At 46.5% G+C, this 60948-nt stretch overlaps 3 protein-coding genes across 3 annotated transcripts; all 3 read right to left on the bottom strand.

Annotated features, from left to right (window-relative positions):
* Positions 1–1983: 1983 nt before the first annotated feature.
* Positions 1984–4013, bottom strand: LOC117693240 (serine protease 43-like). Its single transcript, XM_034483718.2, has 5 exons — positions 3932–4013; positions 3459–3722; positions 3127–3286; positions 2491–2746; positions 1984–2357 (listed from the first exon to the last, which is right to left on the bottom strand). The coding sequence occupies exons 1-5, from the start codon at positions 4011–4013 to the stop codon at positions 2121–2123; spliced, it is 999 nt and encodes a 332-aa protein (XP_034339609.1). The 3' UTR covers positions 1984–2120.
* An 11272-nt stretch (positions 4014–15285) lies between these two features.
* Positions 15286–19883, bottom strand: LOC117693769 (serine protease 44). Its single transcript, XM_034484515.1, has 5 exons — positions 19433–19883; positions 18984–19140; positions 18174–18433; positions 16753–16907; positions 15286–16226 (listed from the first exon to the last, which is right to left on the bottom strand). Exons 1-5 carry the CDS (start codon positions 19740–19742, stop codon positions 15990–15992), a joined length of 1119 nt encoding a protein of 372 aa, XP_034340406.1. The 5' UTR covers positions 19743–19883; the 3' UTR covers positions 15286–15989.
* An 8266-nt stretch (positions 19884–28149) lies between these two features.
* Positions 28150–34789, bottom strand: LOC117693713 (serine protease 42-like). Its single transcript, XM_034484437.2, has 5 exons — positions 34515–34789; positions 34028–34184; positions 33465–33727; positions 31848–32008; positions 28150–29741 (listed from the first exon to the last, which is right to left on the bottom strand). Exons 1-5 carry the CDS (start codon positions 34738–34740, stop codon positions 29517–29519), a joined length of 1032 nt encoding a protein of 343 aa, XP_034340328.1. The 5' UTR covers positions 34741–34789; the 3' UTR covers positions 28150–29516.
* Positions 34790–60948: the final 26159 nt, after the last annotated feature.

Raw genomic sequence — 60948 nt, 5'->3', positions numbered from 1 at the left:
ATGTGCATGAGTATTTTGTCTGTCTGTCTGTCTATGTACCGCAGTATGCGCCTGTCGCCCACAGAAGCCAGAAGGCAGCATCTATACAATGCGGGGAAGCTACCTATTGACATAGAATGACTCGTAGTGAGCAAAGTTAAATGTGTATTGTTAGTCTATGAAGATTTAGCTGGTGGTTTCTGGAGGGTGGAGGTGGTTTGGGTTTTTGTTGTTTCAACACAGTACTTCATGTATCCCAGGTTAGCCTCAAACTTGATCTGTAGCAAAGGAATAACTGATTGTCCTCGGCTCCACCTTTCAAATGATGGAGAGACAGGCAAACACTACCTCACTAAGTCAATGTCCAGTGATATTTTAAAAAAAAAAAAATATCTTTGGTGATGTATGTATTCATGACAGAGATATGTCTGACAGCAGGGTGTGGTGGTGCACACCTTTTATCCCAGCACTTGGAAGGCAGAGGCAGGCAGATCTCTCTGTGAGTTCCAGGACAGTCAGGGCTACATAGTGATATCCTGTCTCAAAAACAAACAAACAAAACGACAGAGAGAGAGAGAGAGAGAGAGAGAGAGAGAGAGAGAGAGAGAGAGAGAGTTGATGTAAATTTCGTCAGATTCAATGGTTGGAATTGAATGTCCACGAAAGCCATAGAGAACAGGGGGTGAAAACACAGATCCCCAGAAAGGCGAAGGTGGGAGAGGGAGATAGGGAGGACACCCATTATCAAATCAGCAGTCGGTTAGAGATGCAAACCCAGCGTGAGACGGAAGAGCTATATACAGCATAGTGAATCCTTCTTAAAATCCTCCTGACTTTGGGAACACAGCCTTTGGACATAAAGCCACGTGACTAGCAAGAAGAGAGAAGACTGTTTCTCGAGTACCATCTTTGTTCTCCCCCCCATCCCCCCTCCTGTCCCTAGTTCCTGCCTCCCCCGAGCTGCTCCTGGCTGTAAAAGTGCTAAAGGCTCACAGGGAGCTTGACTGCTTGCCAAAGCTGCCTATAGGATTCAGCTCTTCTGTGCTCTAAAAGGAACTGCAAATAACTTCCCTAGGTAAATGGAGGGTCCAGTTTCCTAAGCCAAATATCCCAGGTGAGCAAAGCTTCAGAACACACAGGACGTTCTCCAAATATTTATTCTGTTTACATTTGAAATCTCCCCTCTCCAGTACCTCGATACAACTTGGGGTGACCCTGGATGTGACCACTAAGGTACAGAGGAAGGGTGCCAGGCAGGATTGCCTTCTGTTAGGAGCTGTGGTTAGCGGTAACAACATTCACCATTACAAGATGGTGTGGGCATCCTGTGCTCCCACAAGTAAACAACTAACTGCGCAGTGCAAAAGGCAAAAGCGCACCAAAGCCACTGCCCATCCCGGGGCATAATAAGGGGTAATGAGTGAACAGCCAATCAGAAGTGAACACACCACTCTAGGGTACATATAGCAGTGCCTTTCCCGGGCTTGGGGTCTTCCGCTTCTGCTGATACGAGAATAAAGCCTCGCTGTGGTAACTACCTGAACACTGCCTCACGTGTCTCTTTCGTGGGCGAAGGGGACTCGGAAGGGGCCTGGAATAGCCTTCTCGTGAAGTCTATGAAGCAGAGGCTGTGCACTCCCTGGCAGATCCCCAAGTGGGTACAAGGGAATTGCTGCCAGCCCCAGATACATAAGTCCCAGCCTCATATCTCTGCAGGGAATCGCCAATGTTCCCTTTTTTCACCCTTCTCGTTCTCCCTCTCTTCCAGTAGTCACTAAGCTGTGTGATGTAAACAGAGCCAGTCTAGTGCCTGTCCCACTGAAGATGTTATCTCTTCTTGGTGGATGTCCCCTAAGATGTTATCAGTCATTGCTCTTCACCTGGCAGGCAAGCTGGTCCTCTAGTCCAGGTCACCCTCCAGCTCACCCTCCTTCCTTCCACCAGGCGTGGGTGTGTCTGAGACAAGTAATGAGAACACCAGTCAAGGCACTTTTCGGTCCCCAGTCTCGATGCCACAGTCTACTATGGCAATGGATGCTGACTGGAATTTGAAGAAAGGGCAGAGAGAGAGAGAAAGGGAGATTGAAGAAGAGACCCAGTGGGAGACGTAAAACCTTCAGGAAGACAGCGGGCCAAGGAGGTCACAGAGCTACCAGGAGGGCCAGGTGTAGCATCAGAGACAGGTATAGGACCAAGACTCCCATGGAATCCATATGGGAAGCCTGACTTAAAACATATCTGACCCATTGATTGTACTCAGTGATGTCAGTGTAAATTGAGGGCACAGGGACTTGACCGCAGCTGCTGCCCCAGCTCATGATCCCCACCTGGGTCCATGTGTTGTCAGATTCACACACAAGGGGGTTCCCAGAATCTCCCTGGAAAAGAAGAGAAAGAAACCAACTGTTGGGACAGAAGAGAGAGCAGACTGCATTGCAAGGTGCTGGAAGACTTTCTCAGGCACCCAGAGACTCTCCCAGGCCTAGCTTCTTTTAATGACTGAGATTTAACCTGTGAAAAGCTCCTATGAAAACTTGGACACTCTCTGAGCAATGGCTCTTGGAAGGGCTTTCCGGGAAGACACATGGGCTGGATGAGCGAGGAGTAATTCACGGGGAAGTAGAGCAGAGCAAGGGCGATGTCACTCCTCATGGTCTGAATGTCAAAGTCAGAAGGGTAAATGACGTCTCGGACTGGGACCAGGGTCACATTTTCAGATTCAGAATGCAACGCGTTGTCACTCAGCATGGCCATATACTTCTCCCGCCTGCAAGGAAGGCTCCCGACTGTTACAGAGATTGTGAAGGATTCACACACTCGCTCTACACGTGCCACATTCTTCTAAGCCTAGCTTCATATCCCATGCAAGGCATTAGCCCACTCCCTCCCTCCAAGCCACACCCCTTTCTCCAGGGCCCCTGACCACACCTAGTGTGGTTTCTAGACCAGTGGAACCTGGAAACCTGATAAACAGATGATACTCAGGTGTTACATGAGACTAGATAGAAATCCTCGGATCGTCACTCCTTTTACAGATAAGGAGAAAAAATTCTTTTCTTTCTTTCTTTCTTTCTTTCTTTTTTTTTGGATGAAAAATATTAAGAAATGGGGGACAGCACACCCCAAACCAGGTCCCTAAATACTCACTCATATATGCAGTGGGCTGCAGTCAACACCCGTTGATGGCTGATGAGGGAGCCTCCACATACATGTTCATCTTTACTCTGCAGGCTCCCCTGCCAAGGCCACTTCCTCCCTGCAGATAAACTTCCATGATTTATCTCCATAGTTCTATGGCCGCAAGTGTCTAAAGAGAAATTAAAAGTGAAGCCACTACTCCACACCTCATCCCATTTCACACACAGTCAAGGCCATTTTCAGAAAGGGACTGTCTCTCCAGGCCTCCAAGGGCAGGAGCTGACCTCCCGACTGGGTTGCCCTTTGACCTCCCAGACAGGCCTGGCATCAGTAAGTAGTACCTGGAGAAAACGGTCCTCCTGGAGAGCTCCTCCTGGATTCCAAGATTATTTTGGTTGTGGTGGTTGAAGGAGGCCCTGATTCTGGAGTCTCAGTCTGGTCTAGAGACACCGGAACGACCGAAGGATGCGAAATAGAAATACTCGGGGGTTTCAATAGGCTCTGCTGTGCTGGGGCCTCTGGATTACTCCGGGGCCTCCGGGGCCTCGGGGGCCTCGGGGGCCTGTGTATCCCTCCGGAATCCTCCCTGGGTTTGTAAGTGCCACCTGAGGAAGGGACCAACAGGAAAAGCTCAGCGTGAGCCACACCTGTGCGGGTCCAGCTGCTGGCTTCTGCGCTGACTGCCCCTACAGCACCAGCGCTGTCACCAACGGCCAGCACCATCACCATGACCACTCCCGCCCAAGCCAAGCTGCATGAAGCCACACCTCTCCACGGCTCCCACCAGGACCCCTGTCCCCAACTAAGGCCTCACTGAACAGAGGTTGAAGAAGCTGAAGCCAGACCAGGAGGGCTAGGAAGCCGCCCCTGTTCCCCCCCCCCCCCAGGCCACCCATCCAAGCCTTGGATTCAGGCAATCCCTCTCCTGGTACTGTCCCTCCCCCATCCCCCAGTAGTATCTCGCGCCGGTGCCTTTGTGTGGGCAGGACGGCTGTGTGCGTGTAGGTCCAGAATTACGCCTGCCCTAAGATGTCGGCTGCCTCAGTCATCCACTCAAAAGCTAGCTGAGTAGCACTGTCTTAAGAGACTTTGAAGGCATACTAGATCATATCAATATTAAATTAAAAAGGGGCTGGAGCACTTGTTGCTCTTGCAGTAGACCCGGATTCAGTTCCCAGCACCCACATGGTGGCTCACAACCACTCATAACTCCAGTTCCAGGGGATTCCGTCTCTCTTCTGACCTCGTGCGCGCACGCACACACACACACACACACACACACACACACACACACACACAAAGAGAGATCTCACACACATGAATTTAAAAAATAATATTTAAAAATTTTAATAAAAAGCCTACCCCAGTCCCAGACAACATAATGTCATACATAATAGTCTGTCAATTCCCCCTTTAATTTCTGGTGGTAAAATAAAGCCCATACAAACGTCGGAAACACACAGCTTTGGTAATCAGTGTAAAGCAGCAACGTGTGTAGCTACAATCCAGGTGAAGACACAGGATTGTGCCAGTGGTTCAGAAGCCCCTCCATGTACCTTCCAAGACACAAGAGGCCATTCTCCAGTATTCATTCATCTTACTTTCATGTAATCAGCCACTCCCGTGTTCTGTAGTACCCAGCCCCAGACATGCTTCCCCACATGCTGTGCTTGAGTCTGGAAAGGCTTTTTTTTTGGGGGGGGGGGTTGGGTTTTTCAAGACAGGGTTTCTCTGTATAGCCTTGGCTGTCCTGGAACTCACTCTGTAGACCAGGCTGGCCTCAAACTCAGAAATCCACCTGCCTCTGCCTCCCAAGTGCTGGGATTAAAGGCGTGTGCCACCACTGCCCGGCTTTTTCTTATCTTTTCTTTTTTTTTCTTACTATATCCTTAAGAGATGCTCAAGACTGTGCCTCCTCCTTCTGTCCCTCAGACTTCATGTGCAGAAATCTCCTGTAGTCTAGTCTCTTTGACTCTTAGTCTTAGTCCTCCTTCTTCTCTATTTCCTGCAAGTTCACAGTGAGACCCGGGTCCTGGCCCTTTGTTAACTAGCCAGGTGTTATATTCTCTTTGGAGACACACAATGTCTACGTGCATTCCTTTTTAATATTTATTTTTTATTTTATGTGTATGAATGTGTTGCTTGCATGTATGTAAGTGCATAGCATGTGTCCTTGGTGCCCACAGAGGCCAGAGGAGAGCACTGGATTCCCTGGAAGTGGAGCTAAGGATGCCATATGAGTCCTGGGACCTGAACCAGGATCCTCTGCAGGAGCAGCCAGCTCTTAACGGCTGAGCCTTTTTTCCAGCCCCGCCACATGTTTTTGTGACTGTAGTCATGGTTTGATGATTTTGCCTAGAAACACTAATCTCTGGGGGGGGGGGAGGTTGAAAATAGTGATATCATAATTATGCCATTTTTCCTTCATTTGACGGTTGGGAATGTTTTATCAAGAGTTTGGATATTAACACACTTTACAGGTTTTAAAGAATTGCATCTATCATCCCTGCTGTGGTAGGTTAGAAAACTTGGCCACAATGTTTTGGACCTTTACCCACCAAGAGATGAAATTCATTCATCCAGGAGTGGTAGCGCACACTGTAATGCCAACCAACAGTCAGAAATGAGAGGCAGTAAAACAGCCTGCTTAAGGTCTGCCTGGACTATGTAGTGAGTTCAAGGCTTCCCAGTGCTAAAAAGTAAGACCTCGCCTCAAATAATAAATAGAGTGGAATTCATTCCGCCATCCTTATTGGCCTTGTGACCTGCTTCTAACTTCAGTCATGTAGACTGTCCTGAGAGCTTGGTCCTCTTGGCGGATGAGTGTCTCCAACAAAACAAAACAAAACAAAAAACAAAAACAAACCAAAAACCAAAAACAAACAAAAAACTCCTCAACAACATCCAGTACATGGTGTTATGCTTTATAAAGACATCATAAGTGTTAAGTTAGTAAATACTGAACCATTGCTCCTGTTGGAAATCCAGGCTTACACTCCGAGAGTATGCTTACAGTATTCTCGGCCATCTGATCTCCATTTCTAAGTGTGTTGCTCTGTAAACACAGCTCCTCACATCCACTCTGCTAGTTGACCACACTCCAGCCCGTGGCACTTCTAACCTGTGCTTAAGGAAACCTGCTCCAAGAAAAATCTTCTTCACGATGTACATCATGGCTTTCCTCACTTAAGATTGCTAAGCAGCGGTTCGGATTATTGTTGCGGTTCTTTGAAATTGGTGGAAAAAATTCCAACAAAACCCACAAATATGTAAAAAAAAAAAATGTGGTGGTAAACACTTGTTTAAATGAGAGCTGAAGGAAGCTGAGAGAGAAATCATCATGCTAGTCAGCTTTTTCGAGGCGCATGCGTACCAGATGCTGTGTGGAGGCGCATGCGTAGCAGATGCTTCATTGCTCTGAGTATCTAGGATGAAATGTTGACCAGGGAAGAACTCTGCACTGAGTGAGGCCGTAAAATTTGGGGTGCTATGTTACCAGCAATGGACCCCTCAAACTCTTCCCGACACTCGTATTATTCCATTTTGCCAAGCATGGTTCCTGGAAGCAGTCTTGAGGGTAATGAACACAGTGGGTTGGGGAGAAGTGCGGTATCACTGGGAGACTCTGCAAAAGAGCCAACGAGGCAGGATTGGAAGATCAGAGGAGCTGAGCTACAAGTAGCTGAGGGTGTCTCTGCTGGTTTCACCAGAAGCCCTTCCAAGCCTGACTAGAAGTAAAGGGCTGGGTCTGGGTCTCTCTCTCTCTCTTTCTCGTTATTTTAGAAGGTTGGTATGATTTCTCTGCCAGTTGCATCTAACAGGTATACTACTGCTTGCTATAAAGTGCCAATTCCTATCAGTACACAGCTCCTTTGGGTTTGAACCCAGCAGTTCTCCCCCTTCTCTAAATATGAGTATTTTGGCTGCATGGACCCATAGTGGTAGCTGGGTCTCCTGGCCTTTATAACCAGAAACTGTAAGCACCACGTGTAGGTTTTGTTTCACTTTTTGTAAAAGTCTAGTGTGTTCGGTACAACTCACTGTCTGATCCCCACCTCCTTCTCTCCCTCCTCCTCTCTCTGCATCATCCCTTTTAGAGACAGATTCCACCCAACCACCATGCCCCTTAACTAGAGTCTTTCTAATAACTTCTGTCTTGGATTGGTTCATGTTCCTCTCTTTATTCCAGGTGGAACAGAGGTTCTAGTACTCCAGGGAGCTGAAGTACCACAGCTCCAGGCCAGGACATTTTACAAGCCAAAACAGCCCTGCCATGATCCTCTGAGGTGCCCCCCCCCCCAATAGATCCCTACTGGAGTTTGAAGAGGGCGTGGCCACACAGTGCTTGGCTAGGATTGGGGTGGCCATGGTGATGATGGTGGTAGTGCTGTTGCTGTTGGGGCAGTCAGGTCAGGAGCAGGAAGCTGCAAGGAATACTGTTCTGACTGGTCTCTGCTCTTCCTCACATAGGACTTACAGGCCCAAGAAGGATTTTGGAGAGATGCTGAAAGCCCAGGGGCCCTGGCATTGAGGAATAACCTGGGACTCACAGAGATTCCAGATCCCTTCCATAACCCCTGTGTTTCCAGCCCCCACAGGACCTCCAGAACAAGGGCTTCCTGACATGGTGGCCACAGCGAGAAAAGAAGAATCTTAGAATCCAATTGCAGCTCCCACATACTGCTTCTGGTATCAGAACTCTCCAGACATGCCTGTGAGATCAAAGCACAGCCCAGTCAGACTGGGAAGGTGGAATCAGCTCCTATCCTAGAGGGTTAAAGAGACACCCCTTCTTGAGGATGACGTTGACTATACAGGCAGCCCATGTGTGAACATGGGTTAGGAATATGGTCTAGAAGTCATTAACCAATCAGTAGCAACAAAAGGGGTACACCCTGATAAAGGAGAAACTAAGGTTTGTTTTTGTTTGTTTGTTTGTTCAATTAAGACAGGGTTTCTCTGTAGCCCTGGCTGTCCTGGGAACTTGCTCTGTAGACCAGGCTGGCCTCGAACTCATGATATCCGCCCCTGCCTCCTAGGCGCTGGGATTAAAGGCATGTACCATGATAGGCAGCTTCACAAAGAGTCTCAAGCTGTGGCTGCAGCATCTACAAGCCGCCGAGATACTGAAGAGGATGGTCAGCCTCATGGACAGGTCAGTGAGGGCAGAGCCCACAGGGAGTTTGCTGTCTGCTAAACTTGTACTACAAACATGAAGAAGCCAAAAAAAAAAAAAAAGGAACAGGAGAGGACACATCTTGTCTTCACACACTCCAAAAATAAATGCAAGCAAAAGGGACTTGACACCCCAAAAGGCCATCACACTCATGAATTCACTGCGGATGTGGCTGCACTCACTGAACCCAGTGGGTGACTAGTAAAAAGGAAGAAAGCGAGGGAGGGAGTGAGGGAGAAAGAGAAGGAGGGAGGGAGGGAGAACATGGCACAAAAGTGGTTAGGGATCTTTCCTGGGAAGGAGGAATTGGTGAATAGGATCAAGATACACAGAATGTGTGTGTGAAGTTTTCAAAGAATAAAAGATTTTTTTTTCAAAAGAATTGCAGCTAAGTATTACTTGCAGAGATGGCTCAGTGGGTAGAGCACTTGCTGTCCTTCCAAAGACCCTCATTTGGCTCCCAGTACCCCTGTCAAACAGCTCACACCTGCCTTTAACTCTGGTTCCGGAAGATCTGACATCCTCTTCTGGCTTCTGCAGATACTCACACATAAATAAAAACAAACCTTTAAAAAATATTATGTTAATGCATTTATACAACCTTAAAAAGAAGAAAAACAGGTAACATGGAACACACACACACACACACACACACCCTTGCCACCTAGAACGGACTGCATTGGTTAATTCTAGCAAACATTTAAGGGAAAAAAAATTCTATACAAACTTTCTCACAATAATTAAAGAACAAAGAATATTTTCTAAAACAATTCTCTAAAACCAGCATTCCCCTGATTTTTTAAAAAGTATCTTAAGAAAAACAAAACTTTGAGCTATCGAGATGGCTCAGTGGATATACATACATATAGACACATACATGCATACACACACACACACACACACACACACACACACATATATATATGGAGAGAGAAAGAGAGAGAGAGAGACCCTAGTCTTCAAGAACTGAAGCATCTGTGTATTAGTGAAAGAGGAAAGGAGGAAACAAAGGGCACCCATACTGGGGGAAGAAGATTACAACCACATATGCAGGGACTGGAGGGATGGCTCAGTGGTTAGGAGCAATTGTAACTCTTGCAGACGACTCAGCTCAGCACTTCTGTGGTGGCTCACAACTATCTTAAACTCCAGTCCCAGGGGATCTGATGTTTCTTCTGGCCTTTGTGAGCACTTTTGGACACATGGGGCACTTGCATGCAAACAAATTACACATATTAAAAAACGTTCTAAAATCTTAAATTAAAAAAAAAATATATATCTGTAGATGATATCATGGTGTGCACAGGAAATCAGAGGTTCGGGGCTGGAGAGATGGTTTAGCAGTTGTGAGCACTCTTTGCTCTTCCAGAAGACCTGAGTTTGATTTGCAGCACCGTGGTGACTCACAACCACCTGCAATTCCAGTTCCAGGGATCTGATACCTCCTTCCTGCCTCTTCAGGGCACTGCATGCAAGCGGTACACAGACATACATGCACTCAGACCGCCCAAAACACCTACAATCCCAGAGCTCAGAGAGCTGAGGGAGGAAAGTTGGCACAAGTCTGAGGTCAGTCTTGGGCTATTCAGGCGGTACCAGGCCCCTCCCCTGAGGACCTCCAACCAGCAGGCTCTGCCCACAGAACACTCTTAACGACAGTAATTGCGGGACCCAATCCCTCTAGATGCAAGCAGCCAAAGTTCTGCCCTGTAGAGTAAAAAGCCCAAGATTAGGCCACAAAAATCCCACCAATCCCAGGACACCCTGGAAAGCTCCACCCCTCAAGAAACCCTGTAAACGCCTTTCCTCCTGTTCAATTTTTTGCTGCTTCTCTGCCAAGCAGAGGCAGCCACCCTCCTATGGTCCTAATAATCTTTCCTGTGAAGTTTTTGTTGTGTAGTGTGACTTTATGGTATTCCTTGGCTCCAGACTGCCAGGATATCTTTCCCCTCAGAGCTGAACTACCTAGCAAAAATTTGCATTAGAGTACCAATACAGAGCTGGAAAGATGGGCTCAGTGATTAAAAGTACTTGCTGTTCTGGCTGTTCTTAGTAAAGAAAAAAGAATTTATTGGCACACTGTATTTAGAGTGCTGTTGGCTGTGAATCCAGCCACTTAACAGAGTGTACACAACCACATAGTACATGCAGAAAGGCACAAACACAGACTGTTGACTATGACAGTTGGTTGATGAAGCCTGTCTTTCTCCTAGGAGCCGTGAACTGGTCAGTGTTCACAGTGAGGGTATGAAGAATGGTTCACATGGATGACAACGTTCAACTGTGTATCTCAGTAACTGTACGGGTGACTTGGGCAATTCTTGCTGCTCCAGTGGGAGTACAGGTCTGGAGCACTTCGGTGTGACAGCCCTACCACTATTGTGATACCCTCAATGGTCTTTTCTGTGGTGAATAGTTACCTGGGGGCATAGAGAAGAAGGTCTCTGTTTCCCCGTAAAGGGCTCTCCTCTTGCAGCAACTGGCCTTAGGACAGTGTTCTGAGCAGATGGAAGCAGAGAAGGAACCTGCTTTCAGAGGTTGATCAGCCTAGCCTAGCTTCTGCGGCATTCTGTTGATCCAGTCCACCATAGCGGGTCAGGGGTGGACCTCCTTGGTAGTTTGCCTAGCAGGCATTAAGCTCTTAGTCTGATCCTTGAAAACACCTACAACTGGGTGCAGTGGTGCACAGTGGGAATGTCAGCACTTGGATAGTGGAGGTGGGAGAATCAGAAATAAGCTTAGCTTATCCTTGGCAAACCGGAGGCCAACTAGAGACCTACCTCAAAAAAAAGGCAACAAGTCTTAATGTCAAATCAAACTTTGATGACAGCGCTGAAAGGAATTTGATCTCTTTCTCTGTTTGACCTCTTTCCTTCCTTCTCTCTCTCTCTCTCTCTCTCTCTCTCTCTCTCTATCTCTATCTCTATCTCTATCTCTATCTCTATCTCTATCTCTATCTCTCTCTGAGACAGGACCTCACTATGTATAACTTTGGCTGGCCTGAAGCTCACTATGAAGATCAGACACATTGGTATTCACAGAGATCTGCCTGTCTCTGCTTCCTGAGTGGTTCCATTAAAGGCCCATGCCTGGCTAATTTAATTTCTTGATGGGTGGAGATATTAACATGTTATTTCCAGGTTTTCTAATCTACCACAGCAAAGATAATAAAAAAAATTCTTTAACACCTCTAAAATGAACTAACTTCTAATATTCTTCCTATTTATCTGTCTGTCTATCTATCTATCTATCTATCTATCTATCTATCTGCCACCTTCCCTCTTGCTTTCTCTTTGCCCTCTCTGAAGTAGAGGAGATCAAACCCAGAGTTTTGCACTAAGCAATGACTCTCCATTAAGATTCATCCTTAGTCCCCTTCTCCAAAATCTTGATCAGACTTTCCAAGCTGGTGACTGAAAGTGAACAGATTGCAATTATGAGACAGCTTTGCCCATCCGAATGAACTAGTGTGTCTAGGTGAACTGCCCATGTTCTCACAAAAGGAGGCCATCCGACATTATATCTCTCAAGTATAGAACACAGCACTAATTCTCTTGTTGACAGAAGAACTGAACCTAAGTCCAACTGGAGATAAGTAAGAAAGCAAACAAGCAACCTGGAGCAAAACTCACAAAATCCAGACTGTAAGAGGCTACAGGTCAATGTCCCGAGTCTCTCACGTGTGGCACCCAAGGGACTGGGTACAGTGCAGCCATGGTTCTAAAGATATATCAAATCCAAAGCAATCCTACTAGACTAGAGGGTAGCACACGGGGAGCTGTGTTTGAGAGCCAGAACCATGAAGAAGGGCACAGGAGCAATGACACCATTATAATTAACATTTCATTGGAAGCAGTAGAGAACTGTGGGATACAGGAGGCACATGGAGGGCTTCCTGACTGGATGGCAGGCCCCAACTGCATCACAAGCACATCTGTCATGTGCATCCGTTACCATTGGTATGTTTGCTGTATTTGAGTTTGCATGTCAACTTTCTTTATCACATGGACAGTAAAAAGGTAAAGCTAGAGTTCTTTTTATTTTTTTTTTTGGTTTTTCGAGACAGGGTTTCTCTGTGTAGCCCTGGCTGTCCTGGAACTCACTCTGTAGACCAGGCTGGCCTCAAACTCAGAAATCCGCCTGCCTCTGCCTCCCAAGTGCTGGGATTAAAGGCATGCACAGCCACCGCCCAGCTAAGCTAGAGTTCATTAGACTATCGTTGTGTAAGGGTTTATGGGATGGGGGCAAGGAGAAGATGTTACTATCATTCATTTAGTGCTTTTGGGTCTGCAGACTGGTAATTTCTTTCTTTGGTACTATTAATATTCTAATGTCTTTATATAGAGTAGTTAAGTGCATTTCAGAAGCTTTGTTATTTTATATGTGATGAACAGATAATAAACTGGGCTTATTTAATATGTTCAGTAAGTTGCGATATAGGTGTACACATGTGCAACCATTACTGCGTTTATTTTACGAGGATGAATATTTTGTCTGCACTGCATGTCTGTCAGGACCCTGTATGTGCTTATTGCCTGTAGAGGTCAGAAGAGGGCATTCGATCCCCTGGAATGATGTGAGCTACCATCACATCATTTCTCGCAATTAAGAACCATGGTAGTCAGAGTCGTCGCTGCTGTGAACAAATACCTGGGAGAGATAATTCAAGGTGAGGGATTATTTAATGTTGGTTTACAGTTTGGGGCGGGGGGGAGGTTGACCTTAGATGGTGGGAAAGGTGTGGCGTAGCAGCTCACATCGGGACAATGTGCAGCAAACACTGGGAACATAAGACGGTAGTAAGAAAAGATATGATTCTCATGGACATATTGTAACGCCCGAGCTGCCCCACGTTGGGCGGCCAAACTGTAACGGCCCGCTCTGTTCTGCAGGTCTGGGTCTAGCGAGAGAGAGTGTGGGGCAGGTGACGAAAAGAATGGAGAAAAGACAGAGGGTCTGATCAAGTCTCAAGTCTCTTTTATTGTGTCTCTCTCTCCTTTATTGTCTCTCTCATTGTCTCCCGTATTCTCTCTATTGAAGAGAAATCTGGGGTATTTATAGGCTTTTCCCAAGCACCTTGTAGGTGCGTGGATACCATGTGCCTTGCAGGCTTGGATACCACGTGCACCTTACAGGCATGTATGGCATGGATAGCACGTGGACAGCACGTGAACCGCATGCCTTGTAGGCATGGATACCACATGCGCCTTGCAGCTGGGGGCAGTAAACAGCAAAACAAAATATGTGGGATATCAGAGTGTGCTTCAGCTGTTGTAGGCTGTTGAAAAACAAGTCTCACGTCAGGGTATATGGCTTGAGATGGCTGCAAAGTTGATCTAGCTGCTTTCTGCTAAAGTCGGCTCCCAACACTCCATGACATATCTCTTTCAGCTAGGCCCTACCTTTCTCCACCTCCCAACAACACCATCATATTAACATAAATTCCTGGCCCTCATAATCTATTATTTTCAGGATTTTTTCCCTCAGAGACATGCTTAAGATTTGCTTCACCAGTCTCCTAGGGATGTATTAATTCAAGTCATTGGTAAAAAGTAGTCTCTCCGTGCTAAGCAACATTTCAAAAAATGTGGTTGGGGCCCTTTACAACCATAAAATCATCAGCAAAATCTACAAAAATAGATAGGAGAAAAAAATGTGGCTGAATAAAAGAATCAGAAAGAGCATCGTGATATTCCATCTCTGCTAGGAGCATGGGCACCACATGACCCAAATGTCTCCACTCTTCTGTACGCACCTATGGAGACACAATGAAGACAGAGGAACATTGGTCTACGGAGCCACTGAGTTCAAAGTGTTGAATCACAAACAAATTAGATCCCTCCACTCTGGTGAAACTCCACTGGCCCCATCTTTTGCTGGACATAGTACACCCTCTAATCAGTACCTTGTAATCCCAGGAGTCCTTGGGAGGATGAAAAATATTATGCTCTCATTAGGCATTTCTTATTCCACACATGTACATTTCAAGTCATTTCTCCAGACAACCTGGTTTCATTTTGATGGGGCATGAAATCTGGCGACAGGAAATCACTGCGTTCGTTGCCCCTCTTAACCCAAAACTGCATCTCTGAAGTGTAGTAAGTTCAGGAGAGTCATCTACCATTCACCTTCTCTTCTTTCTGTATCATCTCTTTTAGACACAGAGGTTGTTTCCAGCTACCATGTTCTGTGACCCAGGTCTTCCCAAAAAACCCTTCCTACATATATGACCCACTTCTTATGTGTAGCCCCAGTGTCTGACTTATTAAAGCAATCCACAGATGTTTGCCAGAAAGAGTAAAAATGTCAGCATTAGTGTTTGGTATTCTATCTCCTCAGGGTGGGTTCTATCTTTTCCTCAAAAATGCTTGAGCTGTATTCTTAATCCCTATACCTAGAAGCCCCTCCCATATCACAGACCAAAGAACACACCCTGTTTGGAATCATAAAAGTCTTAGAGCCAGAGGTGTGTTCTTCAGCACATATATATCCTAGTCTACACTATCACAGGCTGTTTCCCATCAGGGCAACCTGGCGAAGAAAATAGAGACAGAGCAATGGTCTGAGAGAAAGGAGTAGGGCAACATGGTTCTATGAGCATTCATTCACTCACCCACCTATCCCCTCATTCACCCACCCGCTCATTCACCAGATGATTCCTGAACTCAGGAAGTAAAGAAGAGAAGACATATTACAATGGCCAGACAGGTATCCCTGGCCCAGAGCAACAGACTGTCAACCCGTGGAGACAGAAAGAAACAGGCACGGGACCTCCAAAGTCAGGAGAACCCAGAACAGAGCACATTACCTACTGATGGGTTCTGGAATATGTGCAGTGGACTCAAGGGCTCAGACAACCCACCCAACTTAAACGGGGCAGATGGCTTCCTCTGGGATTTAACAAAAATTGAATACCTTCCCTAGATACATGGGGGCCCATTTCTTCTTAGAGCATGCTATAAGCAGCCAAATATTCCAGACAAACAAAACTTCAGAACACATGAGACACATTTATTTAGTTTACATCTAACATCTGTTCTCTCCAAAGTTGCACCACCACAATTTGGGGTGGCCCTGGAAGTAACCGTGAGGGAACTGTTGAAGGTGGCACCAGACAGGGTTGTTCCCAGAAGGAGGCTTGTGTAGCAAAGTTTTGTACTCACAGATGGATTCCCACCATGGAACTTGGAAAAATCCTGCAAACTGCAACTGAGCCAGATGTAGAAGTCCCAGCCTCACACCTCTGCAGGAAACACCTCCTCTGTCTGTGACTGATCACAGATCTCACTGGTGTGTCAGAGTCTCTGGTAAGAGCTACTAATAGCCAGTTAGGTCTAGTGCCCACTCAATCCTGATGAAGTCTCTCCTCTACAGCTCTACAGATGTTCTTTCTCTAAGATAACTCATAAAGATGAGTTATCTTCCTTCACCTGGCAGGCCAGATAGTCGTCTATCTGGAAGTGGTTCATACTCCTTCGCTCCAGGTAGAGCACAGCCTTAGTACAGTGGTAGCCAAGGCAGATGACAAAGAGCACCAGGGCAGGACATTTTTCAAGTCCTAAACTCCGTGCCCTGCTCCACTAAGGCAACTGATCCCAAGTAGAAAAAATGAAGAAAGAGCATTGGCCAGGGAGATCAGGTCGGAGGGGAAGCCTAGTGGGAGGATCAGAAACAAGAGGACCATGGGCTGTGGGGATCACAGGGTCACCAGGATGCCCAAGTGAAGCACCAGACACATACTTAAGATGAGGAAGCCTGAGGAGTTCCAACACAAAGCCCGACTCAGTTCTTTAACGATCCAGTCTCTGTAGTAACTCACTTCCGTATAAATTCCAGGGTATCCAATCCGACCACAGCCAAGGCCCCAGCTCACGATCCCTACCTGCACCCATGTTTTATTAAATTCGCAGACCATGGGCCCCCCAGAATCTCCCTGGAGAGAGAGAGAGAAACAAATGATAGGAACAAAATTGATTCATAATACAATAGATTCCACCCTAAGGCTCTGGAGAAGTTGGTATAGACCAGACTCCTCAGGCATCTCCTAGTCCTGTATCCCTATTAGTTTTGGGAATTGATTTTTTTTTTTAACAAATGAAAAATTCTACCTAATCAAAGAGGTTATAAATGTCTGAATATAAACCAATATAAAGTTCCTTTTCTGAAGTAATGACTAGGTCAGTTACCCAAGCACACAGAGGGGGTTGAAAACATGGGATTTGCATTATTGCCTCCCTGATTGACTCTATCCCCAGCCACTGTAGATGTCATCAGCTGTCTCCTCCTGGAGGATCCTGTCAGGCTAGCCCAGGAGCTGTGGTGGCTTGACCTGACATTCCATTTGCTTGAATAACAGTAAATGGAGGGTCTGGGACACAATCCAGGCCCCAGTGTCTGGGACTTAAGAACATCTGAAGAAAGGATAGCGGGGTAGAGTGGTAAGGAACCCAAGAACTGACCTGGCAGGCATCTCCTCCTTTCTCGTTATAGCCACAGACTCCCCCTTCCTGGACTAGGGTAAATATGTGTCCTGTGATGCCCTTGAGAATCTGATTACATTTCTCATGACGAATAATATTCAGCTCAACCTCCCGAAGCACTTTTGACGCACCACCTATGCAGAGATAATTTTGGAGAGAGGAGATCTACATTAAGTAGGCTGGCATGAGTCAGTTGTACCTCCTGTGCGTCTCAATACAGTGCTCACACACAGGTATCCTCAACGGCGGCAGCTATTATTCACAACTGACACCGAGGGAAACAGAGACCCAACCCTGCCAAGAGGATAAGACAATGTAAAGCCCAAACCAAAGAAGCAATAGAAAGAACAGCCTAAGAGAGGGAGGGTGAAATCTTGTCAGCCTTCGAGGTGACAGGTATGTGATATGCTCTCACTGTGCTACTGATAATCAGTAAGGCATTCTTACTTGCACCTCTTGGACAGGTGGCACCCCAATGTACCAATCTAAACTCTTCCCAGCAACAGACGACCCCAGAGCAGCTGTACTCAGCTCTTCTAATGCCATGACCTTTAATACAGCTCCTCATGCTGTGGTGACCCCCAACCAAAAAGCTATTTTCATTGCTACTTCATAATTTAGCTATAATTTAGCTGTGATAAGTCTATGTTTTCCAATAATCTTTTTTAAAATTTATTTATATGTATACAGTATTCTGCCTGCATGTATTCCTGTGGGCCAGGGCATTGGATCCCATTACAGAAGGTTGTGAGCCACCATGTGGTTGCTGGAAATTGAACTCAGGACCTCTGGAAGAGCAGTCAGTGCTCTTAACCTCTGAGCCATCACTCTAGCCCAAACTTCCCCCCCACCCCATGAGACTCGGTGAGAGAGTCACACGGGAAGAGGGAGAGACAGCAGGATTCGAACTCGGAAAGAAGGGCACGGCAGCCCTCTGGCAGCGGCCACCCAAGCCATGCGCCACCGCTGGCTTTCCAATAATCTTAAGTGACATCTATGAAAAGGTCATCTGATCCCCAGAGGGGTCAAGACCCACAGGCTGAGAACCTCTGCCTTATAGACTCAGTGACTTTCCTGGCCTTTGCTTTTCTACAAGCAAGTCCCTCCCTACCAAGGTAGGTACGGTACTTCTAGCTTCCAGACAGGTCATTACACCCTGAGCTAAAATCCACCCTGGTGAGTATCCACCCTGTTTGGTACTTAAGTCCTCAAGCCCAGACAAACCAATAAAATAAAAATTCACCAAGAGTTGCTCTCTCTTACCACCTTTCCTCTCCCCTCCCTCATCTACCTGTTAGAAACACTGACTCCCGCCCCTCGCTTTAGCCTGGGACCAGTCCCAGGTTACTAAGTAGTCTGATCCCTGGACTGTACTTGCTGGAGTCTCACTTTAGGCTCACCTAGTTCAAGTGTTTTGCCCCATCCGGTCACCCAGCATAGGGCCCCAGGTTGTACCAAGAAAGACTTTTCAGGGATGCACACAGGCTGGATGTTGACGCTGTAATTCACGGGGAAGGCCAGCAGAACGAGGGCAATGTCGTGTACAATCGTTCTCATCATGGAGTAATCTTGGTGAACGATGATGTCTTGGACTGGAATCCTGACAGACATTCTGGACCTCAGGTCAGCCTCTCCCATTGACACCATGTAATCCAGATGGCTGCAAAGAGATCCTGAAGGGTCTATACATTTCCCCTGCACACAGTCAAAGCACTTTCCAGCCCGATCTCATTTTGCTAAGGTGGCTGTCAGCAACCTCCCTCTGTTGAAAGCCTATTCTCTCCAGGACCCCTAACCACCCTAGCCAGCCACCAGATGGTTCTCCAAGTGTGGTCTCTAGTCAGTATCACTTGGGAATGTATTAGAAATGCAAATGTTCAGGTGTTAACTCAATTAAAAACAAAACACACAAACCCCCCCCCCCCCCAAACCTGGTAGTGTCATCTCTCACCCACCCCCATTGATTTTAAGACAGGTTGTCTTTCTCTGTGGCCCAGGGTGGCCTGGAAACTCACTATTCAGACCAACCTGACCCCTAACTCCCAGCAATCCTTCCAAGCACTGGGCTTACAGTCATGAGCCATCTCTCCTCTCTCTCTCTCTCTCTCTCTCTCTCTCTCTCTCTCTCTCTCTCTCTCTCTCTCTCATAGCAAGAGGGGCAGGCCATAATGCCTGGTTAGGGGCCCAATCCCAGATCCCCAAGCACTCACCCATATACACAGTGGGCTGCAGTCATCACCCACCATTTGCTGATGAGGGAGCCACCACAGATGTGCTGCCTGTCGACCTGCAGGCTCACCTGCCAGGGCCACTTCCTCACTGGTGCAGGCTCTCCACCAACTATCCTTGCAGTTCTGTGGCCACAAGCTGGAGCAGGTTAGTGAGGGGAGGGGCTGAAGGTAATCTGCTGCTTCACCACCACCTGCTCCTCAGAACCTGTAGAACAAGGCTCCGACCCCACAAATCCCAGGGCAGGTATGGGTCTGTCTCAAAGACTCATCAGGGAATAGTGGTGTCCTCTCAGATCTCAAACATTGGTTGGGTCCACTCAGAACCCACATTCCACACCCAAGGACCTAAGATCTTCCTCTACATCAGGGCCCCAACCCCCTGGGTCCAAGCCAGTTCTCTGCGGCAGGCCATGGCCCAGAAACTTCACCTGAAGTGGGTGGAATCCATGTTGGAAACGGTTGCCTTGAGAGACTCACGGTTGAAAAAGAGCGACCTGGAGTAAATGCCATCGAATCAAGGGGCATCGTGCTGCCCCCTGGCTTGACGGGGAGCGAAGTCTCAGGCATCCCTCTGAGTGGCCTCTCTTGTGGGTTTACACCCGGGTCATCTAGGCCATCCTCTGAGGGGAGAGGAGAAAGAGACGGCGTCCCTGGAACCACACGGGCCTTGCCCAATCGCGTCTGAAGAAGCAAGAGCCAGACCAAGAGACCGAGAGAGTCACAAGCCTGGAAGGCCATGTCACCGCCAAAGCCTCAACCTGTCGCAGCGCGCCTCCTCCTCGCAGCGGTTGCCTAGGCTGCGCACAATTCCAGGAGAAACGGGCGCTTTGATTTAGCGCATCACCCCAGTTCTCCACTCCCTCCACCTGATCCACGACTGACTCCCAGACAGCGGGATCTGTCAAAAGTAAAGCTCCTTAGCAGAAACGTTGTGCCTGGGGTGCCTAATCACTGTGACAGGGTGCATGAAGTCTTTTTTAAAAAGTTGACACCCACAAGGTCTTCAAGATCGATTAGCCATGTCAGTACTATGCAAACTAAAACCACGATGAGACATTGGTATCGGGCTTTCAAAAACAAACCTGTAACACCCTCAGATGCTGGCAGTGGTGCCGAGATAAAGGACTGACCACCTTCTGTGGTGGGAATGTAAACACAGCCACTCCAGAAAGCACACTGGCAGTTTATTATTCAATTACCATACACCCCAGTAATTATATTCCTGGATGTTTAGTCCAAAGAAATAAAGATTTATATTCTATTAACCTGTATAAATGCTTATAGTATTAACATCTTTATTCACCAGCAGCTAAAAATAACGCAGTAGTAAAACTCTTTGCCTCCCTAAAACATACATGTTCTAATCTCTGGAACCTGTAAGTGTGTTACTGTACTTGGCCAATGGAAGCACAAGAGCACAAGACATTAAGTTAAGGCTTTTGATACAAGCTTACCTGGACTGTCCAGGCAAGCCTACTGTAATCACAAGCTTTTTTTTTTCTTTTTTTTCCAACAAGATGATTGAAATCAAGGAAGGAAAGGTATGTCAGAAAGGAGTGGAAGGGGGAAAGGGAAGAGGAGTTGTTACTCTTGTGGTTAGCTGGGGAGGGATGGAGAAGCCTCTAGAAACTGGAATCCAAATGGTCTGGTGCCCACCTTTAATCCCAGCACTGGGGAGGCAGAAACAGACAGATCTCTGCAAGTTGGAGGCCAGCCTGATCTATAGATTAAGTTCCAGGACAGCCAAGGCTACCCAAAGAAACCTGGTTTGGAAAACAAAACAAACAAACAAAACCAACCAACCAAACAAAAAAAATTTCTCCCCCTCAGTCTCCAGAAAAAAATAAGTCCGCTAACTTTGGTTTTAGGACTTCAGGGCTCAGAATTTCAAAATACTGGTGGGTTGTTTCAAGCCACTAAATTGGTGGTAAATTTTTACAGCTGCAAAAAGAAATCAATACAAATCCAGATATCCTCTAGTGGGTGAATGGTTAAAAAGCCTTACACTCATACTGTTAAACTTGAGAGTTTTGAGGAGAAAAGACCAAATCCCCAATTGTTCAATTAAAGCAAGCTGTATCTGGGGGTGTGCCTGGGACTGGCCAGCCAGCTGTCTCATGCTCAGCTGAGATCTGAGGAAGCAGCCCCTACAGGTCTCTTGAGGTTCTTCTTATAGGCAGAAAAGGTGTTCACAGACGCCAGGTACACATGGTTAGATAGATACAATGGGAGAGAGGGAACAGGGTAAGGATGTTCATCATGTGTATGGGGTCCCATATTTAGTGTAGGTTGAAAAATGTGTTTTGCAGTTTACATCAGGTCTAAGAAAGGGGTGTGTGTGTGTGTGTGTGTGTGTGTGTGTGTGTGTGTGTGTGTAGAGCCCTGGCTGTCTTAGAACTTGATCTGTAGACCAGGCTGCCCTCAGATTCAGAGATCTGCCTGCCTCTGCCTCCTGAGTGCTGGGATTGAAGGTGTGCCACCAATGCTGCCCAGCACAAGAATTTATTCTTAACTACAAATAGAAATTGACAAGTATTTTTTTTAACTACAAACAGAAAACTTCACCTGAAGAAGATATTGTTCCTGTTTTGGTCTCCTGATACACAGAGTATTACTAACCAATTGGAATAAACTAGTATGGAGGAGAAGGAGGCGGAGGAGGAGGAGGAGGAGGAGGAGGAAGAAGAAGAAGAAGAAGAAGAAGAGAGAGAGAGAGAGAGAGAGAGAGAGAGAGAGAGAGAATAGGGTAATGGGGTTTAATATAATCACAAAACACTGTATCAGTGCATGGAATTATCTAAAAAAATTTAAATATGCATTTTAAAGTTTTTCTTCTATTTTAATATTGCTGTTATTTCTTAATGTTTTACTGACTAGTCTCTCAGTTGTCTAAAGTTTGCTGCTTTTCCGTATTTCCAAAAATATCGAATAACTGTTGACCGCTGTGGACATCACATTGCTGAGCATCTGAGTTGTGCTGTCTGTCCTTTAGGAATGTTGAAGTCTAGAAGACGCCTAAGCTCTTCCATATACTGGAGGTTACTTTGCATTTGAGCTGCCTCTGCTGGACACTAGCGATTCAGTTTTGTAGAGTCTCTGCCCACTGCTGGGTTACTAAGCAATGTTTCCTCTCTAGTTGGATGTCTCCCAACACTGTGTGACCTCTGAGAATTGTTCACCTTTTAATAGTCTGGCATCCATCATTCATCTAACCTAGCATCTTAGAAATGCCTGTGAAGATGAGCTATTCCCCCTTCTGCTTTTGAAACAAGTTCTCAAACTTACTCCTGACTCCACCTCCCCAGTGCCAGGATTACAGGCATTTACCACCAGGCCCAGCTAATAGGCTAGTTTAAAAGAAAGAAAACAAAGAAACAAAAACAAAAAAAGCCCACTTATTTACTTAGTCTCTCTCTGTCTCTCTCTCTGTCTGTGTGTGTGTGTGTGTGTGGAGAGAGAGAGAGAGAGAGAGAGAGAGAGAGAGAGAGAGAGAGAGAGAATAGAGGATAATGGAATACATGTAACATGGAAACAGAAGGGGACATTTCGGGGAGGAGGAAAAGGATCAACAAGAGGGGACACTGGGGCAGGCAGCAGAGCAGGAGGATGAAGAAAAGCAAAATATGACTGACATACATGTATGAAAATATCATGCTAAAATTTAATATTTTGTTCACTAACTGACAATTAATTCTGAAAAACAGACAGCCACCAGAGATGATGTTACGCACCTGCAATTGCAGCACACATGAAACTGGGGCAGGAGCATCGCAACTTCAAGGTAAGCCTGGGCTATGTGAGAGTCTGACGACAACGACGACGACAATGATGATGGCGATGATGGTGACATAGGATAACACTAACATCTCAGTTTCCTGAAGTTCCCACGTTACCGCCTTTCTTGTTTAAGAAAATGCACAACTCAAAGACTGAGATGAGTCCTGGCTTTGACAAATTTCTAACATAATCTAGCTCAAATCTGTATCTCCTTGGCAACTTCTTTCTGTCCCGTCTTCCACGCAGTGAAATACAGGATTTTGAGGGCTACTGTGAACCATAAATATGATAAAGAATAAATTTGTGTAGATGGACTCCAAACAACACGAAGAACATAAATTGCGAGTTTGAGGACAGGAAAGAAAACTGTCTACAATCTAAAATCAAGGGTCTTGGCTCCTTCTGCTCAACAGTTTTGTTTGCTGGGTTGGTTTTTATTTCTTCATCCATTTGATACAAATTTCAGCGGTTCCTTGCCATCTCCTCCTCTTTATTCTATTGTTATTTTATATGTACAGGTATTTTTTTCTACATGTGTTTTTGTATACTTACATGCATCCCCAGTGCTCACAGAAGCCAGAGAGGGTGTAGAATCCCCTGGAACTGGAGTTACAGGCAGTTGTGAGTACTAAGTTGCTGGGAATTGAACCCAGGTTCTCTGGAAGAGCAGTCAGTACTCTTAATGGCTAAGTCATCTCTCCAGGCCATTCTTCCTTTCTTTGTTGTGGTGTATGGGTATGTGTGTGTGTGTGTGGGGGTGTGTGTGTGTGTGAGACAAGGCCTCTTTACATAGCCCTGGCTGTTCTGGAACTTGCTATGTAGACCAGGCTGGCTTTGAACTCACAAAGACTCACTTCCCTCTACCTTCCAAGTGCTGAGATTAAAGGTGTGCCACCATTCCAGGCTTCTTTTTTTAAAGACAGCATCTCATTAAAAAGTTCAGGCTGACCTTAAACTCTCACAGCCTGAAGTCTCAATCCTCCTGCCTCCACCTTCTGGTGGTAAAGAGGGCTGGAATTAGAAGCATGAACTGTCACATACATGTCTTTACTTATTGTTTGCTTATATTAACTCACTACACCTGGCTTCTTAGGATTTGAACAAATGAATTTATTATTTCTCAGTGGTAAGTAGAATTGCCTTGCTTGTCATTAAACTTTACAGACATTTGGATTTTTCCAGATTCTGGGTAATATAAATACGTAAATATTATACACATAAATATATCAAAGGAATTGAATGCTGCAGTTGTGACTATGCCTGCACATGCCATATGGAAAACTACCAATGGGATAAATGCCGGGGACCAGCCATGGCAGTTCTTTCTGCTTCTCTCTTGAAGGTAGCCAAGGGGAAAGAGCATCAGTGGGGGTGAGACTTGGTCTTGAGAGATATTTAGGGTTGCTGCTTAATAATAAAACGTGTTTACCTGTCTTAGTCATTTTGCTGAGGTAACTGATCTGCCTGTCTGAGTTCCTCTGAGACCAGAAAACTGCAGTTTCTGGCATTTAGCACAATGAGGAATTAAGTAAAGGATTACTTGCTAGGGCCTTTTCTCTCTTGTCTTTGCTGTTTCTCTCTTGTCCTTGCCTTGCTTGTTAGGCTTGGGGGGAGTGTTTTTGTTTGTTTGTTTTTGTTTTTTCAAGACAGTGTTTCTCTGTGTAGCTCTGGGTGTCCTGGAACTCACTCTGTAGACCAGGCTGGCCTGGAACTCAGAAATCCGCCTGCCTCTGCCTCCCAAGTGCTGGGATTAAAGGCGTGCGCCACCACTGCCCGGTTGCGCCTGTGACTTAGGAAGACACACACCTTTAATCCCAGTGCTCTCAATTGTAGATACCTGCTTGTTATCTCAGAAGCAATTAACACTTGACACTTGAAGACTGACAGAGTTCTCCTTGCAATTTTGACATAAGAAAAGACTTAATGACAGTCCCATTATAAAAGATCTTAATAATTACTAATATAATTTTAGGAATTCTTATAGAATCATCATTAAGAGTTAAGAAATCATCTATTTGTCTATACAGTATCACTACAAGATAGTACATCTTAGATGTTCTGCAGAAATCTGCTCAAAAAGGTGGGCTAATACCTAGTGGTTGTTATATACATTTAATAATAACAGGAAAAGCATATTAATAGCAGGAATCTTTACTAAAATGTAATCTTCTCAGCTTTGCCTAAAGAAGCAAAATCATTATAGATTTATAGTCCATAGCAGAACCATCTCAGGAAGATCACCTGATAGTTTTTAGCTTCTCCCAGATGGCTCCTGGCAGATAAGAGCTTGGCCTCTCTGCCTTCATCTTTGTGCTTCCTCTGTTACCTTAAACTTTGGGTCAGATTTCTTCTCAGGTCTGTATGTTGTTGCAGATATTTGATTACTGTGAACCCCAAGATTATGTTATTTACTGGGGGGAAACCCCTGTTTTGAGTTCTGGTGTGGCTCAGCCTTAGCACACATCTTTAATCCAAAACTTTCTGCTTGAATATTGTAAACCGGATTAAATAAAATCAATCATAGGTCAAGAGACAGGGCAAGCAACCAGTTGACAGGAGGTGAAGGAAAGGCTCCCAAGTCTTTATTGGTAAAATTGGATGATTGAAATTTTGTGCCGGGCGGTGGTGGCCCACGCCTTTAATCCCAGCACTTGGGAGGCAGTGGCAGGCGGATTTCTGAGTTTGAGGCCAGCCTGGTCTACAGAGTGAGTTCCAGGACAGCCAGGGCTACACAGAGAAACCCTGTCTCAAAAAACAAAAACAAGAAAAACAAAAACAAAAAAAAAGGAAAAGAAACTTTGTTACAAACAACAATAGTAGACTTGTTGACCACTTAAAATAGCTTATCTAGAAAACTTGTAATCCAAGTCTGACTAGTCCTAAATTCACCTGCATTCTCATCCCTCTTCAAGACTGAAGACAGCTAGATTAGAGCAATTAAGATCTCAATTAAGATCTATTTTTTCTTGTATTATGTATAGCTTAAATTTGTGTGTGTGAATTTGTGTGTGTGTGTGTGTGTGTGAGAGAGAGAGAGAGAGAGAGAGAGAGAGAGAGAGAGAGAGAAAGAGAGAGAGATCACTCATGTCAAAGGTATAGATGTCAAGGGTCAACTTGCAGGACGCACTTCTCTCCTTCTACAGTATGGGTCCCAGATAAAACTCACGTCATCAGCTTTGGTAACGGGCACCTTTACCCACAGAGCCATCTTACCAGCTAATGCTCATACTTTCTATGCCTTATGTAAAAAAAAAAAATCTTTGCATGCCCAAGATACAATAGATTTTCCTCTGGCTTTCTCCTAGAAGTTTTATAGATTTGTAGTTTATATTGAGTTCTATAAATTGTCTGAATTGATAAAATGAAATAGCTATATATTGCAAGGTGAGGACCAAAGGTCATTTTTCTTCCTTTCCTTTCTTTTCTTTTCTTTTCTTTTCTTTTCTTTTCTTTTCTTTTCAAGACAGGGTTTCTCTGTGTAGCCCTGGCTGTTCTGGAACTCACTGTATAGACCAGGCTGGCCTCAAACTCACATAGATCCACCTGCTTCTGCTTCTCAAGTGCTGGGATTAAAGGTGTGTGGCACCACTACCAGGCACAAAAAACATTTTTCTAACACCTTTTATTTTTTTGTGGTACTGGGTATTAAACCAAGGCCCTCATGCCCACTAAATAAGAGTTCCACTATACTGAAGTACATTCCTAAACCCTCAGCACTAAACAAAGACTGTTTTCCCCCATTGGGTTACATTAGTGCTTTCATTAAGATCATCTGGCTGAATAGGTGTGGATCTGTTTCTAGATGCCTTGTTCTGTTCCACTGACCTATATTTCTGCTCCAATGACAATACATCCCTGTATTGATTAATGTATCATTTTAAAGCCTTGAAACCCGTATTGTTGGAATTATTCATTCTGAGTCTTTTGATCTTTCTATATACATTTTAAAAGATTTATTTTATTTTTACTTCTGAGTGTATATGCAAACACGTGTGCAGGTGCCACACTAGAGGCCAGATACTCTGGGACTAGAGTTACAGATAGTTCTGAGCAGCTTGGACATGGGTTTTGGAAACAAAACTCAGGCCCTCTAGTAGAACAAGCAGCAAGTACTCTTAATCACTAAGCCATCACTCCAGCCATTTTATCTGTGTGTTTACATACAAGTGTGTATTCAGGGTATGTGCAAATACATGTGCTCAAGTGTTGAACATGGAGACCAGATGTCACCCTTAGGTATTGCACCTCAGAAGCTGTCCTCTTTGTATTTTTGAGACAGAGCCTCTCACTGGGTCTGGAGTTTGCCTGTTAGGCTGAGCTGGCTGCCTAAGCAGTCCCAGAGGTCTACTGGCTTCTGCCTCTCTAGCCCTGGGATCATAGATGCATAACACCGTGCCTGGCTTTTTATATAGGGCTGGGGAACTCAAGTCATCATGGTTGTACACGCAGCAAAATTTTACAAACTGAGCTATCACCAAAGCCCTCAAAAATCTAAGTTCCAAGAAGACTGCAGCTTGAAAAATGTGAATAAATTTGTAAGTACAACACTACTGGATCGTAAGATTAGAAATCACAGTAATTGGGACAGAGTGGCATTGTATGTACTTAAGAATATGTAGATAGATATGTGAAGTGGAAACTTCAAGTTTCTTTGGAAAGTTAGTTACATCAAACAATGTTTTTGCTGGGGCACACAGGTGAAGGGGTGTCTTGCTAAAGCAGACACATGAAAGAATGTTTTCCTGAAGCAGACACAGATGAAAGGATGTTTTGATGTAGCAAACACATGAAAGGACCTGCCATGAAGGAGTTTAAATGTGACTCCACAGACAGTGAGCACTGAGCAGTCAAAGGTGGCATGGATGTATTGGTTGGCCTTACATAGCACTGTTGATCTCAACTAGTGATGCCACTGAGAGAGACTCACCAAAGAATTGCTCATGAGGTTCCTTTGGCAGCTCGCTGCTTCTGCGACCTCTCCTCAGGCTGGTTGGCAAGCCTTTCAGTTTCTTCAGGATTGAATTATAGCTGCTGGTTCGAGTCTGGTGTCTGTCTGCTTAGAGGACTGGTCTGCAGCTTCTGAGTCGTATTTGGTATTTGCTACCAGGACTGAACTACTGCCAAAGAAGATTAAGCTCACCCGCCCCCAAAGAACTATTGCAGAACAGATCCACTTCCTCCACATACTAATAACTTTTCTCTTCCACTATCTCTGCTGGGCGGTGGGCTAAGAGGAGAGGTTGAACCCTTATTAAAAGTTGGCTGAAAAAAAGTTATGCCTATAGATACAGAGTCAAGGAATAGGTACAGAAATATACTGTCAATTAGTGGTTCAAACTGATGTTGAAACAAAAGCATGTCAGCAAATCAGATTGTAACAATTTAATGAACATTAAAGGCATTGAAATACAAATTCTGATATCTACCATATGCCATGAACAAAAATGAACTTGTTGATCACAGACTTAAGTGTCAATGCTAAAACTAGAAACACCTTTTCTAGGGGAAAAATTACAGAAAATTCTTCACAACCTCCAGTTAAAAGCAAACCAAGTCTTAGATTTAACACTCTTAGAAGAATATATGAGGGATAGTTTTAAAAAAAAATCAGCAATAAAAATTATCTGGATTATAAATAACAGAAAACTTTAAAACAAGAATATACAATTGATCATTAGTAAAAGAGGATAAAATATTTACATATTTACAGTGACATGAGAAGAAGGAGAAATAATGATAATAATCCTCTGAGACCCAGTTTGTGTTTCCTGCTGGCTGAGAGAAAAATGTCCTCAACACAGCTGAAATCAAGAGTGCAGAGACATTTGTTTTTCTTAGAGATGCCACAAATGAGAGTGTTAAAAACCCCAAGTGCAGCCAGGTGATGATGGTGCGCTCCTTTGATCCCAGCACTCAGAGGTAGATCTCTGTGAGTCCGAGGCCAGCCTGGTCTACAGAGTGAGTTCCAGGACATCTAGGGCTACACAGAGAAACCCTGTCTGGGAAAAGAAAAAAAAGTTACAAGCATACCATGATGTTCAGGGCCAGAGCATGGGACCTTTGAGTTCAGTATTCCCACCTGTCCTTTTGCCATTAGGCCTGAACAGGGTAGGGCACTTCATAGACCCTTTTAGTTTTATTTATAAAAGAAAATTCTTTAAGAGAAATAAGGAAATCTGCCCGTATAATTTCTTAATTATTTTTCAATGTTCACTTTATCTTTGAACATAGCTGCAAAGTACATTCTATAAGAAATGTAACCTCACAAAGTCATAGGTATAAATGTATAGAGAAAACAATTACAGTTAGGACACTTAAGCTCTCTCTCTCTCTCTCTCTCTCTCTCTCTCTCTCTGTGTGTGTGTGTGTGTGATCACAGAGCTAGCTCTAATATGACAGAGTCTGAGGTAAGAACCCTGAAACCACAGCCCCTCCCCAGATGCCATTCTTGCCAAGGTCACTGTCCTTTACCTGGCAGGCCAGTTTGCCCTCTAACTGAAACCGACTGACCCTTGTCACTGCCAGGCAGAGCACAACTCGGGAGTAGTGTGGCCAAGGGCGGTGACCCGGCAGAACACTTTGAAGTCTCTCAGATCCCCCACATATTTCACTGTGGCTCTCTCTGGGGCAAGGGATCCCAAATGAGATTTGAAGAAAGGGCATTGGGAAGGTCAAACGAGAGGGGCTCCAAAACCAGATGGGAATGAGACGAGCCATCACCATGTCCACAGGATGTCACAAGGTTAGCAAACACAGCAGTAAGACAGGGACGATGGGGAGGACCACCAGATGCAAACAAGCAGCCTGGTTCACCACAGCAATTAGCCACTTGCTGTAGAAGGCAACGTCTGTATAAACTCCGGGATATCCTTGGCGACCACAGCTGAGGCCCCAGCTCACAACTCCTACCTGCACCCATTTGTTGTTCAATTCACAGGACAACGGGCCTCCAGAATCTCCCTGGAGAAAGAGAAAGAAACACATGGTGAGAATGGAATTGATCCCTGCTGGGTTTGGCTAATTACACTGGAAGACACCTAGGAGACAGGATCACACATGGTTTCTTTGGGCACCCCAAAGGTCCAGGCACCCCAAAGGTCCAGCCAGAGCCAAGTGCAGTGGCATATGCTTATAGTAAGTATCAGCCCCAGTGAGGGTGAGGAAGAAGGATTTCAGGGAGTTGAAGCCTACTGGGCTGCATACTAAGACACTATCTCGAAAAGAGAGAGGGTCGGGAGAAGCGTCCTTGCCATGCCCAAGTTTCTATTAAAACACAAATGCCGGAACTGGGTGTATACCTATGGCCACTGAAGAGTTAATGGGGAAGCATTAATGTGCTCTGAGGTTATCTTCCTCATTTCTCGAGTCACAGTGGTGTTAAATTCTGAATTCCACTTCTGAGGGGCTGGAGACGTGACTCAGTGGTTAAAAGCACTTGCTCCGTTTGTAGAGGACGCTGGATTAGTTGAGAACAGCCACATTGTGACCCACCCTCCCCTGCCACTGCAGTTCTAGGGGACCCTACACCTTCTTCTGGCTTCTGTAGGCACTGCACACACACGGTGCACATAACGAACTGTAGAAATGATCCCTGAAAGTAGAGTCTTCACGGTGCACATAAATACATGAAAGCAAACCACTCACATAAAATGAAAGCAAATCTTGTTTTTAATCCTGTTAAACATCATTGCTATGTGGCAGCTCCCTACATGTATTGCGATTTCTCCCCTGACCTATATGGCAGGATCCTTGTGAATTATAGAGTCCATTTATGCAATCCTTCTCCCAGATCCGATTCAGAGACCCTAACAATCACTTCAGTGAAAAAGACGTAGGCTTCCTGGGACTGGAAAGATGGCTTAGCAGTTAAGAGCACTGACTGTTCTTCCAGAGGTTTTGAGTTCCATTCCCCGCAACCACACGGTGGCTCACAACTATCTATAATAGGATCTGATGCCCTCTTCTGGTGTGTCTGAAGACAGCGACAGTGTACTTATACTCATCAAACAAACAAACAAACCAACAAACAAACCATAGGCTTCCTTACTATTTCTTACTGCCCTTAACCTCACATGAACTGATAATTTTACCTCAGACACGCTTTCCTCACTGCTTGGTCACTAGACCCTGGTCAGAACTTAATGACATCTTCTACACGCTCTGAAGATATTAGTTCTGGAATTACATATCCAAAGGAGTCATTGATCTAAAAGGAATATCTGACCATGTTCACCCAGCCGCACTTCCCTGTCTGCCTGGGCCACTCTAGAAACGTGGCCACCTTCATCCCTACTCTATTGCTCCAAGTATTTAAAACATCAGTATCCTCTACCCCAGTGCAGGGGTACAAACCCAGGGTTTCTTGTCTACTGCTCATCACCTCCCATTCCTGAAATGGGGACAAGGTCTCACTACATAACCAAGACTCACCTCAAATTCACTATGTAGGCTAATCTGGCCTTGAACTTTTGATATTCCTACCTCAAACTCTTGAGTGCTGGGATTATATATGTATGTACCACACATTGGACAACATAAGAAGTGCACTCAGACCTCTGATCCCCTAAGCACATTGACCCCCCCATCTCTAAAGATAATATCACAAGAGGACCTTCAGTTCATGTCTTCCACAGCAGTCTGACAGCTGTGATGTTATGTTGTCAGGTTGTGATATAGGTTAACCAAGTCAATACGGGCTCATGTTCCCTTTGTCGTGAGAACTGCCACATAGGGGAACTCGATGCAAAACATTATTTTATTACCCACCCCCAACTTCAACACATAAATACATAAACAGGAACCCCACACATCCACCTACATAGGTCCTTTGGAGAGAACCAAACCAGCTGACACAGTGGTGTCTCCCTGTAATCTCAGTGTTTGGGAGGTTGATGCAGGGAGATCTTAAGTTCAAGGCTACCCTGTGCTACACAGAAAGATCGGGTGAGGCCAGCTCCCAGAGCCATGGGGTGTCAGGGCTCTCCCAATGAATCTCCTTGAGTAAAAGAGTTAGCAAATAACTCAGGCCTTAACATCTGAGGCTAAGGAAGGAGCCCATGAACTTACCTGGCAAGCATCCTTTCCTTTTCCTTTATAAGCACAGACCATGCCTCTCCTGATTAGATCAACAGAACTTGATGTAGCTTTCTTCAGCATCTCATTACATTCCTCATGAAGGATGACATTTTGTTCCACCTCCTGGAGAATTTCTGTTGGAATGTTGGGTGCTAATGAAAAAGAGCAAGCGGTGTATAATCTGCTCGGTGGATAGCAAGCACTCAGACACCCAAGAATTCCTCAGCACAAAGGCAGGGAAATCAATACTGTCCCCAACTGACACAGATGAAACTGAGACTGAAAACTGTGATAGGGAAAAAATTGAGTAACAGGTAGAATTGAGCCGGGCCTAATGGCCTCAGTCTGTAAGTCCATGGAAGGCTAAGGCAGGAGAATCTCAAGTGCAAGGTTTGCCTGAGCTACAGTGTGAGTCCAAGGCTGTCTTGGGCAACTTAGCAAGACTCTGTCTCAAAACGAAAAGTAGAAAGGGCTGTGAATATAGCTTCATGCTAGGGCCCTTCACTAGCATGCTTAAGGCCCTGGGTCCAATTCTCATACTTAAAAGGGGGGGTAAACTAGGACGAAAGAAGGGGAAGCAAGGCTTAGAGCATCAAGAAATGACAACCCATCAAACTCATTACTGATGTCACTGTGATAGAGAGGAGACAGCCTGTGCAAATAATAGAGAGGAGACATCCTGTGCATCTTTTATGTTTTGTTTGCCAGTGAGATTGGGGTCTTTACATAACCATGACGAGTCTCAAACTGTCTATACTTCTGCACGTAACACCACACCCAGCCAATTTTCTTCACTTTCTAGAACATGATCACAGGCTCTCAAGAGAGAGAACTCTAAAAGCTATCACACGTGACTTCTTCTCACGGGTAAGAAGCGTACCAAGAGAGAGACCTGTGGCTCATCCAATTCCTCTAGGCACAAGGGAGCCCATAAATACCAAGACAGGCACTTCCATTGCTGGTCAGCAGCTCATCGTGCAGTGAGAAAAAAGCCACTCAAAGTGCTGGGCAGATGGCTCAGCAGTTAAGAGGACCCAGGTTCCTCCTTCAGCATGTGGAGACTCACAACTCATAACTCCAGTCCCAGGGGCTCTGACACCCTCTTCTCCGCAGCTATCAGCCAGGCATTTGGTACACAGACGTACGTGAAGGCAAAACACTCATAACACAGAAAGCAAAATAAATCAAATCTGAATATCCACCCAGGAGAATTCCATCGCATCTGGCCTTTGTCCACAGGGAATGTAGCAATTCCTATAACCACTCAGCTCATTGCTCCACAAATCTGCAAAAGGAGATTGGACATAATTCCAGCTCCCAGGAGAGAGAGAGAGAGAGAGAGAGAGAGAGAGAGAGAGAGAGAGAGAGAGAGAGAGAGAGAGAGAGAGAGAGATGCCTTTCGTAGGCTGTCATCAAATGTTTGTGTTGGGACAAAAGACTTCAACACAAGATCAGGGGTCAACTATACTGACCATCATCTTGACTCCTACAAACTGCCTGCCCCCCACCCCCCCTGCCAAGGAGTCTGCTTTCCTTTTTGTGCCTCTCGAATCTTTTGTCTCTACCCTAGAAATAAGGCAGAACTTCCTTCTGAGCGCCAAGTCTTACCACCTGGATCTGGTTTGCCCCATCCTGTGACCCAGCATTTGGTTCCAGCTTTCACATTAAAAGTCTCTGAAGGGATGCAGACAGGATGGATGTTAGAGGTAAAATTCACGGGGTGTCGGAGCTTGAGAAGGGCAATGTCGTTTTTAACAACGATGGTTGTTGAGAACTTAGGGTGGACAAAGATGTTCCGGATGGGAATCACCAGACTTGTGTTTTGTCGGTAGACACTCCGATCGCCCATCTTGACGTTGTACTCGACTCGGCTGTGGAAAAGATGTGTTGCCTCGTTAGCCATGATCCTACCAAGTTCTCTTAGACTCTTTCCGCTCTGTCCTGACTTCTCAGCATGGCCCCAATCTCTTCTGCTACTCTCTACCATCCTGTCTCTGTCACTGAAACTCTATTAATCTCTCAATTATTTTGCCTGTGCCACACCCTAAGTATTTCTAGTAACAAGATGCTCATAGCATGATCACCCCCTTCTTTTGTTTTGGAATGTTTTTGTCAGGCAGGTAGATTAGACAGCGCGGTTTCCCTCCAGAACCCTCCACATCACTCCTCACCTGTAAATACAGTGGGCTGCAGTAAGCACCCATTGGGGACTGATGAGGGAACCTCCGCAGACGTGCATGTGTCTGATCCGGACGCTCACCTGCCAGGGCCACTTTCCCTCTTCAGCGTCCACCCCTCCCATGATCTTCATAAAGGGTTGGCCACACACTGAGTGAGGACGAAAAGAACTCATAAGAATGAAGCCCTCTCTACATGCTAGCGTTTCCGCAGAACGCACCACATGCCCCCAACGATAGCCAAGAAGGAAGCTATGTCCTGTTGAACACCACACCACGGGCACTTCATACCCTCAAGGCTACCTTGTCATACACATCCCATGGCAGTCATATCCCCGAGAAGCCACAGGCAAGGCAACCAGACTCTATGCAACTGCGGCCTGAGCTACACCCAGGTCTCTCAGATTCAGGGTCTCATTAGCTCCAACTCTGGGCCTTGACACAGTCGTCCCCTTGCCGCAGACAACCTTTACCAAATTACCTAAGGATAAGTTCGAGAAAGGAGAGCGGGTGGTAGGCATCTTGTAGGCCACCTTGGTCGTGAGCACCCGGGTGAGTGGCGGAGGGTTTTCCCTCGGGGCTACACCGAGCCCGGAGGGGAAATCGGAAGTAGAGCTTACAGAGGCAGCTGCCCTGGCCTCGCAGAGCTTTGGCTGAAGCAGCAAGAAGCAGGCTATGAGGCCCAGGGAGCCGCCTCCGGACGCCATGCCACCACGTAGGCCACGCCCCTCCTCCCAGTACGGTGGCACCCGCTCGCTCCCCAGGCTCACGTGGCCACCCTAGGTTCTGTCAGGAGAAACGGGCTCCCCGAAGGACTGCAGGAGGCGCCAGTGAGTCAGAGGCATCAGTGGAGGATCTTGGCTTCTTGCTTTCATTCAGTTCATGACAGACAGCACAACCCGGCCTGGGACAGAGGAGACAGCCATCGTTGATGGAGACCTCCCAATTCAGGACCCTTACTTCCTGTGGAGCCTGGCATAAAACTGGTAATGACAGAACTCTGGGAATGAGAGGGAAAGCCCCAGGTCTCTAAAAAGGCACCTCAAACCGAGATTTATTCACCAGATTTCTACTTGTAGGCTATACTTCTATCTCAGCTATGGGACAAATCAAAAGAAAATTAGCGATGCCCAGGCCTAGAGAGATGGTTCACTGTTTAAGAGCACTCAGTGCTCTTGCAAAGGACTGCTATTCAATTCCCAGCATCCACACAGAGACTTAAACCATTCTTAACTCCAGTTCCAGGGGATCCAGTGCCCTCCTCCAGCCTCTGTGGGCACCAGGCATGCACATACATACAAGAAAAATAGACACAGGAAATAAAAACAAACCTATGTTCTTACATTAACCACCAACAAAGATACCCCTAAGTCAATCCATTCCTACTTCTCTATGTCCCTGATGTCTTCTGTGGTAACTCATGGTTTTCTCTTCATTACCCAGAAGCTCAGGGCCTCTGATCCTGGGCATCATCATCCCTGTTGAAGTGAGAGGATGGAGAGACAATAACAGCAACCTGTGACTTTCCTTGCTTCTCTAGTGTCCCTAGCTGAAGGAGGAGAGCCGTTGCATTTTTCAAGGTTGATGCTACTCCACTCTCTTCATCAGTTTATGCTTCAGTGTCTTGGTGTGATGGTTTGAGTAAGAATAGACTCATGTGTTTGAAAGCTTGTCCCTTAGGGAGTGGTACTATTAGGAGGTGTGGCCTTGTTTGGAGGAAGTGTGTCATTGTAGGGGCGGGCTCTGAGATCTCATAGGCTCAAGCTATGCCCAGTGTGGCTTGCAGTCACTTCTGCTGCCTGCAGATCAAGATGGAGAACTCCCAGCCCCTCCTCCAGCACCTTGTCTGCCTGCACGCTGCCACGTTTCCCACCATGATGATAATGGACTAAACCTCTGAAACCGTAAGCCAGCCCCAGTTAAATGTTTGCCTTTATAGGAGCTGCTGTGGTCATGGTGTCTCCTCACAACAATAGAAACCCTAACTAAGGCACTTGGAAAAGGGGCACATTCTTTAGGGTGCTCTTTCAGTCCCAAGAGGAGTGAGAAAGCAGATTATCCATTCCAATAGTTGCACATCTACCCACCAGAAACCCTCTGCTTTCTAATCGTTTCTTTTTGAGACAGGATATCTTATGTATGCAGAGAAACCTCTCGACTCTCTGTGTAGCCAAAAGTGACCTAGAACCTCAGATCCTCCTGCCTGCACCTCCCAAGTACTGGAAGTATAGGCAGATGCCACCACACCAAGCTTATGCAGGGAGATTTTTAAAAATTAGAAAACAAACAAAAAAACACTGGGTGGGTGGCACATCCCTTTAATCCCAGCACTTAGAAGGCAGAGGCAAGATGATCTTTGTGAGTTCAAGGCCAACCTGGTCTACGGAGAGAGCTCTAGGACATCCAGGGCTACAGAGAGAAACAAAACAAAACCATCCAGGGTTCTGTGCATGCTAGGCAAGCCCTATTACCAACTAAGCTACAAGCCCAGCACAATGAGGTACTTCTAACATTTCGTGGAAAGCTCCAAGAGTTACCCCCACCTGTTGGAACCAACAAACTGAGCTTCTGGTAAGCACACTCCCAATCTAGGCTTAAGTCATAGCTACCAATAGTACTCAAACCCCTGTGAATTCTCTTTGTAAGGAAGCTTTTTTTTTTTTTTTTCTTCCTCCTGCCTCATACTTTGAACCCGTCCTAGAACATGCTGGGATGTGATTCTGGCTATTAGATCCAGAGACTGATCCAGGGGCTGATTCAAGTGGGACAGAACCCAAATTGTCAATTCTTTATAATGCAACTTCTTCAAGTCAAGCTCTGACATCTCCAGGCTAAACAAGGCAAAACCTGTCAAATGAACCAGTGAGGCTGGCTGCTTCTATTATCAAGAGAGGTTCAATGCAGCTAAGAGGTCAGGAGATCACAAATTTGCCGAAATGTGACCCCATTTAAACTGTCCTCCCTTTCTCCAAATCAGTGCCTGACCTCTCGTGTAAGAAACTCGTGAAGCTGTTCATTTGCGTTGAAACTGAAGCAGCCTCAAAGATCAAAGGCTGCATTTGTTGCAACTACATCGATGGTGCGATTACACAAAACAAGAAAATACTTCAGAACCTTTTAATCATAAGGTTAGAAATCATAGAACCTTTTAATCCAAGAGGGTAAGCCAGAGATTGCCAGTCAGTCAAATCCCTCAGAGGGTGGAAGCACTTGCCATGTAAGCCTGACCACCTGAATTGAACCACCAGAACCCATGCTAGAAAGAGACACACAATTCAAAGAGTTTTTCTGGGTTCCACACATACATACTTCCGTACATGTACACACACACACACACACACACACACACACACACACACACACGCTTGGGTTTGAACCTAGTGCCTCATGTGTGCTAGGTAAGTGCTCTCTACCACTGAGCTATATACCCTCTGTCTCAGGCCCAATAAATTGTCTTTAATATGTAAAAGACAGGGCATGGCTACTGTAAGACTTTAGAACTTCTAGGAGCTGCAGATCCAAAGTAAATTTGCACCTTTTCATAGGCCTTTCTTCATAAATTTCCATCAAGTGTTTATGAGAAAGATTAGAGGCAGGGCAAAGGACCAAAGAAAGCCTTGCTTAGGATGTGGTTAAAGAGGGCGAGCGAGAGTGAAACACTGTACAAGAGGAATGGAGCCAGGCTCAGAGCCTGCAACTCTTTTCCCACCCCGGCCCCACCCTCCACAGAAAGCCTCACACTAAGAGGAAGGCAGATAAGAAAACCTAACTGGGGGCCACGTGGTAGTAGGGTGAAGACAACATGAGATAACCTATGTTAGGAGACCCCATCATTATCTGCTCCAAACATGCACCTGCCTAAGTAGGTAGATCTTAGAAGTAAAGCGTGTGCGCGCGCACACACACACACAGGCACGCATGCTCATACATACACATGCACGCAGCATGCACGGCCTGCCGAGTGTCCAAGAACAAGTAATAGCAATCTGCTGCTGTCAGAGTGGTTTACTGAAACGTGGAAAAGTCACCTCTCTGAGGCAAGGAGAGAATGCCAGTAACTTAAAGGGGAACAGACACCAAGAAAAACTCAACAGCTCTCCACCCACTGGTATAAGATAATAATAATAATAATAATAATAATAATAATAATAATAATAATAATAATAATAGAATTTGAAATCTGTACTTATGAGAGTATCCATGGCAACACAAAGTCTCATTTGATTATATCAATGCTTCTCACTACAGAGAAGACATAATCAAAGCTGGGAGTGCAGCTCAGAGGTGAAGCGCTTGCCTACCATGTGTAAGACCCTGGCACCACAGGAAAGGGAGGGAGGGGAGGAGGAAGGGAGGGAGAAAGAGAGAAAGAGAGGAAGGGAAGGAGGGACAGAGCAAAAAGCTAACTGACTGGAAGTGCCTAGGGTTCATCTCATACATATGTTTTTTAAAAAAAGAACAATGAATTAAAAACTGTATCTCAAGCATAGTGGTGTACACCTTTAATCCCAGCACTTGAGAGGCAGAGGCTGACAGGTCTCTGTGAGTTCAAGGCCACAGAAACCAAGGAACAACAAAAACCAAAAAACAAAGACAAAACAAACACCAAAAAGGTAATGCAGGGCGGGGGGGGGGGGGGGGGACGGGACGGACCAAAAAGACAAACTACAATGTTTTCTGTCTTAGGCTGAATCTTGATTTAAACAGATACACGAAGGACATGAAAACCAAAGACTGACTGTCGGAGGAGAGGAGGGGAGTGGTAGGAGATCATCGGTGTCTGGAAGAAGGGATGGCAGAAAGCTGCGTGCTGATAAGAGCGAAGCCCAGAGAGACATATGCATGAAAATATCATAAATGAGATCTTTATTGCCTAAGACTATTTCTTAAGGAAACACAATCCTTTTCTTTTTAATTTTGTTTGGGAGACAGGATCTCACTATGGAGTTCTGGCTATCCTAGAACTCTCTATATTGACAAGGCTGGCCTCAAACTCACAAAGATTTGCCTGCATCTGTCTCCGGGGGGCTGGGGTAAGATCACCATGGCTACCACAAGGTCATCTTGAAATCAGAGCCTCTGGTAGAGTGTATTCTACTCCAGATCCACTAGCATGTTTGTGTGAGATGCTACCATCATTGCATAATGCTCACGTACGTGGTGGCAGCGTCCTAACCCTGGACACTCAGAGCCTAGACCCAGAGGATCATCCTAGCATGCAGTGCATGGACATCCTATTCCCAAGGACACAGCACTACAGGGACACTGTGTACTCCCTTGGTGCACAGGCTAGCCTAGTACCTTGCCTCCCGGTGAGTCTGTGCTCCGAGACAGTGGACCCACCACACACCCACTGAACATGTAAAGAAGCCAAAGCACATCTTTGCTCCTCTGAAGGCTGTACTGCACCAACACAAACTCCTATAATCTAAATTCTGGTACCTGCAAGCATTACTGAAGTGGATTACAGCCGAAGGAAGCAGGGACAACACCTCCACACCTGTCCAGGCTCAAGGCAGAGGCATGCTGCCCAGAGGATTGCTATCCAGGACCCAGCAGCAGGTGGAAGGGTTTTTCCTACAAAAAGTTGGTACAGAAACCAAAAGATCCAGCTGTCCCACCAGATAGATGCACAATATCAGTGTAGGGACACAGAATGAGACATCAGGTTAGCATGTCACCAGTGGAACACCAATGTCCCCAATAACTAACCCCAGCAAAAAGGAAATTTATGAATCACCTTAGATTCAAAAATTCACCTTAGATTCAAAATAATTATCTTCAAAAAATTCAGCAGACTGTAGAAAATGCAAACAGATAACTCAGTAGAAATATTGAAAGTGAAGAATTCAGCAAATCAAATAACCACAAACATGCAGACCAAAGAATTTCAGCCATAGATGGGGTCAAGTAGAAGAAAGAATTCCTGAACATGAAGAAAGGCCCTTTGACATATCCCAGAGGGAATGGGCATGGTGGCACATGCCTGAAATCCCAGCACTTAGGAGGAAGGACTATAATTCTGGGCCTACAGTAATGAATAGCGGGCCAGGATGGGTTAGACCTTAGCACTGGGAAGGCAGAGACAAACAGATCCCAGGGATTCACCATCCTGTGGCTCTAGTTTAATCGGTGAGCTCCTGGCCGGTAAGAGCCTATCTCAAGAAATCCAGGTGGATGGCCCATAATGAATGACAACAAGGTCAACCTGCAGTTTCTGCATGCACTTGTGCATGAACACGCACACAAATTTGTTAAAATAAAACAACTGAGCGAAGTATGAACATTATGGGAGTTGAGTGGGTGAGAAGGGAAACAGACACTTACTTAATAAAATAATAGCTGGAAACTCCCCAGATCTTGACAGGGATCCAGACAACCCCCAGATCCAAGATGTTTACAGGTCCCCAATGTACTCAATCCAGAAAAAAAAAAATGTCCTCTACAGGACAGCTTATAATCAAACCACAAAGTTGCAGGCAAAGAGGCAGTTCTGAAAGCAGACAAGGCAGGTACCAGAACTCAGGCATGAAGGGAGGAGCATCAGGACTTCAAGGCCACTTTGCGCTACATGAGACCCTGTCTCAAAACTCCTTAATAAACATATAAATACTGTAGAAAAACAAGCCAGGCGAGGTGCCTCACGGCTGTAATCCAGCATTTGGGAAACTAGGATGGAAGGTTCCCATGGGTTGGAGGCCAGTTTGGGGTAGAGTAAGATCCAAAGTAGCTTCAGCTACAGGATCAGACTCTTTGTTTAAAACAAGGAATGGATGTCTGGAGATGCAGCTCAGTTGGTACAGTACTTGCCTAGCATTCAGGAAGTCCTAGGTTTGGTCCCTAGCATGTCATAGAACCAGAAATAGTGGGACATGCTTGTAATCCCAACACTCAGGAGGTAGAAGTTTAAAATCATTCTTGCTACCCATTGAGGTCAAGGCCAACCTGAGCTACAAGAGTCCCTATCTAAAAACAAACAAAGACCAGACTTTGTTATATTTATAATATAGCACACAGGAGGTGGAGGCAGGAGAACATTGAGTTTAAGGCCAGCCTGGGCTACAGAGCAAGACTGTCCCCTCCTCCCCCAAAAAACAACAATGAACAGTTGATTCATTACATAATTAAACAAGATATCTCAGAGTACTGGATACCACAGGCTTAGGTGGCTGGTGAGGAGGGAGAGAAGAAGTCAGAAGACACAGAATCACAGTCAGAAAGTATGGAGAAAGAAATTCCAAACTAGGCAAACACAAAGAGACAAATAGACAATGCTTGCCAGGAAAGTGACAGGGAAAGGATGGGTGCGTGGGGAGGGTGAGAAGTTGGGGGTGATTACTACTGGTCCTCGAGTTTCTTTCTTGGGTGCTGAAAACGTTCTAAAATGTGCTGTGGTGATAGTTGCTCAACTCCGGGAACATACAAAAGCCATTGGAATGTACACTTGAAATGAGTGAGCTGTGTGATATGTGAATTATATCCCAATAAATACACTTAAGAAAACAGAAAATGCCCAGCCTCGAAACCACAACTGTGAAGGGCAGAACAAACAGCTCTCAGACGAGTGGAAAGAAGCCAGTTAGACGGTGTGAGCCAAAAACATAAAGAAATACCAGGAAAGGGAGATGAAGTTGGTGTGCCAACACTACAGAAAACAACTGGGAAAACAGAAAGGCAGAGAAGAAACCAAAATCCTGAGCCAGGAGTAGTGGCAGGCAACTATAGTCCCAGCACTTGGGAGGATGAGAGAGGAAGATCAGAGGTTCAAGACTAGCCTCAGCTACATAACAGGTTCGAGGCTAGCCTGTACCACATGAAACCCGAGAGGGGGAGGAACTAAGAAGTCAAAATTCTTAAGCAGAAGAGACATCACATACGCGAATCTCTGTGAATTAGAGTCCAGCCTGGTCTACATAGTGCATTCCAGGCTATACAAAGAGACCCTGTCTCTAAAAAACAACATGAAGAAGAGGAAGAGGAAAAGAAGAGGAGGAGGAGGAGGCTGACAAGAACAACCAGAAATTTGAAAAATGAGATAGTAAAATAACAAAATAAATGGGGAAAAAAAGTTTCCAGTGTAAAAGAATGAAAGATCCAAGCATCTTTTCTTTCTTTCTTTCTTTCTTTCTTTCTTTCTTTCTTTTTTTTTTTTTTTTTTTTTTTTTTTTTTTTTTTTTTTTTGGTTTTTCGAGACAGGGTTTCTCTGTATAGCCTTAGCTGTCCTGGAACTCACTCTGTAGACCAGTAGACCAGGCTGGCCTGGAACTCAGAAATCCGTCTGCCTCTGCCTCCAAAGTGCTGGGATCAAAGGGCACCACCACTGCCCGGCGATCCAAGCATCTTGTATGTGACCATGTTCAGGTATGCACGCACACATGCATTCCAGGAGGGCAGAGGACAATCTTGGGTGTCACTTCTTGTCATTCCTTCCTGGAGCTGACCATGTAGGCTACACTGCCTGATACCAAGTGCCCTGGATGCTTGTGTCTCTGCCTCTCCAATGCTGGGACTACCAGCACGTGTCACCACCACTAGCTCCTTTTTACACAGGTTCACATAGTCAAACTCATGGCCTCATGCAAGGTTAGCATTTGACTGACTCTCCAAGCCCCAAAACATCCTTACTGAAGCCAAAGAATGGACTATGTTCTTCCTTTTTTTTTAAAAGTTCTTTAAAGTTTGATTTTTATATGTATATATGTGTTTCATATATGTGTGTGTATATGTATGTCTGTGTACTGTGTATGTCTGGTGCCAATGGAGACCAGAAGAGGGCATTAGATCCCTTGGGACTGGAGGAATGAATAGTTGTGAGCCATCATGTGGGTTCTGGGAACTGAACATGGGACCTCTGAAAGAGCAGCAAGTGCTCTTAACTGCTGAGCCATCTCTTCAGCCCCTGGACTATGTTCTTAACAAAAATTTGCAAGTTAAAAAGATTTTTATCATCATAAAACACATTGTTATAAGAAAAATGAAGATTAAATTACTTGGGATATCACTAATAGACACACAGGACTGGCAAGAGTAACTCAGCCAAGGATAACTGGGGACTCAAAAAATACAGACTTTAATAAATATAAGAGGAAATGTGTTTTTAAATATTTAAATATTAAATATTTAAATATAAAAACACAAATATGTCTTTTTAAAAGATATCACACAATGTGGAAAGTTGGAGGTTGTTTTGTTTTTCAAGACAAGGTTTCTCTGTGTAACAGCCTTGGCTTTCCAGGAACTTGCCATGTAGATCAGGCTGGCCTCAAACTCACAGAGATCTGCCTGCCTCTGCCTCCCAAGAGCTGAGATTAAAGGTGTGTGCCCCCACCACCCAGCTATGATTTGTGTTCACATATGAGATACAAATAACTGAAGAGATAGTTCAGTGGGTATAGGAACTTACTTCCAAGGCTGATGACCTGAACTCAGTTCTTGGGACACCCATGGTGGAAAGCAAGAACAGATTCCTACAAGTTGCCCTCTGACCTTCCCACTCATACAGCCCTGACCACCTACACATAAAATAAAGCAGTATAAAAAATAAAAAATTAAGCCAGGCACGGGGGCTCACCCTTCAGAGGCAGGTGGATCTCTGTGGATTCAAGCCTCAATTACAGAGTGAGTTCCAGGACAGCCAGGGCTCACAGAGAAACTCTGACTTAAAGGGAGGGTGGGGGAGAAAAGAAAAAAAAAAAAAAACAAAAAAACAAAAAAAAAAACTAATTGCCAGTGGAAGACTACACCATGCTCACTGGAAATTGCTCCCAACATGAAGGCACAGAGCACTCAGATCGGTTCAGAGGTGGCATCTTGGGAGTGCTCTGTCCTTGGTTCAGGTATCATCCACTGATTGGAACTACGCCATCCAAGTGTCTCCCTGCGTTGTTTTCTTCCATATCACCGAAGGCTCTCTGTCTGTGTGTCTGTCTGTTTGTTTGTTCGTTGTTTGAAAACGTTTATACACATTATGGTTTCAAAAAAAAATGTTTTTGCTTCTTCAGCTGTGATGGCAGAAGACATGACTGATTGTTCACATGTTACACTTGGCGGCAGCTGAGAACTGAACTAGTCCAGAATGCCGCAGGTCCAGGGCAGAAGACCAACAGGAACTGTTTCAGTTATGAGCAAGGCAGAGCTCTCAGAGGTGGTCTTGGTGACTGAATGGTGATGGAGGCTAGACATCTATTGGAAGACATTATCAGCAGTAGTACGCAGTCCAGAAACCGTGCCAGCATCCCGGACCTCTGCGGCTGCGCAGACATCCCGGGCCTTTGCGGCTGCGCAGGCTAGCTTTCTTGGGCCTCTGGCTTGTTCTTTTGCTCTTTAGCTGGCACATCTCTTCCCTCCTCCACCTCACTCTCGTGGAAAGGATTCTACTGGGAAAAAGAAAAAGATTACAGTCAGTCTTCTATGCTTATCTAAAAAAAATTACAATAATAATTTAAATTCCATAAGCTTTGTTGGGAGAAGGAGATAGAAGGGTCTGGAATTCAAGATCGTCCTTAGTTACATAAAAAGTTGTAGGCCAGCCTGGACTACATGAGATCCTTGTCTTAAAAGAGAAAAATCATAAAATTTGAAAGACCATGAAATAAAAATGAACAGAAATCTGTAAGCATGAGTAATGTGAAGATTTTTTACTTCGGGGGTTTAGCTAATATTACCTTGAGTTGGAAATGCAGTTAAAATATCAATAGCTTAGTATTCTCGTTATAATCTCTCATTTTTTCCAACCTCAGAGGGAACTTGTGTTTTTTTTTTTTATTTATTTTTGTTTTGTTTTTTTTTCCTTTTTGGTTGTCCCAAATGAAAGGTTGGAGGCGGCTGTGTGGTGCACGCCTGTAACCCCAGCCCTCAGGAGGCTGATGTAGGAGGATTGCAGGGTTGCTGTTTTTGTCAATATTGCCTTATGTTGAAAAAATGCTGTTGAAATATCAATAACAATATTTTATGCTCTTTCGCTTTTTCCAACCTCAGAGGGAACTTGGTTTCTCCGTTTCTTTCTTTCTTTCTTTTTTTTTTCCTTCCTTTCGTTTTGGTTGTTTCAAATAGACCATTGAAGAAGGTTTTGGTAGCACATACCTGCAATCCCACGACTTGGGAGGCTGAGGTAGGCATATGACTGGGAGTTCACAGTCGACCTGAGCTACACCGTGAGTACTAAGTCTCATGGGTCTGCATTGCAAAGAATGATGTCTCAAAAATAAACAGGAAGACCAGAACAATATCAAAACTGATAGGGCTGAAGGTTTGTTCTTGTGTCTGTCTTTGTTTTTGTTGACAGGGTTTTACTCTGTAGCCTCAGCTGGCCTGGAACTTGAGATCCTCCTGTCTTAGCCTTCTGACTGCTAGAGTTATAGCTATGTGAGTGCCATGACACCAAGTTTTAGAGGGAACTTGAATATATATTATTTAACATGTATTAGATATTACATATTTTTGTAGCTTATGATTGGCTTTAAAGGAAACTGTTTAAAGCCAGTATCTCTTCGAGTGGCGAAAAAGCCAATGGACCAGGGGTTTTGTTGTTGTTGTTTTTGTTTGTTTGTTTTGTTTTTTAAGAAAGGGTTTCTCTGTGTGTAGTCCCTGGCTGTCCTGGAATTCACTTTGTAGACCAGGCTGGTCTTGAACTCATAGAGATTCACCTACCTCTGCCTCCCAAGTGCTGGGATTAAAACCCAGGCCGCAATGCCTGGGTTGTATGCCACTTTTTTTTTAAAGAAAAAAAAAAAGAAAGAATAGTGTCAGAGAGGAAGTGAAGAAAGAGGAGTGAGAATATCAGCCTCCGTGGAAGTTGGACAGCAGGAAGTCAGATGGCAGGAAGTTGGGATGGCGGGAAGTCAGAATGTTAAACACAGTATGACTGTATGATCTGTCATCCCAGTTTCAGAGACACCCGAAAAAACCTGAAATTATGCATAGCAGCACACACTCAGGACTCTGAGGCAGGGGCATCTCAAATTGCAAGCCAGCCTGGTTTACTGTGTGGTGTTTCAAAGAGAATGACCCCCACAGGCTCACATGTTTTAATACTTGGTCTCCTGTTGGTGGAGCTATTTAGAACGGATCGGGATATGTGGCCTTGTTGGAGGAGGGGTGCCATCCCCAATGTGCTCGCTGGCTCCTGCTTGTGAGATGAGAGAACTCGGCCACTGCTCCAGCCACCTGCCACCGTACTCACAAACTCCATCCTTCTGGAACTGTAAACCCAACTAAACTATTTTATCTATTGCCTCGGTCACTGTGTTTCATCACAATAGAAAAATAACTAATCCCTCCTTAGTCCAGAGAGGCTGGCATAGCTCCGTGATGGAGACCATTCTCATACAGTCTCTTCTGCAAACAAAAAACATCCCAGAAAGGAAGATTCCAAAAGGGGCTAGAAAAGAAAGGGGAAAGGGGAAAGGGGAAAGGGGAAAGGGGAAAGGGGAAAGGGGAAAGGGGAAAGGGGAAAGGGGAAAGGGGAAAGGGGAAAGGGGAAAGGGGAAAGGGGAAAGGGGAAAGGGGAAAGGGGAAAGGGGAAAGGGGAAAGGGGAAAGGGGAAAGGGGAAAGGGGAAAGGGGAAAGGGGAAAGGGGAAAGGGGAAAGGGGAAAGGGGAAAGGGGAAAGGGGGAAGGGGGAAGGGGGAAGGGGGAAGGGGGAAGGGGAAAGGGGAAAGGGGAAAAGGGGAAAGGGGAAAGGGGAAAGGGGAAAGGGGAAAGGGGAAAAAGGGGAAAGGGGAAAGGGGAAAGGGGAAAAAGGGGAAAGGGGAAAAAGGGGAAAGGGGAAAGGGGAAAGGGGAAAAAGGGGAAAGGGGAAAAAGGGGAAAGGGGAAAGGGGAAAGGAAGGGGAAAGGGGAAAGAAGGGGAAAGAAGGGGAAAGAAGGGGAAAGAAGGGGAAAGAAGGGGAAAGAAGGGGAAAGAAGGGGAAAGAAGGGGAAAGAAGGGGAAAGAAGAAGGGGAAAGAAGGGGAAAGAAGGGGAAAGAAGAAGGGGAAAGAAGGGGAAAGAAGGGGAAAGAAGGGGAAAGAAGGGGAAAGAAGGGGAAAGAAGGGGAAAAAGGGGAAAGGGGAAAGAAGGGGAAAGGGGAAAAAGGGGAAAGGGGAAAGGGGAAAAGGGGGAAAGGGGAAAGGGGAAAAAAGGGGAAAGGGGAAAAAGAAAGAGGAAAGAGGAAAGAGGAAAAAGGCAGAGGGGGTTCAAGGGGTCAGGACAGTAAAGGGGAAGGGAGGGGAGTAGGGAGGTGATGAGCAGAGAGTGGAGAGAGGGAAAGACAGGAACTGGAGCTGAGGGATGGCTCTGTAGTTTGAAAGCACTTGCTGCTCTCACAAGGGATCCGAGTTCAGCTCCCAGCACCCACACCAGGCAGCTCCCTTCTGTAACCCCAGTTCCAGAGGATTCATCACCTTCTTCGGGACTCCGTGGGCACCTGCACTCGCATACATAAACCCCACACACAAGCATACACATAATTAAAAACAAAATAAATCATTGTTAAAAGAAGTTATATATAGGCAGGACACAACGCATACAGTTGGAGGAAGACAGACTCTTCTAAAACAAATGCAAGTGAACCAACCAAAAAAATTAATGAGACTCTGAGAAAATTAAATCAAGAAGGCTGGAGGAAGAAACCAGCACACAGACAAAATACAAACAATGCCAATGACCAATTAGAAAAGATATTCCATTAATAGGGCCACAAAGTCTTTAAGAGGCAAGGCTGTGTCCCATGACTGGGTTCCCCTGACTCTCTTACAACTCTCCTGCACCAGCTCCTGCCTCGGGGACTGTGCACTGACCTTTTGACCCCAGACATCCATGCAATTCATTTCCTCTTCTGGGCCTGAGCCATAATCTGCAAATTTCTTCTGTAAACGGCCAGATAGTATGTTAGGCTTTGTGGACAAAGGAACAAAATCAAGGCTAAAATTAATTAATTAACTGATTAATTAATTAATTAATGTTTGGTTGTTACTTGCAAGGGGAGGGGAACCCTAGTTTCTCCAAAACGTTTTTCTGATTAAATTCAAAATATAAGATCTGAGCTGTTGTGCTGTGCTGTGCTGTGCTGTGCTGTGCTGTGTTGTGTTGTGTTGTGTTGTGTTGTGTTTGGCATCCAGGACTGCTAAGAAAAAGAATGGAGATTTTCAAAGGGGAAAACATCAAAGTGTTCTCTACCGTTAAATTAATTACAAATGTTTTGTAAAAATCATTTCAGCTAAGTGGCAGTCAGGTCAGGTCTGATGTTGCCTCTTCCGTGAGACCTTTCTCGGGCACCCTCAAAATCTGTGTTCCTTTGAGGGGCTCAGTAAAGGCTCATCCCCATACTAGGGAGGTTGAGGCAGGTGGACCTTAAGGCTAGTCTGGGTTACAGGAAACCCTGTCTTTAAATTGCAGGCTTGATAACACAGGCTTCATTCTCACTGATCAGGGGTCAGAGTAGAAGGGTTATAGTGAGTTCAGGGCCCAGATTGGTCTCCATAGCAAGATTCCAGGCCCCCAAAACAAAACAAGTGAAACCAAGTCTAAGCCCACCCTTCCCCCATCCCCCTAGCCCCTCTAATTCTCCCTGTAGTCCTTCACACAATCTGATATATGTGTAGATATCATATATAATCCGTGTATATGTATGTGTGCATGCATGTAGTGCCCTCAGAGGCCAGGACTCTAATCTGGAGTTGGCATTACAGGAGGTGGTAAGCTACCCAATTTGGGTGCTGTGAACCAAATTTAGGTCCTATGGAAGAGCAGCAAACCACCTCTCCAGAACTACTATAAATTCTTAAACTCCTGTGTAGATTAGCTGCCCTTGGGGCCCATAAGTCCCCCCTCACCCATAAACTATGTAGCAAGTGTTTGTTTCTTCTGCTTCGCTCATTGCTATTGTTCCAAAACCTGCTGCTTTGCATACTCCGTCTCTTTGCTTTTTCTCGGGCCCCAGCTCCATTTCTCACCTTACTGGACCAGGTGTCTCGCTCCGGCTCTCCCAGGCTTTGTCCACCATCATGGATGAGGCATCTGGACCAGCTCTTTTATTCCCCGCAGTGTTTCATAGTCCCCTTAGATCTCTAGTACACACCTTCGTCCTGATGGGGACCCCCACCCCTTCATCTAAATTAACAATTCTCCAGGGCCCTCCCCTCCCTGCTCGCCGGCTTGCCTAGCTGTCCCTCCTCCAGAAAGCCTGCCCTCCATTCTCCCTAGCCTTTAGGGTCCCACAGTATCCTATGCTGATCTGTCACTGCTTAAGCCCTTGGTCATTTGGGGCACCCTGTTGCCATTACCGTTAACAGGCAGATGACAATCCCGACCCAAGTTCCTTCTCTCTCCCTCATCCTGCCCATGCTCCTAAGCCAGTCTCTGGGCCTCTCTTGCTGCCTGCTGGAATATTCCAGAGGTCCATCTCCTCTATCCACGTTGGTCCCTCTAATCCTCACAAGTCCCACCCTGCAGTAGAGGAAATGGTTGGCGAGAGAATAAAGCAATTTGCCATGAGCATACATAAAGCGGGATTTGAACGCGGAGCCCAGACAGAGGAGCAGGGGCTCCTGGCTCAGGTTACACACAGACACAAACAAGCAGATTTTTGGATGAGCGGGCAGCAGGGCCCAGATGAGTAGCCAGAGCTCTGCCTCCTGGCCAAGGTCTCTGAAAAGCCAGGCGTCGGGGGCTCACCCGAGAGCCGGCTCCCTCCCCCTGGCATGCAGCCAGCCGTCATCCCCATGAGGTCAGCCAGGGCCGGCGATTTCGGGGAAATACCAGCTGCTTATTAAAAACAGGCGGTGGTCAGGCCCCCGCTGCTTTCCCAGTAGAAACCCGGGTGTTTGTGCCAAGAGGAGCAAGAGCAGGCAGGGCAGGGCCGGGACCGCCAGGCGCGGGGAGAGCTGTAGGACCCGATCAGACGACCTGTGAACACCAGGGGTCGGTCACCCGCACCCGGAGACTCAGCCGGGCAGCGAAGGGTAGTGACCCGGAGCGGATGGAACTAAGGCAGCCAGGCGATCTGCCTAGACGAAAAGCAGAGATGCCACCGGGATTGCACAGCCACGGCCCGCCACGCGCACGAGTCCCTGCAGGGGGCGCCGGAGGCCCGCGCTCGCCGCATCTGGAGCTGGTTAGGGCTGCGCTGCTTGGCGGGCAGCGGCGTGAGCTCATCCCGCCCCGCCCCGCTGCGGTTTCCCAGCCGCTGCGAAGCCGACTCCACACAGAAGCGCCGAGAGCCCAGGGAGCTCAGTGCTACAGAGGCTGCTCTGGCCTGTGGGTGTTGAGCGGGAGAAACTGCAGCGTTGTGTCCCTGGCGCTCGCCCCGTTACACTGAGAGCCTTGAGAGCCAGCCACCAGCAAGCGTCGCTGCTGTCCACCGTGAGTCGTTGGGATGTGAAACTGTGCGTATCTCACCTAGAAAGCAACGGCGCGCGCATGGGATAAGTTGCGCCCCTCCTCAGAAGCACCTTCTCCTGGTTTTATTGAGGAAAAACAGCCAGGGGCTTAGAAAAGATAGATGAACTCAATTACCAGCCTTGAGCCTGTGTCCCTAAATGAATGGCAGAAGGTCCAGGCTAGCCCAGGTGTCCCACAATGCATACCTAGGACCTACCTCCATATTCAGGACTCATACACAATCTTCTGACTTTCCTGCAACCCCCAAGAACTCTCTGCTTCAGAATATGACACTAGGATCATGGAAATGACGCACCTGCAATTGAATTCTCTCATATAAAAGGGAAACACTCCCGTTCTAGGTGGTCTGAGTTGGAGACTCCAACAGGCAAAGTACAAAATGGTGTTCAGGCTAGGAAAAGCCTTTCAGTGAGACGTCCCTAGTCCCTAACGCTGCCAGGGGACCAGGAACCTCGGAACTGAAAGTCGCTAAGCCCTGTACCGTAAGGGGGTCTGGGCTGCTTGCAGTGGGTCCCCGAGGTTGCTGCTCAGCATATGCAGGGAGTCAGGCTCCAGGAATCTCATGACCGGAAGTCACGACAGAGGGATGAGCACATGAAGCTTGTAGAGAGATTGGCGGGTGCCTGTGAGCATTCAGGGCTCTCCCCACCCGGCAACTGACCATCACCTTCTTTACTAGCCCCAGCTTCTCCATGTGTGCTATTGAACAAGGTTGTGCTCACTAGCTGCTCTGGTCCTTCAGGTCCCCCCATGTGAGGCTCACAGACCACCCTGCTCTGACCCACCATGGGGAACACAGACTATAAAGTCACAGTAGACATTGGGGTCCTCAAGTGCTTAAGACATTGGTACAAACTGGATGGGGGGGGAGGACAGGAATGTCTATGGTTTGCATAACCAGAACTTCCAAATTACTTAGCAAAACAAGTTTGCTTTTTAATTAACATGTGTTTTTTAAAAAATGGTTTTAATTAAAGTGGATGGAGGAGAGAAGGGATGATAGAGAGAATATTCCTAGCAGTTCCAAGGCTCAGCCCAGACTTTTTAAAAATAATATGGAAGGCTGGCCATGGTGGCCCAAGCTTATGACGCCAGCACTCAGGATGCAGAGGTAGGAGGATTGAGCATTCAAACGGGGCTAGAGAGATGGCTGAGCAGTTAAGAACACTGGCTGCTCTTCCAGAGATCCTGAGTTCAATCCCCAGCAACCACATGGTGGCTCACAACCATCTGTAATGGGATCTGATGCCCTCTTCTGGCACATAGGTGTACATACAGGTAGAACACTCATACATAAAATAAATAGAAAGTAAGTCTTGAGAGAGAGAGAGAGAGAGAGAGAGAGAGAGAGAGAGAGAGAGAGAGAGAGATCGTTCAAATCCAGCTATATAGCAAGTCAGCTATATAGCAAGTTGGGGACCAGCCTCTGCTAACTGAGATGCTGTCTCAAGCCAGGTGTGGTTGGACACACCTTTAATCCCAACATTCAGGGAGGCAGAGGAGGGCTATCTCTGTGAGTCTGGGGCCAGCTTGGCCTACCTTAGTGAGTTCCAGGCCAGCCAAAGATCCACAGTGAGACTTTATCTTGAAAAATGATAACAATAACAAAAATAAAATAAAAGAGAAATTAAAAGTTAAAGCCCTATCCCAAGCTAGGGTGTGGGGTGGGGGGAGACTGTGAAGAGCTTTGGAGAGCCCCAGAACAGCACTGTCTTCTCTGGCCTTCTTACCATCGATTTACCCTCTTTTCAGCCCCTAGCAGCTGGAATTTGGGGAGTGGGGGGCAGGGACAGGCCTTTTAAAATGCAGTAAAGACTCAGAAGCAAGACTGAAGACCTGAGAGTGAATGAAATGTTGAAGGAACCTGAAGTTTCCCAGAGTTAGGAGTGCCTCGAATGTAAAATATAAAGTTGTGAAAAAGTCATGTCGCATGTAGCCAAGCCCAGTAGAATGGGAAGGCAGAGATGCATCTGGGAACTGCTGATATGGAAACCCACGGAGGCGGGTGGGGGACACTGTGTGGAACCCCTGGGGGACACTGAGGCAGGAGATATGCAAACTGAGGCCAGGGATTACAACATGGGGAGGAGGGGTACATGAAGAACTGACCAGAAGAAGGGACTCTGGAGACTGGAAACAAGAGTTGGGGTACTCTGGGTCAGCTCGGAAGAGGCCAGTTCGTGGAGCTGTAAGATCAGCCCAGTAGGGGTCAGCGTTGGCTCCCGTACAGATGAGGCACCCAGTTGGAGCTCAATGTAGGATGAACATGGAAGAGTTTGGCTCTCTCTGGCCTTTTGGGATCTGTAGCAACGTAAAGTCACAACTCAGGGTCAGGTGTTAGCATGGGGTCAGAACAACACCCAGCTCCGTAAGTACTGACCAAGGGAAATGAAGAGGAAGCCTTGGGAAGCCAAGGCAGTCCAAGGGGATTCTGTTCGGATGGTCCAGAACCCCAACTTTGGGCATCTCCACCCTGTTTCTCATTAGGCGCCTTCTTGCCTCCTCCAACTCACACCCCCACATGAAACGTGCCTCCCTGTGCTTAATTCATTACACCCAGCCTGGTGGGAGGCCCAGCGGGGCGGGTTATTTTTTTCCCCTGAGCTCAGACATTCCTTGCTTTATTATTCTGCACATTTCAAAGCAGCTGTTGCCTCCCCTAACTACCTCCAACCCCAAGCTCAGAGACTAAAAGGGGTCCCTCAAAAGTCCCCAATGCTTCCAGGCTAGTCCACCTGGTCAACTGGGGCCCAGCGATGGGACCTTCTGCAAAAACCTGCATCTGAGCTTACCCACTGCCGCGGGCCCAGTCACCAGTCTGTCTTATAACCTGTCCCCTTGTTTATCCCTCTCTGGTCTACAGAGAACCTCAGTAACACCTCCATAAGTCGGAGTCAGCCTTTGTCTCCCCCTCCTGGAGTAGGTGCTAGGACAACAGGGTTCCTACCCTGCCCTGGGCCCTACCAAACCATGCTCCAACAGAGTCAGTTGTACTATCCAGGGCCATATCTATCTTAGAGAAAGTTTCCAGCCTAAGAAACAGCAGAAGTGGGTTCAGCCTCAAGGACCATGAAGGGTGAAGGGGGAAACGGTTCTGGAGACTCAGTTTCAGAGAATGGGAGTGTGGGGGGGGGGGGGGGACTGGGCAGATGGAGTCCCTGTTACGATGAACATTCAAGCAAGAGCATCTTGGGAAAGAGATTGGCTCAGATGTCAGACCTCTTCCTGGCCAGCTTTGAGGTTGAAGTCTGGAGATGACAGGAGTTGATAAGTCAGATGAAGGGATCTCTCTTTCCCCCATGAGGGGTCACTGGATAGATCTGGAAGTACAGGTCAAGACACAAAGCTGACCTGGGAACTCAGCCAAGGTGTTTTCCTCATTAACTCACTAGCCTGCCACCTGGCTAAGGCTTGAAACACCACGAAGGGGACTCTCATTGTGCCCACAGGTGAGGCGGGATTAGCTCTGGACTCTCTACAAAGAACTAGAGGTGCAGGCGTCTGCAGAGGAGGCTGGGGGGGGGGGGGGCTCTACCTTGGGAGCAATCCAGGCAGAAGCTCAAGTTAGAGTGCTCAGGAATGAGTCTGTTGGTTACTGTCAAAGATGTGACACTTGGGGACCATCTTGCCCCAACAGATCCTGCAGCTGGGCATGTCTACCTAGGTCTAACCTCGATGAAAATATTCTGTGGTACTCAGAATGGACCTCCATGGCACTCTATAACAGGGACCTGGAGAGTTCTGAGAGACCACAGCAAATGGAGATGCCCAGGATCTGCCTACACTTCCACTTCCTAGAACTAGTCTGGAGAGCCCTTTCCGTGAGGAGTCTTGGGGAGGGTGAACTCCACAGAGCCTGAGGTTCTCAGCCAGAGCAGCAGCCAGAGGGCCCTTAAACAGGCTCCTCCCTGCAGGATTAGAAATGTTAGCTTGGGGTTGAGGTAAATGGCCATTTCACACTCATAGGAACTCCTAGCTCAGGGTTCCCTCAGGCCAGGTGGAGGGGAGCAGCTCCCTGCTCCAGGTCTCAGCACCGTCCTTTTCGGTGCCTTCCCACCATAGCTGTCACTAGCCCACCAGGGATGAGAGGTGACTGTCACCAGCTTTTTCACCTCAGCTGCAGGCTCAGAAGTGAAAATAGACAGTTTGGGGACACTCAGAATGTTGGGACCCAGATCCATCCAAAAAGGGAGCTGATGTGAGGCATCCTCTCCAGTGGGCCTTGCTCCAGGAGTCATTTCCGCTCCCCTATCAAGCCCCCATCCACACTCCTTCCCAATGGCCAGGCTAGGCTGTTGGTAATCCCAAATGAAGCCATTGCCAGAGCCCTATGCCCTACATGACGGAAGTATGCGCTAATAATGGACTGCTTGATTGGCAGTTGCCTCAAGAGCATCTAGAGCCTGGAACAGATCCACCCTGTTCTAGGGCCTGCATCCAAATTTCCTCAAAACTTAAAAACTGACTTGTAAAGACATATTTTTGTCAAGTGAAGACACAGAACACAGCAGTGGCCAGCAACTGTCTCCATTGTTTTGTAAACAAAAGACTATTCTCAAGAGGCTGTGGGGGGCCGGGAGAGAACCAGGCTTCTTGGTGCATGCCTGTAATCTCAGTGCTTGGGAGGTAGAGGCAGGAGGATCAGGAGTTCAAGGTCTTCCTTAGCTACAGAATGAGTTCCAGGCCAGGCCATCCAGGGCTATGGCCTAAGACCCTGCCGAAGAAGAAGAAGAAGAAGAAGAAGAAGAAGAAGAAGAAGAAGAAGAAGAAGAAGAAGAAGAAGAAGAAGAAGAAGAAGAAGAAGAAGAAGAAGAAGAAGAAGAAGAAGAAGAAGAAGAACAAGAAGAAGAAGAACAAGAAGAAGAACAAGAACAAGAACAAGAAGAACAAGAAGAAGAACAAGAAGAAGAACAAGAAGAAGAACAAGAAGAAGAACAAGAAGAAGAACAAGAAGAACAAGAAGAAGAAGAACAAGAAGAAGAAGAACAAGAAGAAGAACAAGAAGGAGAGAGAGAGAGAGAGAGAGAGAGAGAGAGAGAGAGAGAGAGAGAGAGAGAGAGAAGGAGGAGGAGGAGAAAAGAAAAACGTAGGATAACAGGATGTGATCGTAGAAAGTTGAACCTTAAAGATGCATAAATTGAAGTTCATGGAAAACACAGCAGAAGACTTTCTTCTCAGAACTGTCTTGAGTATTCTGATAAGTTGGGGCCAAGGCAAAAACACCTTCTGCAGCCTTTCCGACTGGGAATGACTCCTCTCTCCTTACACACCCCTCAGGACAGGATGATTACTACCTACCCTCAGGGCCTTGGGAGCTGGGCAGAGCACTCTAAGGCAGCTCTCCATGCCTTCTCTGCCTGTGATGGGGCAGAGGGAAGAAGAACAGGGTTGGGGTAAGGTGGCAGAAGGATAAAAGAAAGGGACAGCAGAGGGTCCCAGAGCTAGGGTACTGGAGTAGTGGGGAAGGGGACACTTATGTGTACCTGGACCAAAATAAAGAAAAAAGAAGCTGGGTGTGATGTGGTGGTGAATACCTTTAATCCCCAAACTTGGGAGGCAGGGGCAGGCCGATCTCTTAGTTTGAGACCAGCCTGGTCTACAGAGTAAGTTCCAGAAGAGCCAGGGCTACACAGAAAAACCCCTGTCTCAGAGAAAGAGAGAGAGAGAGAGAGAGAGAGAGAGAGAGAGAGAGAGAGAGGCTAAAATCTGAGTTCTCCCCCCACCCCGACTCTACCCCATCTTCCCCATCTCTGGAGCCCCAGAGGCTGCACACTACCTTCTTCCACTTCCATCAGCCTTTCTGAAAGGCTCAGACACACTGAGACGGCAGTGGATATGATAGTTGTGTGTATAGGTGTTCCAAGAGGCACCTGGGCCTACACACCAGAAAAAGGGACCCGAGCATGAAGAAAACAGTAGGATCCCTCGCATCCTCGGCCAGCTGGAGAGGAGGGGGCTGGAGCCCCAACATTCTAGGCCCTTCTCAGTCCATGAGGCCCCAGGCCCTGACTGCTGAGAGTTGAGGGGCCTACTGGGGCGGTCTGGCCTGTAGGCACTCACACACTCCACATTCCTGCAGTGCTCTGTCAGCATTTGGGCAAACCCAAATTTGTGTGGCTTTGGAAGGGTGGGGAACAAATAACCCCCAAACTTGAGTGAGGGTGGGGCAGGAGCTGTTTGAAAGGACTTGGAAGGAACCCCAGGAGGCACTTCTGTGCAAGGTCATGAGTTCAAGACCTGGTGAGTTCTCTAAGGTGAGTGAGCGGGTCAGCTATCCCAAGGTGGGGCTGTGTCTGTCCCCAAGCAGGCATACTTGGGCTCCCTCTCTGCAAACCCCTACCACCACCACCACGCAAGGCCTTTGGACCAACAGCCCAGCATAGCAGCCTGGCTCCCCAAGCACCTATTATGCAACAGGAGGGGCTGTCAGGCCAGCTCCTGTTGGCCCCTCCCCTCTCCCTCAATTTTGTACATCCCTTTATTTGGACCCTTTTCACTCCACATCCTGACTTTTCTCCTTCATCAGCTTTCTGCTGGTCTCCCTGTGGCTGACTGCTTTGAGCCCCACAGTCCCATTTTCACACCGGCAGCCTAAGTTTTTTTCCCTCCGTAACCTGGTAAAATGTTCACCACACGCCTGGCTTCTTCAAGACCGCCCCCCCCCACCCCCCAACTTCACTCAGCTTCTGCCTGAATTCTGGCCTTCCTGTACTTCTGCTTCATGTGACTGTGTGACCTAATCCACATCCCCCTGGTGACCCTAAAGTCTCTGGGGAGGGTGTTTGAAAGAGAACACAGGATGTGGAAGGTTGCCAAGAGCCATGGGTGGTCCTGAAGGACATCAGAGTAGGGAGACATCACAAGCCAGCTTGTCTAACTCTCTGTCCTTTGGATTCAAGTTCCAGCCCTAAACATGTGAGTTCCAATGGCCCGTTGGGCTCTTTGCTTTTCTCTGGCGTTGGACTTTCTGGGCTGAGTTCTACAGCTTCATGGGGACCATCTGGCACTGTCTGGAGTCCTGGTGCTGAACCCTGCCCTTGGCCAGCCCTCTGGTTCAGCCTGAATCAGGACTGGAGAGACAACTACTCTTATCACCTAAGAACTCAGAGTCTCAGCTCAGACCAGATGAGGGACATGAGGCAGGACAAGCCCAGACCAAACCCCAGACTTCCGGTGCACATAGCCTAACACTGGAGGCCTGGAGGGAGCTAGACTGATGGGACACAAAGCCCTCATCCTTTTATATCGCTACCAGCAGCAGGGACACAGGCTGGACCACCCTGCTTGAAGCCGGGGCTGGGACCAGTGTTTATGCAACTGTGGGGAGGCCACAGCCTAGCTGGCAATGCTGCTTGCCCAGCACCAGTGCTGACTCAGCAGAGACCCCCAGCACGTCCACCCTCAGACACACCCACAGATCCGCAGACAAGCAGTCACACACAGAGACAGACATACATGTACATATGCACAAACGGGCACGTATGTACCCGCACATTCTCAGACATTCACACATACAACGTGCACCAGGATACCCTTACAGACATGTGCACACCGTATCCACATACATACAAGCACACACATATACATATATGCATGCACATGCACGCACACACATGGGGACATACCAAGATGCACACACACAGTCCCCACGACTAGATGACACTGAGCCAGGTGAAGGATCCCTCAGCAGCTGAGCGCCACCTTCCACGGGCCAGAGTCTTCAACCAAATACAAAAGAGAAGGAGAATGGAACACAGCCATTCAACTCTCTGCTTCTTGTCTGGGGACACAATGTGACTAGTCACCTCACAACAATGACTCTGTACCTCCTCCACCGTGGTGGACTGTAGTCTCAAAACTGTGAGCCAAAATAAACCCTTACTTTCTTTTCTCTTTCTTCCTTCCTTTCTTTCTTTCTTTCTTTCTTTCTTTCTTTCTTTCTTTCTTTCTTTTTCCGAGACAGGGTTTCTCTGTGTAGCTCTGGCTGTCCTGGAACTCACTCTGAAGACCAGGCTGGCCTCGAACTCAGAAATCTGCCTGCCTCTGCCTCCCAAGTGCTGGGATTAAAGCCACCACCGCCCGGCAAACCCTTACTTTCTTAAGTTACATTTGTCAGGCAGCTTCTCACAGCAGCAAGGAGGGTAGTGACTAATACACTACCCAAACCACATGCAACATCCCCAGGACTCATCTCCAACAGGCCTAGGATGCCCCTGCCTGATCTATAGACACAGGAAGCCCCGTGGGGCAAGGCCTGCTGTGACATAAGATAAGATATCTTATGTGACAACACATAAGATGCTCTCTCCCTCCCCCCAACGAAAGCATTGGCGACGTCGTGCAGATGGGGGGGTGGGAGTGTCTTTAAGGGAGATCTAGAGGTACCAGATGAGGGGCAGGCATTCTTGGAGTAGGACACATGTACCTTCCTGACTGACATATGGTAACCTGGCAACAGGACCACTTCTTGCCTGGAATTGACTAAAATAAATACATTTCTTTCTAAAGACTGATGCCCAAGGTGGACTTCACAAGCAGGAAAAAATGTTAAAGTCACCTAACGTAGTCCTGTACAGGATCACCCATGTACCTGAATTCTCTTCCCTTGTAGGACTAAGTCAGGTATGATTATACCCATCTGTAATCCTAGCATTGAGGAGGCTGAGACAGGAGGATCACCACAAGTTTGAGGACAGTCAGGACAACATAATGAGTATTGATTTTTTAATTATATATTTTGATTTTTATGTGCATTGGTGTTTTGCCTGCATGTATGTCTATATGGGGTGTCATATTTTGGATTTACATAAAATTATGAGCTGCTATGTGGATGCTGGGAATTGAACCAGGTTCTCCAGAAGCACAGCCAGTGCTCGTAACAGCTGAGCCATCTCTCCAACCCCAAGTCTTGCTTTTAAAAAAGGAAAGAAAAGACTGGGGGGGGGGGGGGGACTCAGTTGAATGGTTCCTGCCGTGCAAATGTGTGTGGCCCTGGGTTTGATCCTCAGAGCTGCAATGCTCTTTTATATATTTATATGGCAGTTTGTTCATCCGTCCACATTTGAGCTGTTTCCAGCTTGGACTACTTGTGAACACTGCTGCCCAAAAGCTGGATGTAGATTATATATTTGAGATCCCGTCCTTAATTTGAGGGAGTATATATTCAAAACTGGAAGTGTGCCAAGCATTAACTCGGTTTTGTTGTGTGCATTTGTGCGCATGCGCATGCACATGCGCGCGTGTATAACATTTTTGTTTGCCAAAATGGCTGCCTCATTTTACCCGCCCACAGATACACAAGGTTCTCATCTCTTCCCACCCTCACGAACACGTTATTTTCTATTGAAAGGATGGCCGTTGTAGTGTATTATTTGATTGCTCTGTTTTGATTTGTTTTTTAGTCATTTTTTTAAAGATGATTTCACTATGCCCCAACTCCCCAGCAATCCTCCTGCCTCAACCTTCCAAATACTAGTTACAGTTTTGATTTGCCTTACTCTGATAATTAGTGATATCCTGCAAGGATGGATGGATGGATAGATAGATAGATAGATGGATAGGTAGATAGATAGACAGACAGATAGTGTGAATAATAACAGCTTTGGAGAACAGTGAAGAGCTCTTAATGTTACTGCATAAAATGAGTGTTCTATCTCCAGCACCCACATGGTGCTCACAACCATCTGTAACTCCAGGCTCAGGGGATCTGATGCCCTCCCTCTTTTAGCCTCCATGGCTCCCAGGCATACCCACAGTACACATATACACATACAGGCAAAGCACTCAAATACCCAAAATAAAAATAAACTAATCTTTTTGAATATACTATTCCATGGTATGACAGATGCCAAGCATGGGGCAGGGGGAGGTAGGGGAGTTCCATTCTTGGTACCATTTTGCTGGCTGATTGGCTATTTGGATATCTTCAATTTTTTAAAGCACATTTGTTTATATATGTACCACAGACCATGTGCAGGGGTCAGAGGACAACTTTCAGGAGTTGTTTCTCTCCTTCCACCATGTGGATCCCAGGGATCAAACTCAGGTCATCAGACTTGGCAGCAAGCCTCTTTACCTACTGAGCCATCTCGCCAACCCCAATGGATGTATCTTTTATATTTTAGTTTAATGTTTATTTTAGTCCTGGAGCTTGAAACTTGGGCCTTGTAGAAGCACTCTACCACTGAGCCCCATTCCAGCCCACCTGTCTCCTGAGTGCTGGGATAAAGGCACGTGCCGCCACGCCTGCTTGTGTCTGTCTTCTTTATAGATGTTTGCTCAGGTCTCTGGCCCAGTTTTTAATCAGATTGTTTCCTGGGGAGTGATTTATATGAGTTCTTTACATACCCTGAATATTAGCTCCTGTCCTTCAAATCTTTGTCACGCTCTTACCCTCTCATATAATCCCTGGCCTCATTATTTACAAGCCAACCAGCTCCCAACTCCTTCCTGCCCTTTAGTCACCATGCCCCCAAGTTTGTGTGTGTGTGTGTGTGTGTGTGTGTGTATGCACGTGCACGCATGCTCACATGCACAT

The sequence above is a fragment of the Arvicanthis niloticus genome, chromosome 21 (assembly GCF_011762505.2).
Source record: "Arvicanthis niloticus isolate mArvNil1 chromosome 21, mArvNil1.pat.X, whole genome shotgun sequence".
Taxonomy (NCBI): domain Eukaryota; kingdom Metazoa; phylum Chordata; class Mammalia; order Rodentia; family Muridae; genus Arvicanthis; species Arvicanthis niloticus.
Note: the sequence above shows the minus strand (reverse complement) of the source record. Positions and strands in the feature narration are given on the sequence as shown.

Bases quoted from the DNA above. Each gene is read 5' to 3' on its own strand.
- LOC117693240 (XM_034483718.2), bottom strand. From the start codon at position 4,013: ATGGGTGGCCTGGGGGGGGGGGGGAACAGGGGCGGCTTCCTAGCCCTC. The intron at 3,723-3,931 runs GTGAGGCCTTAG...TCCCTTCCTCAG, and splicing joins GCTTCTTCAACCTCTGTTCA to GTGGCACTTACAAACCCAGG. The intron at 2,747-3,126 runs GTGAGTATTTAG...CCTTCCTTGCAG, and splicing joins GCAGCCCACTGCATATATGA to GCGGGAGAAGTATATGGCCA.
- LOC117693769 (XM_034484515.1), bottom strand. From the start codon at position 19,742: ATGGCCTTCCAGGCTTGTGACTCTCTCGGTCTCTTGGTCTGGCTCTTG. The intron at 19,141-19,432 runs GTGAAGTTTCTG...AACCTGCTCCAG, and splicing joins ATGGATTCCACCCACTTCAG to CTTGTGGCCACAGAACTGCA. The intron at 16,227-16,752 runs GTCAGTTCTTGG...CTCTCTCTCCAG, and splicing joins AAGGAGGAGATGCCTGCCAG to GGAGATTCTGGGGGGCCCAT.
- LOC117693713 (XM_034484437.2), bottom strand. From the start codon at position 34,740: ATGGCGTCCGGAGGCGGCTCCCTGGGCCTCATAGCCTGCTTCTTGCTG. The intron at 33,728-34,027 runs GTGAGGAGTGAT...TCTTTTCCACAG, and splicing joins GCAGCCCACTGTATTTACAG to CCGAGTCGAGTACAACGTCA. The intron at 32,009-33,464 runs GTAAGACTTGGC...CTTTTTCATTAG, and splicing joins GGGCAAACCAGATCCAGGTG to CACCCAACATTCCAACAGAA.